Consider the following 69,259-nt stretch of genomic DNA (forward strand, 5'->3'; position numbering starts at 1 on the left):
ATAAAATTCTGCGAAACACCTAAACATATATATTTTTTGCCTACCTGACAAAAAAAATTAGGTATAATTTTGATTTACTCAACTGGATGGCTATTGTTGTGTTAGCTGTTGTTATTTGTTTAATTTGACAATCTAAGAGAAAAGAGGTCAAGTATTGCATGTTTTAAAAATTCTTTTTTTTAAAGCATTTTAATTTTATTTATTTTGTGACAGAGACAGAGAGAGGGACAGGCAGGAAGGGAGAGAGATGAGAAGCATCAATTCTTCATTGCGGCACCTTAGTTGTTCGTTAATTGCTTTCTCATATGTGCCTTGACCGGGGGCTATAGCAGACTGAGTAACTCCTTGCTCGAGCCAGTGATCTTGGGCTCAAGCTGGTGAGCCTTTCTCAAACCATATGAGCCCGCACTCAAGCGGGGTCCTCTGCATCCCAGTCTGACGCTCTATCCACTGCACCACCACCCGGTCAGGTGCAAGTTTTAAAAATTCTTGCAGGCTTGACCCTGTGGTGGTACAATGGGTAAAGTGCTGACCTGGAATGCTGAGGTCACCAGTTCAAAACCTAGGCTTGCCTGGTCAAGGCACATATGAGACACAACTATGAAATGACACTTCCTGCTCCCCCCACACACCCCCACTTCTTTTTACTTCTCCTCTCTTTAAACCAAATAAATAAAATATTTTTTAAAAAATTCTTGCAAGCACCCTGGCACCCAGCCTGAGGAGACTGGCTATGCTCAGCGAGCTGGGCTAGATCAGTAACCCTGGTGGTCTGGCCAGGATAGTACCATGTGACTTCTGTTTGGGGCCACACTGAGAACCCTCACCAGGACCCATATGGTGGCAGGTGGCCACGGACAGCCACTGGTTGAAAGTAACTGGGTTTACCTAATCCCCATAGAACTTTGTTTTCTCACAATTGGCAGGCTTCTGGGTAAAATAGAAATACAGAATCAAGTGTGTTTGATTTGCTTCTTACAAATGGCCCTTAATATCTGCAATGGGAAGGCACAACCCACATTTGACCCTAGGTTTTGAACCCTCAGTGACAGCTAGATCTCCAGCCCGTATCACAGAGCTCAGCCCAGATCCTGTGATAGGACACAGGAACAATGGCAAATGGGAGTTTCTGCTCTTGGTTATAGAATCTACACAGGTAAGTGCTTAGGATACAGTGCAGTGAATAATATAAAAGGCAGAGAAGACTGAGCAGGGTCTACCCAGTGACCAAGGAGTCTTGTTCCTGGGAAGTGACTATGAGGATATAAGCTGACTGGTCAGAGAAAGAACATTCAGGGCTCAGTAGAGAGCACAGAGCATTTGCCCATAAGCACTCCCGTCTCTCCTGATCCCTAGAACAGTGCTGACGCACCCAGAACACAAGTCCCATTGCGGCTATGCCCTGCACCTACGGCGCCAGCTTCCTGGGCAGGGGCGCCCCGTCCGAGGCGCAGCTGCACCTCTGCACCCTCATGTTGGGCAGGCTCACCACCTGGGGCCGGGGTCTGCCTCCCTCCTTGATGCCGACAATCATGGGCAGCGAGGTCGTCTCGGAGGCGACGCACTGTCTCGGCCCCAGAAACGGCCACTTGAAGGTCAGGGTCTCTGGAAGCTGCTGGCAGGTGCCCACACACTCGTAGGCCAGGAAGCCCGGAGGCTCCAGGACCCAGTTCTCAGCCCACTTCATCCCCTGCAGGTCAATGTACATCTCCTGGCGGCAGCAGCGGGTGCCCTCGGTCACTGGCACCTCAGGGTCACAATTGCCCTGAGCTCTGTGGGGACAAGAAGGGGTGAAGTCAGAGGTCAGTTGGGAGGGCTGAGGTCAGGGGACTCAGGGCGGGGCCTAGTGGGGCACCTGGGAGGGAGATGTGTGATCCCTCTCGCATAATGTTAAAAAAGCTGGATATGTGTGATAAGATTAGAGAACTGAAATAACCAAAATATAAATAATACTGTGATGTTAATCCTAAAATTCAAAGGAGAAATCGTATATACCCATTTATTCCCATAGTACCCCGAGAAAAGATGCTCGTTTCAATTTAAGTGTAATTCCCTATTTGTCCTGTTATTCAGATTCAGCCTTTGACCCACAGCGTCTACCCGAAGTCCCTGAGGTCCAGGGTGTGCAGCTCCAGCTGGGGTTCGCCGTGCCGGGTGTCCGACGGCCCCTGGGAGGCGAAGCGTACCAGCTTGTGGGCGCTGGAGGCCAGCGGACCCAGGTGCTCCCTCTGCACTGACACCCGCAGCAGCAGTGGCTCCCGGGGCCGGCTCAGCTGCTGCCAGAAGTTCACAGCCTCCGTCACGTCGAAGGCCTTCCAGCCGCTCTCGCGGATGGACACCAGCCTGCGACACCAGGTGGAGACAGAGGCCGGCGCTATGGGGTGGGGACTGGGACAATCTCTCCAACCCCTTCGCGGGGATGGACCCGCCCCTCTCGCGCCCCTCCTACCCCTCGCCCTGACTCTTCCCAAGCGCACAACCTAGCCCAGGCTTCCCCACCTGGAGTCGATGAGCGACGTGCGGTTGGAGCCGTCGTCCCGGACCTGCAGCCACTCGATGGTGACCCGGGCCCGGTCGCTGCGCGGAGACAGCAGCTCGTGCCGGCGGAGCTCGGCCTCGGGGACCGACTCCTGGAAGAGACGCAGCGCGGCCTGCACCAGCTCGCTGTTGGGGGGCAGCCGCTGCTCCATGCTGAACACCAGCAGGCGCGTGGAGGCCTCGGACACCAAGAACCTGCCGGCCACCTCTGAGGACAACAGCAGGGTCAGCGGGGAGCTCAGAGGGTAGCAAGGCCCGGAGCCGGGGTACAGGATTTCCCCAGTAACCAATCCACAAGGAAAATACTGGGCCTAGGAAACTGGTGGGCCAGGCGAGAAAGAAAGCACCCCCACCTTAAAAAACTTTCTGGGCCAGCCTCTGTCACCTAAAACGGTCATTTGCTGTTGGGGCTTGTTGACTAGCCACCCCCTCCCTCAGTTGCCAGAGGCAGCTTTGGGCCCCTGAGAGGCATGTACTTGTTTGTGATAGGCAGCCTTCTTTAGGCAGAGGCGGCAGCACTAGGATGGGTGAGGGAACGGAGGGTGGGAGGCAGAACACCCAGCCAGTGGGAATGTATGGACACCAGCTAAACCTGGCTTTTCTTTAAGGGCAGAGGGAGAGCCTTAGTTTACTCTCATATTCCTCTCTGGTAACATGTCTTCAGCCTGACCAGGCGGCGGTGCAGTGGATAGAGCGTCGGACTGAGTTGCAGAGGACCCAGGTTCAAAACCCTGAGCTCACCTGCTTGAGTGCAGGGTCATCGGCTTGAGCATGGGATCATAGATGTGACTCCATGGTTGCTGGCTTGAAGCCCAATGTTGCTGGCTTGAGCAAGGGGTCACTCGCTCTGCTGTAGCCCCCCCCCCCCCCCGCCATCAAGGCACATATGAGAAAGCAATCAATGAACAAATAAGGTGCTGCAACAAAGAATTGATGCTTCTCCTCTCTCCCTTCCTGTCTGTCTGTCCCTATCTGTCCCTCTCTCTGTCTCTCACAAAAAAAATAATAAAATATCCCCAACAGAAGGAAGAGGAACCAGGGGCCTATAAACAAACTTTTTCAGGGCTCCTGAGCCCAGAGGTAAATGGCATGGACACATATGACACCCTGGTCAGAGGTGCCAGGCAACCTGTCTCCAACACATGAGACTCCAGGTTCACAGCATGAGCTGAGGTATTTGTGAAGGGCCTCTTCCTCTCCCCAGGCACCATCTGGCCAGGGATCAGGATGGGCGTGGGTCTAGCTCTGGCAACCGAGGAGGTGAACCCCAGCCCCAGGGAGGTGAGAAGCTGTAGTAGGGTTTAAACCTAGCACATCTCTGACAGGCTGTTTTCAAATGATCGTCTTTAAAATTATGAAACCACCCCTTACATCCTATGTAAGGCCCACAACTCTGGGAAATTGTCAGGGCTAATTGAACCTCATTTCCAGAGAAGCGAACAGAATCAGAGATGTTTGTTGAGTTGTCTGAGGTAAAACAGCAAAGATCAAAGCTGCGAACTGAACCAAGAGGTCCCTTCTCTCTAAGGAGTCCCTCTGCTGAAGCTGGCCTCCTTGTTCACTAGCATAAGGTTTCTGCCAGCCTATTTTCTCCTCCCCACTCTCCCCTCCTTCCACTTTGCTACCCCAGGATATCTGTCTTGTCTTGGCTTTGCCGATGGGTCCAGCCTGGCTCAGCTCCTCCTGGCCTGAGTGGTGGGGCCTTCAGTGCAGACAGATTGGCCTTCTTAACAGTCCATGGTCCCTGCTCCCTGCACTGTGGACCCTGGGCACATCCAGTCTTACCCGCACCCCCAACACCCAAGGACCAGGTGCATCAGGGAGCGAGGGCCTCACCTCGGAAGTTCTGGCTGAACCTCTTCCCACGGGAGGAAGCCACATGGCTACGCTTCAGCAGGGCCACGTACTGGGCCCTCACTTGGGCAGGGGTGACCAGCTCCTCCACGTCACTCTTGGCCAGGACGGGCACCTCACTGAGGTGCAGCTGCTGCAGCAGGCTGCCCAGGATCTGCTCCTCGGTCAAGGCCGCCCCGGGGCCACTCAGGGGCAGTGCCCAGAGCGCCCAGCAGAGCCACAGGGACCTCATGGTGCTACCTCAGGAGGGGGAGCGGAGCAGATGTGTCCCCTGAGGGGGCTCCAGGAGGGTCCCAGCTGGGTGTGCTGAGAGCCAGGCTGGGCCAGCTTTATAGGCAGCCCTGGGCTGGGCCTGGGCAGTGAGAGGGAGGGCAGTTGGGAGGTCACACCCCTGACATCCTGGGAGCTCAGCAGCCAGACAGGTCCCTGCCCCATGAGGAGGGGGCTGTCTGGAAAGGGCACCAGGGCTGTCTGGACCTTGGCTCGGGTACCTGACCAGTTAAATTAAAAAGCTTCTTTCCTGGAGGAGAGGTGGGATCTCGTTCTCTGCTACATTTCCTGTCCCCCGGTGACAGCAGACTGGCGTCCCCAGTATGTGGACCTTTACATCCTGTTCCTTGCTGCAATTTAAAGTGCCTGCTTGGTCCCAGGTCTCTCTAAGGACCAGCCTGCCTGCAGGGATAAGCAACTGGACCTGGTGCTCAGAGGGCTCCTGCTGAGATCCTGGGCTGTCTGTCCATGGTTAGGGGGCCCAGGGTTCCCCATTGCTCAGGCAGAAGGGGTTAGGGAGGTGTGTAAAGGAGCCTGAGAATATTAAAAGCATCAATTGGGTTCTTCTCCAATAAGGAACCCCATCCTTTCCCTCTTCCAGGCTGTTTGGAAATTTGGAGATTATAGGGTTGAAAGGGTCATCCAGTCCACCCCCTCCTCCCATTTTTGAGCCAAGGAAACTGAGCTCAGAGAGGTGACATCCCCAAGGTCACACAATCAATGAGAGGTCCCTGCACAAAGTCAGTGTCTTCAGACTCCCGCTCAGAGTTCTTTCCATGCCCTCCAACTACTCGCAGCCAGAGTCCTGCTCAGCCCTCTGAAGCTAGCCAAGGGCATCCAGGCCAGGTGATGAGGTCTGGCTGGGGACGGGCACAGCCCAGCCTGACTGTGGATGTGAGGCCAGCTGAAGAGTTTTCCTGGGGAAATAAAACAAGTGAGCAGCCAGCCAGCGGGAAGGCACCCAATAAAATACAGGACACCATTTGGGAAATCCTTATATGAACAAATTATTCGTTGTTTATCTGAAATTCAAATTTCACTGGAAGGCTGGTATTTTTATTTGCTAACTATGGCAACCCTGGGATGGGGGGAAAGAAGGCGAATGTGGATTGGGAGCCCCTATACAACAAACAGTTCTTAGCGGTCAGGAGGGAGGGCAGCTCCCATGCTTTGTCATGCAGACGAAGGAGCCCCTTCCCCCGCTTCTACCTCCACCTTGTCTGCTCCCACTCCACCGGTTCTGGTCAGCTGGAGGTAGTAAATGGGCCCGGAGTCAGAGCTTCCAGCCTGAGGTAGAAATGGCGGGGGAGGGGCTCAAAGTAATGGGGGCCCCTAAGTGACAGCCAGTTTGGACCTGGCCCTGATCCCAGAGCCTAGGAGATCATGAAAGGCAGTGGGCTAGCCAGCTAGGGTGTGGGCACCAAACCTGGCACTCAGGTGGACCTGGAGAGATAGATGATGGGCAGGTGGGCAGGTGAGGGGTGGGCCATGTGTCCAAGATCGCCCTCCTGCCCCCAATAGGCCAGGATTTGACCCCAACCGAATCCAGGCTGCCAGGCAAAAGTCAGGAGAAAATGTGAGGGTCAGAAGTCATCTGCAGCCTCCATGGATGGGGGACAAATAAGACCAGAGCCTGGGTTTGGACCCAAAGGAAGCTGGGAGGTTGATGAAGGCTGGGGCCCAGGAACAGGCTCGCTTCTGGGTTTGAGTCCAGCATCTGGGGGTCTCCATGGTGACACATGTCCCCTTCACAGCAAAGGGCAGATACTACTGGGGGCGATCCGGACAGGCCTCGAGGCTCAGTCCCAGGTGCTGGGGTGCCCCAACTTTTCATCCATCAGCCTCCCTGTCCCCAGGCCTGGGCTCCGATGTGGCTCCATTAGAGTCTCCAGACATGTCCCTAGGAGGGCCCTTCCTGATGTCCCAAGCAGCCTGGACTCACATCAACAGGGCCAGCCTTGCCTGGAGTTTTCCTGGAGCCAACAGAGGTGGGAGACAGGGACCCATGACTCAGCCCATCCAGCCCCTTCCTGGCAAGAGCGAGCCTGGACTCAGTCCTTGCTGTGCCGCTGACTAGCTGTGTGGCCTCAGGCAAGTTTTCCGCCATCTGGATTAGGAGACTCTTCCAGTGAAAGGAGAATAATTCACTTTTTTTGCAAGGAACTTGTCAGTATGAATGGAGATGATGGATATGTGAGCACAGCCCTCTGACATACAGTAGGTGCTCAATAAAAGAAGTCTTTCATATTGTTAGTAATTTCTACAATGTTTAACTTTTTAAAAAAATTTACAGTAACCATGTTTCTTCATTATTTTTAGAATTAGCACAAAAGCCAAAAATACAAAAGGGATGGTACTTGGAAAATGTCACTGCCCATTTCACGCCCCAGAAACAGTCTGCAGTTTACAAAGGAACACAGAGGTATTTTTCCCACCACACAAATCTTACTAATCTAGCAACATGATCTCTATCCTATTTTCAAAACTGTAATTTTAATGTATCATTATAATTTTATTTTTAAACAACACAGTGAAAAGCCTCTCCCATCCCCCCTCAGTCTCCCTATCCCCAACCCCCCCTCCAGAGACAACCAGAGTAATTGGTTCAAAGGGGCTTATTATTTTCTCTGACAGTTAAACCTCTTTAGAATCAGAATTTATCTCATAATCATTGTCTGCCAGGAGACACATTTTTGCAACAACTTACTGATACTAATGTATTAGTCTGCTCAGGCCACCATAACAAAAGACCACAGATTATGGGACTTTAACAACGGAAATGCATTTTCTCATAGTTCTGGAGGCTGGAGGTCCAAAATCAAGGTGCCAGCAAACTTGATTTCTTCTGAGGCCTCTCTCCTTGGCTTACAGACAACCACCTTCTTACTATGTCCTTACAGGGTATTTCCTCTGTGCACAGGCATCCCTGGTATCTATGTGTGTCCAAATTTCCTCTTTCTATAGGGACACCAATTGAATTGGATTAGAGCCTACCCTAACAGTCTCATTTTAACTTAATCGCCTCTTTAAATCCCCTATCCCCAAATAGCCTGGGGCGTTGGGGGTTAGGCCTTCAACATGAAATTACAGCAATGGTTCTCAAACGTTTTGAAGTTGGTCACATTTAAAATCCTACAAATAATTGTAGGCACACTATATACAAATTCCTGAGAAATACGTTATAATAAGTCAAACATTAAAAGAAAAATATATCAAGTCCAAGGGTGCTTTTATGGTAATTAAACAAAATAAATATGACAAAATTAAATTTATTCTGACATTTAAAAACATTTTTATGTTCCTTTTTTTAAATTTTTTTTTTTACAGGGACAGAGAGAGAGTCAGATAGAGGGATAGATAGGGACAGACAGACAGGAACGGAGAGAGATGAGAAACATCAATCATCAGTTTTTCGTTGCGACACCGTAGTTGTTCATTGATTGCTTTCTCATATGTGCCCTGACCGTGGGCCTTCAGCAGACCGAGTAACCCCCCGCTCGAGCCAGTGACCTTGGGTCCATGCTAGTGAGCTTTTTGCTCAAGCCAGATGAGCCCGCACTCAAGCTGGCAACCCCGGGGTCTCGAACCTGGGTCCTTCCGCATCCCAGTCTGAGGCTCTATCCACTGCGCCACCGCCTGGTCAGGCTATGTTACATTTTTCGAATTATGCTTTTTAGAATTTGTAAAAAAGGAGTTAAAAAATTTAAAAAATGACAAAAAGTTTATCTTTTTATATATATAAATACATTCTTAGTAAGATTTAGTAAATCCGGCAGGTCCCGGCGCAAATGTTTTAAGTTTTTTCATTCTTGTGTTTGTGAGAAACATGAGCTTGATGTGTCCTAGCAATTTATTCAATGTTTGGGCATATATTTAAAAGGCAAACTCTCATTTCCTTGCCAATACATTGAAGAATTCCCTCTTTTTACTCTTAATTGTGTTGAGTGCAGAAAACCCCCACCATACATATCAACTTAACTTTACACCAAACAGAGGATAGAAGGAACTTGCCTCCAGTCTTTCTGGGGAACATGGGGGTAGTGTAAACAATCCAGCACCACAGCTTAACAGCCTTTTGCAACCTAATCAGGCAAGTGAGGTGCGGGGTTGGGCAGACTGTCAGCTTACAGCCAATTCCCCACACCTCTGTCCCCAAAAAATCTAAACTCCAAAAACCCTGTTGGTTTTTGGTCCCCAACAGGCACATATTTCTCTGGAATACCATAGGGAGCACCTGGAAATCTTCTAGGGTGCACCAGTGCACCCTGGTGCACACTTTGAGAACCACTGAATTACAGGGACACAACTCAGCTCTGGTCAGATGAAGAAAGTTCCAGATTCAAAAGGTCTGGGGTTTGAGAAAATACGGTGGTTACTTTCTCAGGTATCCTTCAGAGATCATCTCTGCCAATGAAAACAGATACATTGTTTTCTTTTTTAACTCATAACTTAGCATAGGACACATATTGGCTTACATTTTTTTCTTTCACTGAATGTATCTTGTAGAATCTTCTGTATTGTACTGCTTTTTTTTATTCCCTTTTACTGCTACAGGAACTTTCTCTGTATGAATGTAGCATAATTTATGTAACTAGTTTTCTCTGAATGGATTGTTTCCAAACGTTTGCTATTACAAATAATGCTGCCACTTTATACATGTATGAATATATCTTTTGGATAAATGTCTACAAGTGGATATACTGGGTTACAGGGTTTACATAGTTTTTATTTTTATACATATTGCCAAATTAACCTCCATTTACACCAGCAACAAATGAGACCACAGCCCCACGAATATGGTAGTATCATTAAAGACCAAACTTAAAAAAAAAATTGAATAAATAATTAATGGCATTTCACTCTAGTCTTAATTTGCATTTATTTTATTATTATGAGCTTGAGCATTTTTTCATGTTTAAAGCCACTGTGTTTCCATTCCTGAGAACTCTTTATTCCTACATTGTGTCCATTTTTCTATCCAGTTGTCATATTTTTTATCTTATTGATTGACACTCTATTTATTAGGGACATTAGCCCTTTCTCTGTTGCATATATTTCTCCCTAGTTTATAAAAATTTGTTTTTTACTTTGTTTCTGGCTGGGTTTTGCCATACCCTAATATTTGTATTGAATGATGTTAAATTTCAAGATCAATTTTGGAAGCATTAGAATCTTCTCCTCTGAGGACACAGTTTGTTTATTCATTCATTTTTTTTAATTGCTGTTGTTGGTTTTATTTACATCTTCTATGTAACTTATTAAATCAATTATTGGGTAATTTATGTTTTTTGTTATTATTGAAGATGGGGTTTTTATTCTGTGGCACTGTTTAATGATTGATTGTATCATTGATGACTATTGATGTCTAGGTATCAGTTTTGAACCCAGTCTCCAGTTTCAGCTCATTCCTACCCATGGAGTCCAGGAGATGACTTCTGACCTCTCATTCCTCCTGGTTCTCACTGGCAGCCTGGACTCTGGTTGGGATCAAGTCCTTGCCTATACAGGCAGGATCTCCAACTACCTGCTGCAGCTCCTATGACCCATCTCGCCATAATATCCTCAATCAGGTCCAAGGTTAGGCCCTTATTCAGGGGGGCTGACTTTTACCTCCTTCTCCCCACTCCGCTGTCCCCTCTACGACAGCAAATCTGGCTTCCTGATGATTTCCCTACCTCTAACCTTCAGGCCCAACCCAACCTAGCAGGAGGCCAGACTCTCCCAAGACCTCCACAGGATAAAGAGTGGGACTGCCCTCCCTCCTGGCTGGTTAGTCCGGCCACTGGAAAGAAAGGCCCAATCCACATTCACTTTCTTCTGGCTCACTGCCCACTTATTTTATTTCCCCAGCAAAACCCTTGCCCCCATGAGGAATCCACATTCAGGAAAGGGGCCTGTGTTTGCAGAGGGATAATAGGTCTGGGGATTTGCCCTGTGTCTGCCTCTGTCCATGCCCTTCCTTCAATCCATCTCCTGTATTAGTGGTGTCTCGCCATCTCTCTGACCCCAGGCCAATAGCCTGTGCAAACAGGCCGAGATCATGGAAAGAACCTGCTCCTTGCTCCTCCTAAGACATCCTGTCTAGTCTCATGGCTTCCCGTGCCATTTATTCACTGATGACTGTAGCCAGACCACTACAATGGTCACCAGCACTCCACATCCAACTGCCTTCCCACCCCTTCCTGGTCCAAGCTCAGTAAATGGCTCTGTCCTACAGCCAGCCAGGCCTCCACACATAAGGAGGTTCCTCTCCCACACGTGGGCCTCCTCTGTTGAAGGAGGCAGCACCAAGGGCCCGGCCTCCATCAGCCCTGGGACAGCAGGTACCTCCTGAAACCAGCCTGTGCTTCCAGCCCGAAAGCTCCTGGCAGGACCTGATGGGGGGTTGGGGACCAGGCATGGCAGGCAGAGTCAGCCCAGAGAGAGCCTGGGTCAGGAGTCTGGAGACCAGGGTTTGGCCTGGCTCAGCCACCAGCTCATAATGTATCCTGGGCTTAAGGAACAGAGGTCCTACAATTCTAAAAATAAGTGTCTGTCCCCATCCTTAAAAAAAAAAAAAAAAAGCAATTCACATTTATTATGTCAAAGATTCTGTGTCAGGATCCAGGCACAGCTTAGCTGGGTCCTAGTGTGGGCCTCACAGGCTACAGTCAAGGTGTCAGCCAGGCTGTGGCCCCATCGGGGGTTGACTGGGGAAGGAGTCACTCTTGAGCCCCCTCAGGCTGTTGTCAGAATTTGTGCCCTTGTGGTTGTAGGATCACAAGGTCAAAGGGCCCTGGTTTCTGGCTGCCCTCAACTTCTAGAGGCTGCTCGCAGGCCCTGGAAACGTGAGTGTCCCCACCTTTTGAAGCCAGAAAGCTGCAGAGTGCATGGAGAAAGGATGGAGCTATCGTGTGGAGAGCTTCCCCACTTCAGCCAGGGCCCTGGGCCCACGACAGAGACCAGGCAGGGGATGGCACCATTGCAGCAGGGAAGGAGTGAGGACCAGCAGGTAGTGGGCGTGGGGGTGTAAAGAGAGTGGACAGGTCAGTCTGAAGAGCTGGGGGAAGTCCAGGGGCCACACTAGGAACATGCTGGAGGTCAGGTGTGGCGCCCTTGACAGCAGAGGGCAGCAGCAGGAGAGGAGAGTTGGCCAGGTACAGGTTTGGAGGGACCAGGGCTGAGCCCAGGGGAGAGGGGGGATAGAGGAAGCCAGATGGGACAGAAAATAACTGTCAGAGAAGTAGGAAGGGACCTCCTCACCCCTCCCAGAGAGCCACAGGCTGGCGCTAGGTTGATGGGCAGAGAGTTAAGGAGAAGATGTTTAGCATCACAACAAAAGATAATGAAAGCCCAGAAATGGAAAAGAGGGCAAAGTACCTGCAAAGCCGCACGTGTGTATGAAGAACAGCAGATCAGGATTTACACATTTAGTGCTAGAAAGGACCTGGGAGGAAGCTTTGGTCCAGCCCATTTCACGGATGAGAAAAACGAGGCCTACAGAGGTAGCCCTACGTGTTGATGGCACAGCCAGGCTGAAGTCAATGTGTAGGTCACCGCATCCCCACACTTCCGGCTCCAGGCCCACTGAGCCCCTCACGCCCCACATGTTCCATGCAGTGGGTCCCCAAGGCTTTCCTTCCAGAGAACAGAAATCAAATTAAAAAACTGACTATTTCGGGCTCAGCCTGGGAGGCTCTGCTGCCTTGTCTCAGTAATTAAAAATGGAATAACATGTCAAATGAAGGAGGGAGCTGGTCCCCGGGGCTGCTGTGGACCAGCCTCTTATTTCCCTGCCCAAGGGCCCCTGAAAACTGACCAGATATATGGGGGCAGGTGGGAGGCCCTATTTCTGGCTGCTTTGCCCAGAAGAGGAAGCATCTCTAGGGCCTGTTTGTGGGCTGTGTTGACAAAGGTGGGCCCAGGGTTCAAGCACAAGCTAAGGAAGCCTGTAAAGGGGAGTGAACAAAGGCCAGCAAGCTGTGTGACCTTGGGCAGCCCAGGACCCTCTCTGGACAATGAGGGCTTTGACCTGAGTGGACATTTTTACTCTTCATGTTTTCTTTAAGAAGAGTCTGAGATGTGTGTATCAGCCACAATCGAGTAAAACAAAAGCCTCTTCCGGGGTGCGTGCAAGTATGTGCTTGCAAGTGAGTGTGCGTGAGTGTGTGCAGCATGCCTGCCATCCCCTCCCTGACTCCGAGCCGGCCACAGACAACAGCACTCAGGACCTAGGCCTCTGGAACGGTACCATGACCACAGAGCAGGTTCACGGTGGTCCCAGGAAATGGTTTTATTTGGGTTTTAGTGGAAGGGCTGGGTTTCCCTGCCAAGTCCCCCAGAGCCCCCTAGAACGGGTCCCATAACAAGACGGGGCCTTTTCCCATCTGACAGGCCAGGCCCCTTGGTCTCTGGAGGTCCCCAGAGGTGGACAGCATGGGGGAAGAAAAGGAAAAATCTGGTCCCTTCACAGATGGATGGGCTGGGGAGAGTTCACAGTGGTGCCCAAATGTGGGCTGGGGTTCTGGGTCCTGTCAGGATCAGTGGTACCCAGGACCTGCTTTGGGCCAAGTGTGGATGGGGCCTGAAGCACACCCTATGCACCAATGGAGGACACACCTGTAGACTCTGCTTCCCAGTAGCCTGGGTTTCCAGCTGGTCAGCCTCTCAGGGACAAGGTCCTGCAGCAGGAGCCCCAGCCCCGCAGCTCTGACAAGTGGCCTCACTCTTTCTGATGAAGACATCACAGCCCAGCTGCCCTCCACAGCCACCCTAACCTTCTGGTGAAGTGGGGCTGACTGATGCTTTTGCAGAGGGAGGTGGCCACAGCCACAGCCTTCTCCTCCTGAGCATCCTTCCATTCTTCAAAGTTCGCGGTCCAGGAACACATCCTCTCTCATTGGCTAGCTCGGGGCCTCCAACATTGCCAGGCTCTGGACCTCTCTTCCCCCTCATCCCATGAGCTCCCCACTCTGCTTCCAGGACTGCCTCCCTTGTTCTCACCAGCTCTCTCTGGTCCTTCCCCTCAGCTCCTGAATCCTCCTTATCCCCAGACTCTGCTTGCTATGGGCTGAACTGTGTCCTCCCAAATTCACATGTTGAAGCCCTAACCCCCACTACCTAGGAATGTGGTTGTCTTTGCAGATGGGGCCTTTAAAGAGGTGGTTAAGTTAAAATGAAATCATCATGGATGGGCCCTAAAACAATATGACTGGTGTTCTTCACCCCCCGTGGAACTGCAGATGGCAGAAGAAGGTGAGCTTAGGCTCTGGCCACTACTGTTGCTCGCCACAGCCATGGGCAAAGCCATGAGCCTCAGTTTCCTCGTTGCTAAAAGTAGGGAAAGAAACACACGCTTGACAGACTTGCTCGTGAAGACCTGGGCAGTGAGTAAGGGCCTAGCTCTAGGTCTAGCCTGCACTTGGCACTCAGTGAATGGCAGCTGTAATTTTTATTATTTCTCACAAACCCAATCTCCTTCTGGTCTATCCTGGTTAGTTAATGCAGTCACTAAGCTGGGACCTCAGCCTGGCCTCCGCACCTGCTTCCCCTGCACCTGTCCCCATATCATGGGCCTGTTTGCTTCCTGAGCTCAACAATGCCCAGAAGCCCTTACTAACTGATAGCCCAGTGGTCTGCTAAGTACACAGTGGGAGCTGTGAGCGGGAGGAGCCTCAGCTTATCTGCTTCAGCTTATCAATTTAAACAAACTGGGTTTTCCACAACCAATTATGATATAAGGAGCTTTGCGGGGGCAGGGGTGGGGGAGTCCTTAAGCCTGTGGCTTAACCTCTTCAACTAACTGGCTTTTACCCAGATGGCTGCAAGACTCAAATGACTGTTCTGCAAGGCTTCCAGAGATTCCTTTTTTTAAAAAAGATTTTATTTATTCATTTTAGAGAGAGTAGAGAGAGAGAGAGAAAGAGAAGAGGGAGGAGCAGGAAATATCAACTTGTAATTACTTCCTGTATGTGGTTTGACTAAGCAAGCCCAGGGTTTCAAACCGGCAACCTCAGTGTTCCCAGGTCAATGCTTTAGCCACCACACCACCACAGATCAGGCAAAGATTCCTTTCTTAAGCAAAAATGCCCTGAGCCCTCCCTGCCTAAAACCCTCCTGTGGCTGCACCTGCCTTCTAATGGACCCAGGCCTGCATCTTCATGGTCTTCACTGCTGGGCAGTGGCTTCCCCTCTGGCTGAGGGTTGGAAGCTCTGATTCTGAGATTTTGGTGGGAGATGAGGATCTGCCACATTTAGAGAGGCAGAAAAGACAAGGAGAAGGCACTTCCAGTGGAGGAAATGGGGTGAGCATGTTATAAAGTAGTGTACTTTAATCCACAGGTTACATAGAGACACCAAGGCAGGTTACAGAAGAAAGTTTTGAGGAGTTTATTAATTAACCGGCTAGCTACACAGGGCACAATCCCAAATCATGTAGGGCCTCATACAGTTCTGAGCCTGCTTTTATACAAGATCAAGTACTGGTTGGGGTGGGTAAGGAGGGGCTTGTGAACCCTTTGTCTAGAGTAGACCTATATGTTACTCTCATGACTTTAGGGTAAATCCAAGTATAGGAATTCTTGATTAAGGTACATAAACATTGTTTTCTAAGGTTTTCAGATAAATTCTATCTTCTTTGCTCTGTGTGGCAAGTGCCCCAGGCACCCTTTCAGAGAATTCTAGGAATTAGCTAAATTATTATTAAGTGACCCAGTTGTTCTTATAAACCAGGAAGCTCCTGCATTCTTCTCTTTCCATTCTCTACAAAAAGGAGGGGGTAAGAAGCCTGACTTTTCCTCTTTAAAATGGCTGCTAATGCTAAGTTTTACGGTTCCTTGGCACCTTATCACAAGCAAAGACCATGGGGGAGCAGGTGGATAAGGGCAGGTCTGGGGTCCAGATGGAGCTTTTTAGAGAGTTGAGGGTAATAAGGTTGGAAACTGAACTCAGTAAGTGCTAGTTTTCTCTCCATTTCCCTTAATTTGAAAAGGCAGGTGATCCATCGGTTTGAGAACCAGGTCTGGGCACCAGGTCTGGAGCCTGAGATCCCCGGGGGCCAGGGGCCAGGTTCCCACCCAGACCAGAACTCTGGCTCCAGCAGGCCCTGACTCTGGGGCCTGACTTCCTAGTTAATTTCTCTGAGCCTCCAATTCCTTGACCAGTACCATAAAATCAACAGCAACCTCAGTTTTTAGAGCTCACCTCCTGCCAGACACCAGCCCAGCCATTAGTCTCATTGAATCCTCACCTCCACTCTTGCAGGTGGGGACTGCTATTGTCCTCAGACTTGCGCATAAATTCCTGGAGGGTAAGTAGATAGCCCATAGTCAAGTGACTAGTAATTTAGCCGACTCTCAAGGTTTCGGACAGGACTAGTGTGTATTGATTCAGATAAGCTACAAGAAGCCTGAACACAGTGGCTGATAGGGCTCCTCAGCCTGGGAAACCTAGGGGAGGGGCCCAGGTGTGTGGGCAGCCAGGATGGCTGCTGTCCCACCTTTCCCACCTGGAATGACGAAGACAATGGCGAGGGACAGAGGACCAGGGCTGTTCCAAGAAGGAAGATTCAAGTGCTCCCATGTCTAACAGACACTAAGTTGCTTTGTTTTGTGAATACATGAAATCACCTTCCACAGTTGGCACGCCCCACCCCTCCCACTAGATACATGTGTCTCTAATCGGTTTCTCCCCAGGACACCCCACCCTGGATTTTGTCACCTGACCTGCATTAGTTCCCTCCCCCGGGGGGGGAGGGGGGCTCACTGGTTAGTGCCTGCCGCCCTCTAGTGACGCAGGGGAGCCTTTCCTCTACAGCTGGACAATGGGGCGTGGGCAGAGCTGGGCTTGCAGGACTAGCTCTCCTATGGGCCTGCTGTGTAAAAACATTTTTAGGAGCCACCTGCTGGCCTTGAGAGCTCATCTGTGAGATGAGTGGGAGGGAAATCAGAAAGAGGACTTAAAATCTGAAGGCTGGGATCGTGGCCCCAGCCCCCCCTAGTTGCCTTAGGTAAGTGTCTTCAGTTCTCCAGGTGTTACATGGGGCTGCTCACACCCTCCCCACCTGCCTTCTGGGATCGCTGTAAGAATCCTGTTGGATGTGATGAGTGAGCATCTTGTCAGTTCAAAAGCGCTATTAACGAGCAAAGTGTTGTTGTGTTCATGAGAAAATAACCAACAGAATAAGGTCCAGGCGGCTAAGGGTCAATGAAGGGCAGGGAGAGAGGCCGAGAGCTGGGGTAGAGGGGTGAAGAGAAGGGGGAGGCATCCCCAGGAGACGGTGGGGTGGGTGAGCAAGCTCCAGGAAGGCAGGGGCTCTGGCAGACACAGACACATCTGTTTAGGGCGGCGGGAGCATGGCCGGGCGATGCGGGCAATGCTGGAGGAACCGAAGTCAACACATGCTCAGTTCTTGTTCCTTCCCCTGAATTCAAAAGGCAGGGAGAAAGGACGCTTTTTTTTGCTTCTATAAAACAGGAAAAATTACATTGTCTGCTCCTCTGAGCGGGCTTGCCAGGGCCTGGCACTCTCAAAACAAGGTCCCCACCCACTGAAGGTGGTGAGGAGGCCAGCCCTGCCCCCACTCTGTATTCTGAGTCTCCTTCCCAGGCACCTGCAGGGACCCCTGAAGAATTAGCCCCGCCTACATCCCCACACCCCTCACCCGGCCTAGATTTCAGGTCGATCCTTGTGTTCTGGAAAGGAGGGCCCCTGGGGCAGAGAGGGTGGCAGTGCCTGCCTGGGGCAGGACAGTCAGCACTTCAGGAAACAGGTTTTAGGCACCCAGACCTTTCCTCTCACTGGCCGTATTCCTAACTTGCCCAAGTCTCAGTGTTTCCATCAATACAATGCAAAAATAATAAGTACATTATAATTATGCAATTAAAGAACGGATTGATGTTCCTGTTTCTCTCTCACTCTCTCTTCCTTTCTCTAAAATCAGCAAAATAGATATTTTTTAAAAGATTAAATAAGATTATGTATCTTGCACACAAAATATAATGCCTGCCCTTGGAAAGAAACCACGAATTTGTTTATTAAGGAAAAAGGTTTTAAGTTATATCTGAGAAGCTGCCTGACAAGGAACATTGGTTGGGCTTCCCTGCTGATGAAAACAGGAAACCGTACAGTGTGGGAGGTTGCAGAAAGGGAGAGACTGTGTCAGGGCCACACTGTACCTGCTGAGGTGCCGCCAGGCTGTGGACTGTGACTGCACTGTGGAGTGGAGTGCAGTCAGGTTCTCAGGAGTCCCTCTGAGCGTTGCTTAGTAACGGTCACCTAGGGACACGATGAAGCATAGCATGTTTGTGTTTGGCGTGGCCAGTGGGGAGCAGTGGAGACATTTTTTAATCTCCTAACTATGATGATCATGCCTGCTTATGGCAATCAGCAATCTAAAGCAAAATGAAGAAAAAAAACCAAGTGAGAAATGAACTGTAATCCCACTTCCCCAAAGTGACTATTGTTCACAGTTGGAACAGAGGTTTGGGGTCCTGAGAGAAGCCAGTCATTAAATGAGGACTGATAGGCCCAGCTGCCTCAGGGACCCTGACGGGGAGAGGCCTAAGGAGGGGCACGAGTGGGCGGGGTAGGGGTTGGCTAGCCCCCTTCCTTACTCTCTCATCCCCCTCCTCCACACTGCCTTTTCCTCTGGCTTCCCATGTTTTCACATGACCTCTCTGTGTCCACATCTGTCCTTGGCCCCTGCGCCACTCAGAACAAGGACAGAGTGTTACTGACTAGGGCACACTGAGGCGTCCTTACAGGACACTAGGCACAGAGGGACTGAGCGTCTAGCACACCTTTATTGAAAACACTGCACTCAACTTCAAAACTGGCTCTTACCCCTCAAATGCATGCAGGGGCCTCTGGGTGCCTTCCGGTGGCTCCGGCACCTGGTGGACAGTGCACGGCCTTGGAACCTCTGCCCAAGCCTGACACGCTGGGGCCCGAGGGAGTTGCCAGCCTCTGGCTCTGCCTGTAACTCCAGCCCCAGGGCTAGTCAGGCCGGTCAGCCCAGTGAGAAGGCGGGTGCTGGGAGGGCAGGCCCGAGGTCCACAGGGGAGGCGACCAGAGCTATTTTCCGAGGGGTGACCCCTTTCTCCCTCTCCCTGGAGGACCTTCAGTCAAATCTGACCCTGACCATACCTGGTTGAAACTCAGGGGTGAAGACAGGTCCTTGGCAGGTAAGGATGTACCTGAGCCAGGCCTACGCACCAAGGCATAAGCCAAGGTCTGGCAGTTGGTAGGTTCTCAGTAAATGTGTGTTGTTGGTGGATTTGGGCCTGGAAGGAGGTTAGGGTTACAGGAGAGGAGGGGAGGGGAGTGAGGGAAAGTCTCCTGTCACCTTGGACAGCTCACCAGCAGGCCTAGTGCAAAGAGGACAGGATTTGGTACCAGACATGGATTTGAATCCTGACACCACTTTCTGCTAATTAAAACTTGGGAGTCATGGCTAAGTAGCTTAGTTGGTTAGCATGTCCTGATATACCAAGGTTGTGGTTTGATCTGCAGTCAGTTGAGGGATTTTTTTTCAACATTTTCTTATTGATTTTAGAAAGGGATAGAGGGAGAAAGGAACATTGATCTCTTCCTGTATGTGCATCAGGGATTGAACCTACAACCTTGGTGCAGCCAGGTGATGCTCTATCCGGCCAGGGCTATTTCTGCTTCTTGACTATTACAAATAATGCTGCCTGTGTGAGATTTGTGTGTACATGTTTTTATTTCTCGTGGGTAAATGCCTAGGAGTGAAATTACTGGGTCACATGGTATTCAACTTAGCCTTTTGAGTGTCTGCCAAACTGTTCCCCAAAGTGGCTGCACCATTCTACATCCCTATGAGCAACACGAGGGTTCTGATTCCTCCACACCTCACCAGCACTCACTGTCTTTGTTCTTTTTGTGGGTTTCTTTTACTGAGTGTAAAATGCTATCTCACCAGGTTTTTTTTAAAGACTTTTTTTTAAAGATTTTATTTATTCACTTTAGAGAAGGGGGAGAAAGAGAGAGAGAGAGAGAGAGAGAGAGAGAGAGAGAGAATGGGGAGAGAAGGGGGAAAGAGCAGGAAGCATCAACTCCCATATGTGCCTTGACCAGGCAAGTCCAGGGTTTTAAACCGGCGACCTCAGTGTTCCAGGTCGATGTTTTATCCACTGCGCCACCACAGGTCAGGCCTCACCAGGTTTTGATATGCATTTCCCTCCTAATGATGTTGAGCATCCTTCCATGTGCTCATTGGCCATCTGTGTATCTTCTTTGTTGAAATGTCCATTTGAATTTTTTTGAGCAACTTATATAAACTCTGAGTTTAGTAGTCTTAGATTGTACCTAGCTTCCAAGGCCATGAGATTTTATGTAAGAGATTTGCAAAGAGCCTGCCGTATAATGGAGGCTGTCAAATGATAGCTTTTAACACTGTTGTCACGTTGGCCTGACCTGTGGTGGTGCAGCAGATAAAGCATTGACCTGGAATGCTGAGGTTGCTGGTTCAAAACCCTGGGCTGCCTGGTCAAGGCACATGAGTTCATGCTTCCTGCTCCTCCCTTCTCTCTCTCTCTCTCCTCTCTAAAATAGGCACACAGGAGTGCCCACCTGCTTCTCCACCTGTCCCCTCCCCCATTCTCTCTTCCCCTCCTGCAGCTCTGGATTGAATGCTTTGAGCAAGTTGGGGTGCTGAGGATGCCTCCATGGCCTCACCTCAGGTGCTAAAATATGTAGCTCAGTTGTCATGCAACAGAGCAATGCCCCAGATGGGCGGAGCAACAGCCCAAAAGGGCTTGCCGGATCCCCAATCGGGTGGATCCCAATCGGAGAGCATGCTGGAGTCTGTCTCTTTGCCTCCCTGCCTCTCAATAATAATAAAAAAAACCCTGTTGTCACTTTGGCCTCATAGGAAGTAGCCCTCCCTGTGGCCGTCAGGTCTGGAATGGAGCCAGGGCTGCACAGAGCCCAGTGGGAAGGTGAAGGACGAGGGGTCCAGTGTCCCAGATGCTTTGTTGAGCAATCATACATGATCTTATTCCACACCCACCAGAACCTTTTTATAAAGCATGACCTCCATATTTATGGGGAATGAAACCTTTAGGTCGGAGTTGTCCAGTAACTTCTCCAAGGCTCCCTAATCGAAATAGTAGAAACTAGGATTTGAACTCAGAGCAATGCTGCTGACACCAATGGCACAGGTAGCGAGCCCTTGGGGACAAGCACCAGGCACACCAGCCGGCTTGGGAACACCACAGGATCAGCCTGGCCGTGTGGCTGGCACACGCAGCCTTGGCTTCTGACAGGTGGCAGAGCCCATGGTTACCAACACGGGCAGCCTCACTACGGACCAGCAGTTCAACTGGGGTGAGCTGCTTACTCCCTCTATGCCTTGGCGTCTTCTATATAGTGAGGAAGACCATCGATCCCGCCTTAGAAGGCAGTTGGAGGAGCTGACATGTAGAAGACCACTTGGTTCTTCTCTGCCATTAGCTTTGGCCCATCCTGGAACACAAAGTTCCGGTCCTAACCCTGACCCTAGAGGCCGGGCTGGAGCACAGTGTTATTTCAGGCCTCAGGCCTGGCCACTATTTCCTTCCTCTCATCCCTATATCATGTCCTTAGACGGTGCTCCCCACAGAAGCAGAGAACACCTGGCTAGGGCCTCAAGCTCTCTAGAAAGATGACTTATGATTAAGCAGTAGAAAAGCAGGATAAAATAGAAAACTTTTTATTACAGCAGCTAAAGTTAGCAGAACTAACACCTTCTCAATGGTCTATCTACAAAGCAAGACTGAAAGACAGACTGGCCTCATTCTGTTTTGTGTGTGTGTGTGTGTGTGTGTGTGTGATAGAATCAGAGTCAGAGAGAGGGACAGAGACAGGCAGCAGGAAGGGAGAGAGATGACAAGCATCAATTCTTCATTGCAGCTCCTTAGTTGTTCACTGATTACTTTCTCATATGTGCCTTGACCGGGGAGCTACAGCAGACCGAGTATGCCCTTGCTCGAGCCAGCGACCTTAGGCTCAAGCTGGTGAGCCTTGCTCAATGAGCCCGCGCTGAAGCTGGCAACTTCGGGGTCTTGAACCTGGGTCCTCCGCATCCCAGTCCGATGCTCTATCCACTGCGCCACCGCCTGGTCAGGCTTGTACAGTTCTGACTACGACAATTCTAAGCTGCTCACTGTCAACCCAACAAGAAAAGCTCCTGTCATGTTTTGGCCCTCTTGCTTCCTGGATGTAGCACCGAGCGGACCCCACTTTGGGCTCACTGGAGAGCCACAGCTGAAGATCCTTCCCAGACCCTCCTACCCGAGCTGGGGTTCTGCCAGTGGGAGGTGTGCAGGGTTCCGTCTGGCTTCTATGGCACCAACCGCCCCTTCTGAGCACCTTCCCACACGAAACAGGAGGGAACACTAGGGGTGCTTGGTCTGCAGGAATTTAATTCATAACAAGGATCTGAAAACTACTTGAGCCGGCTCTCACCCTGCACGGCCTGCTCAGGCAAGGGCTCTGGTCACAGAGACGGGGAGGGAAGGAGCTGCCTTAGTCCTTCTTGCCTCTCGGGGCTGGGCTCCTAGTAAGGAGCATTCCTGAGCCGCAGGAAGACAGTGTGGACACCGTGGGGGATTCCAGCTTCACTCTGTCCAGAAGCGTCTTCTTAAGGGCAGCTGGGGAGATCTTTTCCTGGTCAGCCATGAACTGCAGCTCTCTGCAGACAAAGCCAGAGAGGGATTGAAGGAGGAATGCATGAGTAAGCAGTTGAGCCAGACTCAATGCTTTCCCATCCCCAAAACCCCCAGCCTTGTTGATTTGGTATCACCCAAAATTAGAAGCCCATACAAAACGTTCCCCTGACCTTCTCAGAAGTGCTCTTAGCTAAGTATGGGTCACTACATAGATCTAGAGCGCCAAGTGCTATCTGTGATCATATGGGCAAGAGACAGTGTAGAAAGTCACAGGGCTTGAAGTCATGCCCTTGAAGCTGAATCCTGCCTCCATCACTTATTAACTGTTTGACCCTGGGACAGCTGTCTGAGTATCAACTTTCTCACCTATATTCAAAGCTAATCCCAACTATTAGAACTGTGGTGAGAATTAAATTAAGTGAGACCTACCAACCCTTAGCTAATAAGCTGTGGTTGTTAACAGAGCACAGATTCCAACACTGCTGATGAGACCAAAGATGACTTGTTAAGGAAGACAGTGTCCAGTCCAGCCCAGGGACCAGCTGGGAATGGGGAACTGAGGGCAGAAGAGACAGACCCACCGTGTTCGGATGCAGGAGGCCTCAACTGCATTAATGAGCAGGGAACGGAAGCCCCCACTCTCTAGGAAGTGCAGGGCATGGATGGTGGCCCCTCCAGGGGAGCAGACATTGTCCTTGAGCTGGCCCGGATGCTGCTCTGAGTCCAGCAGCATCTTGGCGGCCCCCTATAGCAGAAAGGGAATATGAGAGGACAAACTGCCCGTGCAGCTTGGGACAGGCTTCCCCAAGCCTTAGCCCAGGTTCCCAACCAAGCCCTGCCCCTGGCTCTCTGAACCACAAGACCCCAAACCCATACCCAGTCCAGAACACGCAGAGAAAGATACTGACCAGCAAGGCCTGGGCCCCCAGTCGAACTGCCAGGCGCCGTGGCAGGCCCATCTTCACCCCACCATCAGCCAACGCGTCCAGGGCCATGAACGCCTGTGGAGATGCTGACTGAGTCCCGAGGCAGCAGGCACTCAAGGGCACCCCTGACAGTCCACTTTTCCCGATGACTGGAGCCAGTGCCAAGGGTCAGTTTCCCCCATCATTCAACTGTACCCACCAGGTGGGTGGCATCCCCAGCCCAAGCCTGGCTGCCATCCCACCTTGCTCCCCTGGGTCCCCAGAAGGTTGAATATATGAGGGCCTCACATAAGCAGGCCCGCTGCCACTGAGCCCTGTGACAGCGTCGATTAGGTCCTCCTCCACCTCGGTGCAGAAGCCCACGCTGCTCATGAGCTGCTCAAGGAGCTGCCCATCCTCCACCATAGCGTGGGTGCCCGTGGCGTACACCGTGGCACCCTCCCGCACCACCACAGGTGTGTTGGTCATGCAGCGAATGACCTTGGGGGCCGGCTGGAACGCCATCAGCTTCTGGAGCAAGGAAGAGGGCCAGTGAATTGCCAGGGCACAGCTCCCATGCATGCCCAGCCCTCTCATCCCACAGGGGCACCAGAGCTGAGACGGGCACCTTCTCCACAGAGCTGATGGTGACGCCAGCTGCACAGGAGACCACGATGTGCCTGGCCTGGACGTCCGCCCCTATCTCATCCAGGATGAAGGGAATGATGTGCGGCTTCACGGCCAGGAACAGGATGTCACTGTGCCACACGGTCTCCTTGTTGCTCCGGGTCAAGTTCACACCCATCTTCTGTGGGAGGAAACTGCCCAACTCACAGAGCGGGGCAGCCTCACCCAGCACAGACCCACCCAAGGAGCAGCTGACGCCCTGCCAAGCCTACTTTGCCAAATTCCCTGCCTTGTCCCCTCACACCCTGCCTCTACCCCCAATGTTGCTACTGGGCAAGTGAGCACAGGTGCATAGCATGGACAAATTTCTCTGTGGCAACCACGAAATGTGTCCCACATCCCCTCCAATCCTCTGGCACCCAAGGCACCCCTCTGCCAAGTGAGAGGGCTCCATGGCTGGAAAGTGACAACGAGAAAGGTGAAATCCTGGCACCCAGCAGTTGGAAGCAGAGCTGGTCAGGCCCTATCCCAACCCTGAACATGTGTTCCTCAGACTACATGGTCTCCATGTCGCCCAGGGCACACTGGAGGACACCCGGACCTAGAGGACTCCGCACTGAGACGCAGGGCTCTGCAGGACTTGGGGCATCAGCCCTCCTAGGCACAGGCACTGCCTGTCATCCGCCTCATTAGCCATCCCCTCCCACACTGCCCAGGTCTGGGGTGAGGACTTGGAATATTCTCTTTTAGCGTGAGCGCTTACCCACACGCTCATTTGTGCCTCAGAATAACTCAATAGAGTGGCTGTCGTGGTCTCCATTTTAGAAATGAGGAAAGCTGAGGCCCAGAGTACCTTAAGGACACACACAGTCTATTAAGACAAACGAGTATTTGCTGGGTACCTAACATGTGCCAGATACTTCCCATACATAAATACTTCCATGAATCTAACCACCCCAGTGCCTGGATTTGAACCCCAGTCTGTTTTCCTGAGTGCTCTCACCACACTGAACCGCCCCAGGGAAGGTGGAGAAACCAGATGATTAGGGGCGGGGGTTTCAGCCAGCTGGTGACCAGCTCAGAGGCTCATGTGAATCAGGCCATCCTCCTGGGCTAGCGCCCTCTTCCCCACACCTCTCTACCCCACCTACCCTGAGCGCGGACACCGTGGGCAGGTCCATTTCCGGGGAGCTGGCCATTATCTTGTGAGCCGACAGGACGCCTACAACAGACAGGGCTTTTCAGCTGGGGGGCAAGGCACACCCCGTTCCCACGCTTTCCGGGGTAAAGCAGAATCAAAACCCACCACTCCCGCGCATCGGTCTCCCCCCACCCCACGCGCTCACCTGCCGCCGTGAAGCCCCGCGCCAGCGCACAGGCCAGCTGGCCCGCGCCAATGAAGCCCACGCTCATGATCCCGCGCTCGGCGTCCACCCGGCTGGCACGGGAATGCGCTCAGCGCCGGCTGGGAGGTACGGTAAAAGGAAGGCGGCGGGCGGCGGGCCGCGGAAGCCGGATCCCGGGAGTCTCCGACAGCTTCCGGCCGGGATCCCGCTACCCTCCGCGCTCACAGCCCACGCGGCAGGGCTCCACGTGGCCCCGCCCCGCCCAAGCGCCATTCTAGGCCGAGCGGGCCAATCGGAGGCGTATATGGACTGTGCGCCCGCCTTCTATGTAAAGGAGTAATTAAATACAGACACGATTAAATATTAGAAATTGAATACAGAAAACACAGAGTAGAGCCACTTTTATTCCAACAGATTATCTACGGTCAATTTTTTTTTTTTGCTAAATAATAAAAACATACATGTGGTATTAACTGGTAATATTTTCTAAAAATTTATTTTTACTCATTGATTTTAGAGTGAGAAAGGAGAGAGAGACATCAATTTGTTGTTCCATTTATGCGTTCATTGGCTGATTCTTATATGTGCCCTGACCCAGGATGAAACCCACAACCTTGGGGTATCAGGACAGTGCTAACCAACTGAGCTACCAGGCTGTTGATAAGTTTTCCAAAACATTGGGGAAAGTAACTAAGAAAGGCAGTGCTTGGTCTCCAGAGGGTGAGGTTAGGGGTATCTGGTCCCCAGGGCAATGACCTCTCAGAGTTGGTGACTCAAAGGCTCCTACATTTGCTTGAAGTCACAGCTTATGGCCCTGCAAGATCCAGAAACCAGGTGTCCTGTTTCCCTGTCCACTGCCCTTGCCCTGAAGCCCTTCACCCTGCCTCCCAACACCCTCTTGGGGGAATCTAGGTGTGTTTACAAAAGTCCAAAATGAGTCAATATTTGGGATATGGGGGTTCATTTTTAGACATCCTCCCTATCTAGGGGAAACATGGATTTTACAGTTTTGTTTAATCCATCATGTAATAGAGTAAATGAGTTCTAATTCGCTAGTTCTAATCAGAGGGTGTGTTGCCCATACATGGTTGAGAGTTTAGAATAGAAGCTCCCAGCAGACAATCCGTCCATGCTCAGCTGCACCAGCAACAAGTAAGCCAGGATTTCCTATTCAGCAACCCCCAGAGGCATTAATTACTCATGTAAGTGCTTAGGGTGATGAACACGAGGACAAGAAATGGGAGAAATCTTAGAAAGCTAAAATAGGGGCCCTAATTGAGGTATCTTGCTAACTAGAAAACTAAAGCCTACATTAAGACCCACTTTGGTGCATGTGTTTAGTTGGAGGCCTCAGTGGCTATGCCCTGCACCTACGGCGCCAGCTTCCTGGGCAGGGGCGCCCCGTCCGAGGCGCAGCTGCACCTCTGCACCCTCATGTTGGGCAGGCTCACCACCTGGGGCCGGGGTCTGCCTCCCTCCTTGATGCCGACAATCATGGGCAGCGAGGTCGTCTCGGAGGCGACGCACTGTCTCGGCCCCAGAAACGGCCACTTGAAGGTCAGGGTCTCTGGAAGCTGCTGGCAGGTGCCCACACACTCGTAGGCCAGGAAGCCCGGAGGCTCCAGGACCCAGTTCTCAGCCCACTTCATCCCCTGCAGGTCAATGTACATCTCCTGGCGGCAGCAGCGGGTGCCCTCGGTCACTGGCACCTCAGGGTCACAATTGCCCTGAGCTCTGTGGGGACAAGAAGGGGTGAAGTCAGAGGTCAGTTGGGAGGGCTGAGGTCAGGGGACTCAGGGCGGGGCCTAGTGGGGCACCTGGGAGGGAGATGTGTGATTCCTCTCGCATGTTAAAAAAGCTGGATATGGCCTGACCAGGCGGTGGCGCAGTCATCAAACTGGGACGCGGAGGACCCAGGTTCGAGCCCCCGAGGTCACCAGCTTGAGCGCAGGCTCATCTGGTTTGAGCAAAGCTCACCAGCTGGACCCAAGGTCGCTGGCTTGAGCAAGGGGTTACTCAGTCTGCTGAAGGCCCACGGTCAAGGCATGTATGAAAGAGCAATCAATGAACAACTAAGGTGTTGCAACAGAAAACTGATAATTGATGCTTCTCATCTCTCTCCGTTCCTGTCTGTCTGTCCCTATCTCTGACTCTTTGTCTCTGTTAAAAAAAAAAAAAAAGAAAGAAAAAGAAAAAAAAAAAAGCTGGATATGTGTGATAAATGGTGAACAAATAACCAGCCAAAACATAAATCAGGTACAATTTATTAAAGGTCTGCTACTATGCCAGGCACCGAACTAGGTACTTTACATGTTATCTCATATAGTACCTGCATATATCCTGACATGAACCTTGATAATGCTATGTGTAATAGCATTATCCCTACTACACATGAGGACACCAAAATATGACATGACATGCCAGAGGCCCTGGGAAGGCAGAGCTACATTTATGATTCTAAAGTCCTGTTACTTGTCCTACGAAGAAAAAAGAAAAATCTATCGAGGCCAGATGAAAGTTGTTCAACTTAGTAACAGCTCATGATAATATTTTTTAAAGAATTAATCATGGAAGGCCCTGGCCGGTTGGCTCAGCGGTAGAGCGTCGGCCTGGCGTGCGGGGGACCCGGGTTCAATTCCCAGCCAGGGCACATAGGAGAAGCGCCCATTTGCTTCTCTACGCCCCCCCCCTTCTTCTCTGTCTCTTTCTTCCCCTCCCGCAGCCAAGGCTCCATTGGAGCAAAGATGGCCCGGGCGCTGGGGATGGCTCCTTGGCCTCTGCCCCAGGCGCTAGAGTGGCTCTGGTCGCGGCAGAGCGATGCCCCAGAGGGGCAGAGCATCGCCCCTGGTGGGCAGAGTGTTGCCCCTGGTGGGCGTGCCGGGTGGATCCCAGTCGAGCGCATGCGGGAGTCCGTCTGACTGTCTCTCCCCGTTTCCAGCTTCAGAAAAATACAAAAAAAAAATAAATAATAATAATCATGGAAAAGGGTAAAATGATAATAGATTATTAGAATTATGTGTGTGTCAATGACAATATGAAAACCCATTGAAAATATCTTTAAATGTTTTCAAAAAAATGTTTGAATAATAAAAATTTCCACTATTTGAAACTGACAGGTAGTGGGGGATGAATGAGTGATGCGTCCTGGGCTGGACTGTCTGCACCCACCCACCCAGCTAGTCCTAGGGATCGAAGGCCTGAATCATCTAGTCCACGCCTGCCCACTGGAACCTACCCGAAGTCCCTGAGGTCCAGGGTGTGCAGCTCCAGCTGGGGTTCGCCGTGCCGGGTGTCCGACGGCCCCTGGGAGGCGAAGCGTACCAGCTTGTGGGCGCTGGAGGCCAGCGGACCCAGGTGCTCCCTCTGCACCGACACCCGCAGCAGCAGTGGCTCCCGGGGCCGGCTCAGCTGCTGCCAGAAGTTCACAGCCTCCGTCACGTCGAAGGCCTTCCAGCCGCTCTCGCGGATGGACACCAGCCTGCGACACCAGGTGGAGACAGAGGCCGGCGCTATGGGGTGGGGACTGGGACAATCTCTCCAACCCCTTCGCGGGGATGGACCCGCCCCTCTCGCGCCCCTCCTACCCCTCGCCCTGACTCTTCCCAAGCGCACAACCTAGCCCAGGCTTCCCCACCTGGAGTCGATGAGCGACGTGCGGTTGGAGCCGTCGTCCCGGACCTGCAGCCACTCGATGGTGACCCGGGCCCGGTCGCTGCGCGGAGACAGCAGCTCGTGCCGACGGAGCTCGGCCTCGGGGACCGACTCCTGGAAGAGACGCAGCGCGGCCTGCACCAGCTCGCTGTTGGGGGGCAGCCGCTGCTCCATGCTGAACACCAGCAGGCGCGTGGAGGCCTCGGACACCAAGAACCTGCCGGCCACCTCTGAGGACAACAGCAGGGTCAACGGGGCCTCTCCAGCCACCGGGAGAGTTCTGAGGGTACAAGGCCACTGAGGTAGTGGCCAGGTGGGGAGAGAACAGCCCTGTTCCGTCTCCCTGGGCATATCCTGGTTACCTAAAAATCCTCTTAGGATCTGTGGCCTTTTATATCAATCTCCAGGAATAGAAAGGGGCAGCCCTGGGGCCCTGAGCTAATGGTGTCGGCTGAGATGTTTAAGATCAGAATCCTCACCTTGGGGTCCTCGGGTCTGTCTCTGGACACCAGGGATATGAGCCCCAGGCCCACAGAGGCAAGGGCTAAGTAGGATTCAGGCCCACTGCAGCCCTGACAGCTGACGAACCCCGTGTTATACTTTAGAATCTGCCAGTTACCCCAACACATTTCCACTCACAATAACGCACTTGGATGTTCACAATCCTGGCAGGTAGAGCAGGCACAGTCCATTGTTACAGGAAAGTAAACAGGTTCAGAGGTGATTTGGAAACCACTGCTCAAGGTCAGGGCACGAGTAGCAGTGTGAAAATAGAACCCAAGAAGCCCCACCTCTATCCAGGCCTCTGGGGCTGAACCAGGGGTCTTCCACCACCTCTCCACCTCTGCTTCCATGGGCTCCACCTTCGTGTCTCTTACCCCCCTTTTTTCTGATGCCTTGGCTTTGGCAGTGGGTCCATTTTGGCCCGCTGGATGGGGGACCTCAGTGCAGAGGTCAGCACTCCTACAGTCCTCACTTGCCTTGTAGACCTTCCCTGGGCTTCATTTGTAACAATCTCTACCCAGCAGGAAGGGGCAGCTCTGGGACCCTGAGCTAACAGGGTGAGGTATGTGGTTCTAGCTCTGGGCACCAAGTGGGTGGGCTCCGGCCGAAGAGAGGGGCCCCAGTCAGCCTTCCCAAATCTGCACACCCAGTCTTAGCTCCCTCTCCCCCTAAGGACCAGGTGCATCAGGGAGCGAGGGCCTCACCTCGGAAGTTCTGGCTGAACCTCTTCCCACGGGAGGAAGCCACATGGCTACGCTTCAGCAGGGCCACGTACTGGGCCCTCACTTGGGCAGGGGTGACCAGCTCCTCCACGTCACTCTTGGCCAGGACGGGCACCTCACTGAGGTGCAGCTGCTGCAGCAGGCTGCCCAGGATCTGCTCCTCGGTCAAGGCCGCCCCGGGGCCACTCAGGGGCAGTGCCCAGAGCGCCCAGCAGAGCCACAGGGACCTCATGGTGCTACTCAGGAGGGGGAGCGGAGCAGATGTGTCCCCTGAGGGGGCTCCAGGAGGGTCCCAGCTGGGTGTGCTGAGAGCCAGGCTGGGCCAGCTTTATAGGCAGCCCTGGGCTGGGCCTGGGCAGTGAGAGGGAGGGCAGTTGGGAGGTCACACCCCTGACATCCTGGGAGCTCAGCAGCCAGACAGGTCCCTGTGCCCCAAGGAGGGGGCTGTCTAGAAAGGGTACCAGGGCTGTCTGCATGCCACACAGGCTTGTGTCTCTGGCTGCTGCCATCTGGCAACTCAGTAATAATTTTAGTGCCTGTTGAACTTCCCTGGCCTGACCCAGCCCTAGTCAATGCAAGCAAGCCTACTCTGTGAGAGAGAGTCCTGGGAGCCAGCCTCCTTCCTGGAGGCCAGTCTGGGTCTTGGGTTGTCACTGAGAAGACAGGGAAAGTGGCCTGCATTCCTGCCTGTCCTGGGCTTGCTCCCAGCATTTCACAGAAGCCCCTTGAGTCACTTCTCCCGATTCTCAGTCCCCACAAGGCCCCACTCCACTCTCTCCACAGTGTGTCAGGGGACCTTGTCCTCCCTTGTGACAGAAGGAGCTGGGTGCTGTCGGGACAGGAATCTGGCAATCTCTCTTCGGAAGTGCCAGGGAAAGAGACTTCCACAGTGTCTTTGCGGTTGGTCGCATGGCCACAAAGTGAGACCCCCTCAGGCACAGCATCCTCCTGGAGAGCGCTGAGTGGTGAGCCTGGCTGCTGACTCCATGCTTGAACCACCAGCACTCAGTTCGAGCCCATGTCATGCCCAGACAGGGATCAAGGCACGGGAACCTAGAAAGGAGAGGCCAGAGCTGCCCAGAGTCATGTCCCGGTCCAAAGCCGCATGGTAGGGTATCTGGGAGCCCCGTTCCTCCTCAAACACATGTGAGACTGCCCGGGGTCACATAAGCTGCCTGCTGGCTGCTAGACCTGCTAGCAAGTTCGTTAACTACTCAGTGCCTCAGTTAGCTCATCTGAAGGAGGGGCTGATAGTAATCAGGTCTACTGCATAGGACTAGTATGAAGATTAATCAACACGGATATTTAACAAATTTTCTCCTTCAATAAAACTCTTCAAAATTAAAAAAAAACAAAAAACTAATCAACACGTGTAAGACGTTTAGCCCAGTGCCTGGTGCATAGTAAGCCCATATAAGGGTTTGCTGTTATTATTTGCACAGTCATTGCAGTGCCTGGGTGTGTCCTTTCTCAATAGAGCAACAACTATTAGAGCTCACTGTGTGCCAGGTACTGTTCTAACCCTGGATATGTATTCACAACAGCCCTGGGAGGAGGGGGTCAGCACCCACCCCAGATCTTCTGCTGGACACAAAGTCAGCACGCCACACAGTGAAAAAACCTTCCTGCACTCACTAGCATGTGGAGAGCTTGGGAGGTCATCTGTTCCTAGAGGCCCTTCCTGGCCCAGGGGATTTGAGGATGTGCAGGAGGAAGTCCTTCTCAAAACCTGTGTTCTGCCATGGGGGGAGGGGGTGAGCAATAATGGTGAAGGAGAATAAGGACAGTGGGTGAGAGCCAAGGGCCCAGTGGGCAGGAAGCACCCCCTCACCCCCTTCCCAGAAGGGGATACTCTGCGTCCTCTGTAGGTATCCATGTCACTGGCAGGTCTCTTGTGCCATCTCCCTGCCACTGTGCTCCTCACACATCCCGGGCAGAGGAAGATAGAACCTCCTGGTGCTCATGTGCAGGATTTCCCTGGATGGGAGCCCAGGGACATGGTGTACAAACTGCCACCATATGCATGTGTGCAGGTACATTGAGGGGTTTTAGTAGTAAGGTGGGGGGCTTAGAATTTGTGGAAGAGGAGGAATAATAACACTGATAATAGTCATAATGGCTAACAGTGCCTATGGGCTGTGCACTGTGCTGAGTGTTGTACATACTTGAACTTTATTTATTTATTTATTTTTATTTATTTTTTTACAGAGACAGAGAGCGAGTCAGAGAGAGGGATAGACAGGGACAGACAGACAGGAACGGAGAGAGATGAGAAGCATCAATCATTAGTTTTGTTTGTTTGTTTTGTTTGGGGTTTTTTTTGTATTTTTCCGAAGCCAGAAATGGGGAGGCAGTCAGACACTCCCGCATGCGCCCGACCAGGATCCACCCGGCATGCCCACCAGGGGGCGATGCTCTGCCCATCGGGGCGTTGCTCTGTTGCAACCAGAGCCATTCTAGCGCCTGAGGCAGAGGCCACAGAGCCATCCTCAGCGCTCGGGCAAACTTTGCTCCAATGGAGCCTTGGCTGTGGGAGGGGAAGAGAGAGACAGAAAGGAAGGAGAGGGGGAGGGGTGGAGAAGCAGATGGGTGCCTCTCCTGTGTGCCCTGGCTGGGAATCGAACCCAGGACTCCTGCATGCCAGGTCGACGCTCTACCACTGAGCCAACTGGCCAGGGCAATCATTAGTTTTTCATTGCGCGTTGCAACACCTTAGTTGTTCATTGATTGTTTTCTCATATGTGCCTTGACCGCGGCCCTCAGCAGACTGAGTAACCCCTTGCTGGAGCCAGCGACCTTGGGTTCAAGCTGGTGAGCTTTTGCTCAAACCAGATGAGCCCGCACTTAAGCTGGCGACCTTGGGGTCTTGAACCTGGGCGATGCTCTATCCACTGCACCACCACCTGGTCAGGCGAACTTTATTTTTTTTAAAATGAGAGAAGGGGAAACAGACTCCTGCATGCACCCTGACCGGAATTCATCCAGAAACACCCCCCCATGTCCCCCATCTGGGGACTTTGCTATGCCCATTGGGGCAATGCTTCCAACCTAGCTATTTTTAGCACCTGAGGCAGGGGCTCCACTGAGCCATCCTCAGCGCTTGGGGCCACAGTGCTCAAATCAGTCAAGCCATGGCTGCAGCAAGAGAAGTGGGGAGGGTGTGGAGAAGCATATGGCTACTTCTCCTGTGTGCCCTGACCGGGAATGAAATTGGGACTTCCACATGCCAGGCTGATGCTCTACCACTGAGCCAACTGGCCAGGGCCTGAACTTATCATTATTTTTTAACTGATTACTTTTTAGAGAGGAGAAAGAAAGAGAGAGAGAAGCATTCCTTTGTTGTTCCACTTAGTTGTGCACTCACTGGTCCCTTCCCATATGTGCCCTGACCAGGGATCAAACCCACAACCTTGGTGTTTCAGGACGATGCTCTAACCAACCGAGCTAACTGGCCAGGACCTACACACCTGAACTCTTTATCGTCACAACTTGCCATTATTGTCTCCATTTCATAGATGAAGAAACTGAGGCATAAAAGCTAGCTTACCTGGCTTGCCCAAAGTCACACAGCTAGGAAGTGTCAGAGGTAGGACTGTTGGAAGGGAAGGAAACAGGGATTCTGTCGAATATGAACACGGGATAAGGTAAGAGGAAATACAGAAACTTTGATAGCTGAAACCAAAAGAGGAATCTCAGGGGTGACAGAATCATGGCCCCCAAACTGCTCCCCTTTCTTCTCCCCCATCTGTTTCTTTGGAATCTGTGTAATTCACAAGGAGGAATTCAAATCCCATCTTGGGGCTCACATCTCACAGAGTTTGAACACCCCTCTGTTGGGCCCAAACAGGCCCTCCTGCTCGCTCTGTGACAAGTGTAGCCTTCTTCAAAAGAAGAGTGTCGCTTTTCTTTGCAAGTGGTGATTAGCAAGGAAAGGACTTACGTGATGCAAACATTTGGGCTTCAAGTCGGGCCAAAAGGTGCAGAAGTATCACATTTACAGGCAACCCAGGACCAGTGGCCCTTGGTCCCTTGAAGCTGTTCTAGGCTGGTATTCCGTAAATATGCAAAGGTCGCCACCCTTGGTGCTGGGCGAAAGGAAGCCCTGTGGTTTATCACGGGCCAGGATGGTGCCAAAGATCTAACACCCAGGCTGCCCTTGCATACCATGGCCCCCACGGAAGGCCCCCAATATCTACACCCTGGGAGCTCCCTGGGGCTGGAAGCTTTGGAGACTCCGTACTGGTTTCATTAGGGACCTGCTCTCCCAGGCTAAGAGGCCAGACCCTGGAGCTGCTCCCTGACCAACATATGCCCACACAAGGATTCCTCCCACTTGGGGTGCCTCTGGGCTGAGAACCCACAGGAGTCCAGTGATCAGAGCCCCTTTTGCACCTGGGATAACTGACCAGTTAAATTGCAACTGTATTTTCCAGAGCACAGAGTCAAGTGGAAGGTCCCCCTCAGCTGGATTCTCTGCCACTCCCACCTCACAGGCGCCTCATGGGTCCTCCAAGCGCAAAGCCACCTCTGTAGCTGAGTCCTCAGTGGGGACTGGCACTGTCTGGGCAGCAGCCAGCATCGCCAACTCAGGATGAGTCCTGCCAGCAGGGATGGGCATCTGGCCCAGTGCCCAGGAGCTCTGAGGGGCCGCTGAGAGCCTGGGCCAGCGGCCCACCATTGGGAAACTGAGAACCTTCCCCATCATGGGGACCTACCTTGGGGGGGAGAGCCTGGGAGCATGTAGCACCTCTGGATGGTTTGTCCAGCAAGATGCCACAGCCTCCTCCTTCTCCGCTACTTTGGAGAATCAAAGGAAAATGATTCTACAGCAGGTCCTCGAATAATATTGTTTCTTTTGCCTTCATTTCCTTGTTTTAAGAAATAAGGTAAAATAATCACTTCTTGGACAGGGCCATTGTCTGGGTGGTTTGCACATTCTCCCCATGTCTGCGTGGGTTTGCTCCAGGCTCCTCCCACATCCCAAAGATGTACACGGGAAGTGAACTAGTGTCCTCACTGTCCCAGTCTGAGTGACTGTGGGTGTAGTGTGAACAGCCCTGCAATGGGTGGGCCCCCCTGGCGCCCTGAACTGCTAGGAGAAGCTCAGGCTTCCTGAGACCCTAAATTGGAATCAGCGGGTTGGAAAATAAAATAATGATCTTACTAATTTTTATTCGTCTTTCTTAAATGTATGTATAGCTCATAGGAATTTAACTCATTTCTATCAATGAGCCTTTGGTAACTAACATTGGTTTCCTTATACATCATTTTCCCTTAAAGTAGTAGTTTCCAAGAACCTACCCATGACTTTAAGTGAAGACCCACTGTACAAGTGATCTTCCTTCCTTGTAGAGTCAGAGCTGAAATGGACTATCCAGGCCATTGCTCTGCCCCCAGTTTTTAGAGCTAAGAAAACCAAGGCTCTGAGAGGTGGCAATGTCTCCAAGCTCACACAGTTGATGGATGCCTGAATGAAGTCATGTCTTCCGATTCCCACTCCCAAGCCCCTTCCACGCTCTGAAGCTATTTCCAGTGCAGCTTGTCTGACCCCCTGAAGCTGGAGGGAGGCAGCCATCAGCCCCAGGCAAGCTGGGGACCCAGGCAGGCCCGGTAGGGGCAGGGCTGGGCAGGGGCAGCCTCAGAAGCAGACAGACAGAGGATAAATCTCCAGACTCCTTGGCTTCCTGGACACAGACTCCTGGTCCCAAATGTGGATTCCAGGCGGCCTGAAATTTTGCTGGGGGGAAATAAAATAATTGAGCAATTAGCTAGTGGCCAAAAGAAGACCAGGAGTGTGGATTGGGAGACTTTTTACAAGGGACTGGGAGGTCAGGAGGCAACCACCCTTTGTCATGCAGAGGAGGGAAGCAGGCCTTCTGTCTGAGTGCAGGTCTGGGTGAGGAGTCTGGCCAGTCAGTTGTGCGGTCAGGGTGAGCTTAAAAAGCAGGAAAACCATAAAACAGCCTCTTCTGACATGGGGGAGGAAAGACTACTCATAAAGCTGTTGAAATCAGACTGCTGTCTGCCAATACTTTCTAAAGTGGATGAAGCCCATACTGTTTACCAACCCGTATTGTTAAGGACTTTTAAATTTTGTGAAGCCTTTTTTTCCCCCAAAGATACTACGTTGTAGATGCTCTAAGTGTAACTCTATGGTTACTGTAGGAGAATGCAGATACTTTGCGCTCCCGTGCATATCCTTAGGACCAAGGGCACTTAAAACTGGTCTCCTCTGACCCAGACGCCTTCCAGCCCGCTCTGTCTGTCCTCTCTGGACTGGACTCTGTGGTTTCTGCAGTGGTGCTCCTTCATCTGGTGGCATTCCACACAGCGTGGCCATCTCGGAACCACAATGCCAGCTGCCCCTGAGTTTTGGGGTGGGCCCCGTTCCTCACCTCCCCTCAGCCCCAGACAGCTTTTCCACCCCTGTCCTGGCACCTCCCACCTTCTACTGGGTGTGGGTTCATCCCTGGTGAGGTGGTGATGTCTGCCCGGACTCACTTGAGGAACTTGTGTAACTGCAGAGCCCAGGTCCCCAATCCAGGCCTCCTGAGTGGGCTCTGCTGGGGGCACAGTGAGGAGTCGGCTTGTTAAAGCTTCTCACATTAGGTCAGGGAAGGAGTGTGATGATGGATGGGGTGCGACAGAAGGCCGTTGAGGACAAAGCCACTGAGGTTCTGTGTCCGGAATCCAGGTCGGTTTGGATGCCTCCTCGGCTTCCAGACTGGCTGTTAGGACCGGAGAGAAAACGATCAGAAAAAAATCAAGGGAAAAGACATATTTTCTGAGGCCTTTTCTGGGCTCTCCATGAAAATTTGAGAGTAAGAGAGGCAGACAGAAAGGCTTTCTCACCCTGGCCGAGTAGTTCAGTTGGTTAGTGTCGCCTCGTTCCAATATGCCAAGATTGTGGGCTTGATCCCCAGTCAAGGCACATATGGGAAACAATTAATGAATGTCTAAATAAGTGGAACAACAAATCAATATTTCTCTCTCTCTCTCTCTCTCTCTCTGAAATCAATCAGTTAAAAACATTTAAGCTTTTTCTCAAAATACTCTGAATATAGTCAAACTATATTATATGAAAATTAATTTAACTAACCCTCTTAAGTGAATATAGGTCAAAATTTTCCTCTAAATTTCTGTTTCTTCTAAACCACCCTCTCCTGCATAAAAACCATTTATGTCTTTCCCGAGAGCTTCAATACTTTGGAATATTTTCACTTTCAAGAGCCCTGACATAGAAGGTAGGATGCCGGGGTGTAATTCTGGACTGTGGCTCTCTGCCTGGTTGACACCAAAGCTGTCCCTTCCGAGGGGACATGGAGCCAGGGCTGCAGCTCTCCCACCCCCACATCCTGCTACACCGCAGCCCCTCACTTAGCAATGGCCCAGCACAGAGCAGCCCTGGAGGCCACGTGTTGACTCATTCCTTTTCCTTGGCCTAAAGCCCTTCAACTCTTCTTTACCTTGGAAATGTTCTCATCTGGTAAATCTCAGATAAATTTCACTTCCTTCATGAAAATTCTTCTCTAATGTTTGGAGTACCCCAGTCTGGCCCTGCCCCAAGCATCACTATGTGCTCTGAATGCCCTTGGTCCCATGTGACAATAGCTGGATGACACTCCCGGTGGCATTCTGGAAAGACAGGCTTGTGGGCAAGTCTTCCAACAGAGCACTAGCTCAGCAAGAGACGGACACGCTCTTGTTTGATTCTGTCTTTGCCAAAACCAACAAATAACATTTATGCCAAAAACCAACAAATAACATTTATGCCAAAAACCAACAAATAACATTTATGCTACCATGATCATATACATATTTATTATAGAGCCAAAAAGAATGCTAAGATGACTTTTTTTTTACTGTGGTTCCAAAATAAACTCAAAGACAAAATGGATTCCCTTTTCTTATACAGTCTGTCAATTATTCCTAATATACTTCATTTTGATTTGCTTCACATTTGAACAATGATTTTCTTGTTCAGCCTGTAAACTTTTCTTATAGTTACTGATTCTTTTCTTCATGTAGACAAAAGGATAACATGACTTACCATATCTTCAAAATTACTGCCTTTTTAAAATCTGTCTATTGCAGAGAGTCCGATTTTTTTTTCTCTCGAGGCATCTTTCCTTCTTCCAGACATCTCCATTCTCTTGCTTAAACTTAAATAAGGCTCTTTTCAAAGTCTGCTACACAGTCGTCATTGGTATTTTCCTTCACTGCTATCTTGGGTCAAATCTACTGTTTTCTAGATCCCTTGTTTTTCTTTTTCTGTTTTCTCCTTCATTTTGCTGGAGTAGATCTTCAAGTTACTTTCTCAAAAAAACAAAACAAAACCATAAGCCCTGGTCATGCCTAGCACGGCCCCATACAAAACAATTGGTGAGAAAGACAGAGAGACAGAGACAGACAGAGAGAAATGGATGGACAAACGAATGGATGGATAAGTCTCTTTTTGCTAAATTTTAAAAAAAATTTTATTTATTGATTTTAGCAAGAGAGGAAAGGAGAGAGAAAGAAAGACAGGAACATCAACCTGTCCCTGTATGTGCCCTGACCAAGGATCGAACCAACAACCTCGGCCTATCGGGATGATGCTCTAACCAACCAATGCATCCAGCCAGGCACTTAGATGGAAAGTTCTTGAGGGCCTAGATGGAATCATGTTTCCTAGGCTGTAGGCACTGAGTTCATTGGTGTGGAGCCAGAGTTCGAAGCAGTCCAGGAGAGAGCCTCAGCAGAGGGCGGTGGGATTGGGCATAAGGGTCGTTACCCTACTCTCTAATCTCCAGAGCAGGGCTGGGGAGAAGAGTTTGCACATTCCAAGAGGTAATTAGAAAGGCGGGCTGAGTAAACAAAATACATAATAATGAGCATGCAGTCATTTGAACATCAGTGGGATTAACTCTCTCCTGCTGGGAGGGGTCTTTTCCTCAGAAACTTAGGCACCTTATCAAGAGTTCGGTGCTGCAGCTATCACAGAAAGGAAACGAGCTTTTGCTGTCCTCCCTGGTGACAAGCTGCTGCATGCTTCACCCCCTCCCTGCACGTTCACCAGGGAACGTGACACTCCAGCCACCGAGCAGCCCCTACACCTCTGGCAAACACTTTTCGCTTCCTCTGCAATGCAACTCGAAGCTGTCCTTTGAGCATTTGGCCTGCCTCTTGGTTTCTAGGCTCTCTGAGAGGTTCCTGGTGGGAGTTGACAAGTTTTCTAAAGAGTCCTTATGTGTGCGATTGTGTATGCATATGGGTGTTCAAAGACATATCCACTGTGCAAAATCAAATAGCAAAGAAGGGTTCATAAAGAAAAGTAGTATCACTACCACTGGTTTACCTCCCAAACCACAAACAGCATGTTTGTCACTTTTTTGTCATCCTCCTCTCAAATGGTTAATGAACACATTGGTCATTTTAGTCCTCTTTGTCACTTTTGCAAATTTAAACACTATACTAACACCTCTGTTTCTTGCTCCTTCGGCTTTAGACAGAATTCATTCAGGAATCTAGTAACCAACACATATGACAAGACTATGTAACTACCATGGTCTCTATCACCCCGTCTCCCATGCCATCTGCTCCACCCTACCTCTTGCATTGTCAGCACTGGCAATCTTAATGTCCTGCCTAGTCCTTTGTTTATAAGTTGATTTTAAATGCCAAAAACCAACAAATAACATTTATGCTACCATGATCACATACATATTTATTATAGAGCCAAAAAGAATGCTAAGATGACTTTTTTTTTACTGTGGTTCCAAAATAAACTCAAAGACAAAATGGATTCCCTTTTCTTATACAGTCTGTCAATTATTCCTAATATACTTCATTTTGATTTGCTTCACATTTGAACAATGATTTTCTTGTTCAGCCTGTAAACTTTTCTTATAGTTACTGATTCTTTTCTTCATGTAGACAAAAGGATAACATGACTTACCATATCTTCAAAATTACTGCCTTTTTAAAATCTGTCTATTGCAGAGAGTCCGATTTTTTTTTCTCTCGAGGCATCTTTCCTTCTTCCAGACATCTCCATTCTCTTGCTTAAACTTAAATAAGGCTCTTTTCAAAGTCTGCTACACAGTCGTCATTGGTATTTTCCTTCACTGCTATCTTGGGTCAAATCTACTGTTTTCTAGATCCCTTGTTTTTCTTTTTCTGTTTTCTCCTTCATTTTGCTGGAGTAGATCTTCAAGTTACTTTCTCAAAAAAACAAAACAAAGCCCTGGCCGGTTGGCTCAGCGGTAGAGCGTCGGCCTAGCGTGCGGAGGACCCGGGTTCGATTCCCGGCCAGGGCACATAGGAGAAGCGCCCATTTGCTTCTCCACCCCTCCGCCGCGCTTTCCTCTCTGTCTCTCTCTTCCCCTCCCGCAGCCGAGGCTCCATTGGAGCAAAGATGGCCCGGGCGCTGGGCATGGCTCTGTGGCCTCTGCCTCAGGCGCTAGAGTGGCTCTGGTCGCAATATGGCAACGCCCAGGATGGGCAGAGCATCGCCCCCTGGGGGGCAGAGCACCGCCCCTGGTGGGCGTGCCGGGTGGATCCCGGTCGGGCGCATGGGGGAGTCTGTCTGACTGTCTCTCCCTGTTTCCAGCTTCAGAAAAATGAAAAAAAAAAACAAAAACAAAAAACAAAACCATAAGCCCTGGTCAGGTGGCTCAGCTGCTTAGAGCATTGTCCTGACTGACATGCCAAGGTTGCGGGTTTGATCCCTGGTCAGGGCACATATAAGAATCAACCAACGAATGTATAAATCAGTGAAACAAATCAATGTTTCTCTTTCCTTCCCCCCACTCTAAAATCAATCAATAAATTTTTTAAGAAAGAAAAAAAAAAGGAAGCTTAAATGTCTGAAAATGTCTTCATTCTTACCTTTGACTTGCTTGGCTGGGTGTAGAACTCCAATTTAAAATATCATTCTTCTTTAGAATATTTAAGGCATTGCTCCATTGACTTCCAGTAATCAGGGCAGTTTGGGTTGCTAATGAAAAGTAAGATGCCATTCTAATGATATGTTATTATTATTAGATACTTGTTTTCTCTTAAAGCTTTTGGGTCTCCAATGCTACAAGGCGATTCTTGAGCATTGCTCTTTGTGTGCTGTGTGTGGGTATTTTTCTGTTAGTACTCCATCAGTGTATTGATATAATATATTATATATGTACATATATAATATACATTTATATATAAAGATTACACACATACACATTTTATATATATATGATATAATTTTGGGAGAACCGGGTAAAAGGATGTGTATACTTTATAGTTTTATCAGATTCTGCCAAATTGCCCTCCAAGAACTCTCAACCAATTTACAGAACCAACTGTGTCTGAGAAAACTTATGTCCTCACATCTCACCCTCTCTTAATTAAGCCCCTACATTCTGCTAATCTAGTGTGGGGTGGGAGTGGGAGGGAACCTACTGCATTATTTTACATTCCTCTGATCAACAGGGAGACTGAATGGCTTTGCAATGTTTATAAGCCATTTAGATTTCCTCCTCCAGTCTTTCTAATCTGTGCTTTGTCTTTTCCTCATCAATTTGTAGCAACATTTTATACATTCTGACTACAGATCCTCTCTTGATTATATTCATGGTAAATATATTCTCCCATGGCTGGGAGGCTCCCTTTTTTATGGTTTCCTTTCAAGTTTACAGTGCTTTGTACTTTGTTGAAGTCAAATTTATTAATCTTTTCTTTTTTGCATCTTATTTAAGAATGTATTCTTAAGAGATAAAAAACTGCCCTGACCGGCTGGCTCAGCAGTAGAGCGTTGGCCTAGCGTGTGGAAGTCCTGGGTTTGATTCCTGGCCAGGGCACACAGGAGAAGCGCCCATCTGCTTCTCCACCCTTCCCCTCTCCTTTCTCTTTGTCTCTCTCTTCCCCTCCCGCAGCCAAGGCTCCATTGGAGCAAAGTGTGCCTGGGCGCTGAGGATGGCTCTATGGCCTCTGCCTCAGGTGCTAGAATGGCTCTGGTTTCAACGGAGCAATGCCTCAGATGGGCAGAGCATTGCCCCCTGGTGGGCATGCCGGGTGGATCCCAGTCTGGCACATGCAGGAGTCTGTCTGACTGCCTCCCCATTTCTAACTTCGGAAAAATACCCCAAAAAACTAAACAAAAAAAAATAAAAAGAATGTTGTCTTTATTCCAAGATCTATCTCTGAGCCTCTTTCATATGAAGTTAACTTTAGGAAATCTCTTCCTCTTCTTCCTTCTTTAATAAAATTCATCCTCCCAACTCTCCCCAACTCTTTTCCATGGTCTCTGTTCTTATCTGGAACTGATTGAACCTCTACATCTCATGTATATATCACACATACACACCCTTCATATGTAGATATCACACATGCACCATATAAATACCACACACCTGTGACTTTACATTCTGAAATAGTCATGACATGATGGTTGGAAACTCAGGGATAATGTTTTGGTTGGAGGAGCTATTGCCCCGGGCGCCTTAGGCACACAGGCAGTGCCTGCAGCCATGAGGCACATTCCATTCCCAGGGACGGTAACCGAGGAGGAGGAGGACGCTCATGCCACCCAAAGGAGCAGTCCACCAAAATCTCTCCAGGGAGAGAGAAAGGCTGCTTGCTGCATAACAAATCACCTCAAGAATTAGTTAGTGGTGCCCTGGCCGGATAGCACCTGGGTTAGAGCATCGTCCTGGTATACAAAGGTTGCTGGTTTGATCCCCCAGTCACGGCACATACAGAAACGGTCGATGTTTCTGCTTCTCTCTCTCTCTCTCTCTCTCTCTCTCCCCCCTTTCCCTCTCTATAAAAATAAATAAAAATAAATTTAAAAAAAAAACCACAAGATTCAGGCATTTATTACCTCATGGTTTTTGTGGGTCAAGAATCCCAGAGCAGGCACTGGCTGGGTAGCTTGGTAGATCAAGTGTCATCCTGGCACACAAGGTTGTGGGTTCGATCCTGGTCAGAGCACCTATGAGAAACAATCAGTGAGTGTACCACTAAGTGGAACAATGATTTGATGCTTCTCTCTCTCTCTTAATGGAAAAATTAAAATAATTTTTTTTGTGTGTGACAGAGACAGAGAGAGGGACAGATAGGGACAGACAGGAAGGGAGAGAGATGAGAAGCATCAATTCTTCGTTACGGCACCTTAGTTGTTCATCGATTGCTTTCTCATATGTGCCTTGACAGGGAAGGGGGGCTATAGCAGAGCCAGTGACCCCTTGTTCAAGCCAGCGACCTTGGGCTCAAGCCAGAGACCTTGGGCTTCAAGCCAGAGACCTTTGGGCTCAAGCCAGCAATCATGGGGTCATGTTTATGATCCCACTCTCAAGCCAGCCACAAGCTGGTAAGCCCGCGCTCAGGCTGGCAACCTGGGGTTCTGAATCTGGGTCCTCTGCGTCCCAGTCCAACAATCTATCCACTGTACCACCACCTGGTCAGGCATATTAAAATAATTATTTTTAAAAAGAATGCAGGAGCCAGGAGCAGCTTAGCTGGATGGTTCTGGCTCAGGGTCTCTTATAATGCCGCAGTTTAGTTGTCAGTCAAAGCTGCCGCCAATCCAGGGTGTAACTGGGGCCGCAGGACCCACGTCCAGACGGGTTCACTAACCTGCAGCAGTGGCTGGGGGCCTCAGCTCTTTGTTGCCAAGAAGACCTCTCCAGAGGTTTCCAGAGGCAGCTGGAGAGCCTCAATTTTTGCTCAAGGGAGGAGGTCAGGGCTAGAAACAGAAACTTGGGAATTGCCTGCATGGGAGTAACATGTGCATCAACCAAAGCAAATGTTTGAAAAAGAGAAAGACTAACTCTGCCTTTATTTTTAAATGTGGTAATTTGCTTGTCATTGACTTTTGGCATTAATTTTTATTTTTTAAAAAGACTTAAGCCTGACCAGGTGGTGGCGCAGTGGATAGAGCGTCAGACTGGGATGCAGAAGGACCCAGGTTCGAGACCCCGAGGTCGCCAGCTTGAGCGCGGGCTCATCTGGTTTGAGCAAGGAGCTCACCAGCTTGGACCCAAGGTTGCTGGCTCCAGCAAGGGGTTACTCAGTCTGCTGAAGGCCCGCGGTCAAGGCACATGTGAGAAAGCAATCAATGAACAACTAAGAAGTCGCAATGCGCAATGAGAAACTGATGATTGATGCTTCTCATCTCTCTCCGTTCCTGTCTGTCCCTGTCTATCTCTGCCTCTGTAAAAAAAAAAAAAAAAAAAAAAAAAAAAAAGACTTAAGATAGCATTTGATTACAGAGTTTTTGGGAACCTCCTTAAAGTCTGCATGCAAGGTGACCTCACTGACCCCAGAGTCCAGCCATAGAGAGAGCAGAGGCCCCAGCGGGACCAGGAATGAGAGAAAGCCAGGAAGTATAGGAGGAGGAGTTTCAAAAAGGACACCACAGAAGTGGGACCTTATTTCTCTGATACCCTATTTCTTCCTCTGCCTTTGTCACATCATATGGTTGCTTCTTAATTTGTGACAAGTGGGAGAAGTTCAGAACCATCTGGAATCCAGCCTCAGACCCCCAGCAGTCTTTGCCCATTAGCTTCTTGTCTGAAGGAGACTGAGGCCCTGTCAAGATGGCAGGGTCCCCTTCAGGAAAAGCATTTGTAGGAAGTGGGGAGAGTCAATGCTGGCACCCCAAATGGAGTCACCTTTACTCAGGAAGAGAGAGGCTAGGAACAGACCAGAAATCCCTTGGCTCCATGACCCCCAGCTCAGCACCCATAACATCTACCCAGGGCTCCTTGCTGTCACATGTTTTCTGTTTGTACTCTCAAAATCATAGGGGACTTTGGGAAGGGAAACAAAGCAAAGAACACAGACTGCTTTCGCCCAAGGTCAGGCAGCCTGACAATCAGAGACCCCACTGGGATTAAACCCAGGCCCCTGGGCTGCACCCTAAGCACCTAAATCTCATGGGTAAACAGTCCCCTAATCCAGTAGATGGCACTTCTGGGCAGCCAGCTGATCCCACTGGAAGTTCATTTATTCAATCAACATTCACTGAGCACCTATCAATCACCAGACACCCCAGAGCTGTGCGAACAAAGGCGGGGCCCCGCCCTTAGGGAGCTTACCCTTAGCATACAGGGTGATCAGTGAGGCCCAGTGAGCTAACTGTGCTAATGTGGGGTCTCATTAGCTTCCCTGTGAGTGCTTGATTTCAGGTTTGCTTCCTCTGGGGTGTGGGACCCTTCTATGTGGACTGGACAGATACAGCCCTGTATCTGTTGGAGAAGGCCCACCACAGTGACTGCTAAGCAAGTGTCAACTTAGCCACCCCAAAGGACACTGGCCAGACTGCCTGTAGGCCCCAGTTAACGTGACTGGGCTTGGCAAGTGTCAAATGAACAGGTGCGCAGGGCACCTAAAGAAATATGACAAGGTCTAAAAGATATAAGGTGGTGAGTCAGGAAGTGGGTGACTGAGATCTAAGTCAGGGGTGCTGGCTTCTGCCCACAGCAGAGAACCCTCTCTCCCTGAGTGGTCCCAGCACCTGCTGCCAGGCTGCGTCACGTGTGGGCAAGCCCGTGAGAAGCTGGCGAGGTTCTCATTCTCCATCTGAGTTGGATGCTGGCTACACAGTTCATTTGTAAAAAATTCACATTGTACATTACAATATATTCACTGTTCTATATGTATGTTATACTCAATAATATGTTTATTCTAAGACAGTATTAGTGAAAAGGAAAGACAAGGGATAGGAGGAGATATTTGCAGTGCATAAAAAAAATATGTGCCCTGGCCAGGTGGCTCAGTTGGTTAAAGCATTGTTCCAATACACAAAGGTTGCCAGTTCTATCCCCGGTCAGGCCACATACAGGAACAGGTGTTTCTCTGTCTCTCTCTCCTTCCCTTCCTCCTTCTCTAATATTAACAAATAAATAAAATATGTTAGTATATCACTTAGATCTTTGCCTGCACTCAAAATTATATAAGGGCTTTTCTTTTTATTTATTCATTCATTTTAGAGAGGAGAGTGAGAATGAGAGAGAGAGAAGGGGGGGAGGAGCAGGAAGCATCAACTCCCATATGTGCCTTGACCAGTCAAGTGCAGGGTTTTGAACTGGCAACCTCAGCATTCCAGAACAACTCTTTATCCACTGCGCCACCACAGGTCATGCTTTTCTTACTAGAGTCTCTTCATCTTTCTCTAACTATACATTTTTATGTGTTTCTATAGATATGTGTAATTTGGAAATAAATTGCTTTTTGCATTTACCAAATACATTTTCTCCCATCACAAACTTTTAAATGCAGATGAGTGGAATTTTGCTCTTTCTCTGGAAAAAAATGTTCAAATAATATATTTATGTTGCCATTGGCTTCATTTTTCCCTGTGGTTAAAAAAACTGATATATTTCTTTCAAAGCTCTTTATTTTACCCAATATCTTAGAGTCTCTGTCCCCTACATCTTACAGAATTGCTAGGGAGTGTGGGAATACGGATGCTGTCAGCCTCACCTTCCATGATCTAATGCAAGCAGAAACCGTTGGTCCGGCTAAATGGTCAGGAGGGTGTGGACATCAGAAAGAAAGGGAGGAAACCTGAACTAACAATCCAGTTCAGGCCTTCTGAGACCACGTGCCGCCTTCTAATATGAGTACTTTTATAAATGAGCATTTAGGACAAGTGAGCAGGTGGCATGCCAGGCCACACCCCCCAGACAGTCTGACAGCACCCACTCAGCCCGGCCTCATTAACACATCTTAACTGAGCCCCTTGTGGCAGTGACCCAGATGGCCAGGCCTGTGTCTCTGGGAGCGCCTGTTCCAGTGAGAGGAGACAGACGATAAACAAGCCAGCAAGAAGCCAGATAACAGGACGTAAGTAAACAGGACAATGAAAGAGAGAGTGGCTGGGGAGACCTCAGGGCAGAGGCGCAGTCTGCGATGAGAGAGAACCAGCAGGAAAGGGCATGGAGAAGTCAGTTCCGGCAGAGGGAGCAGTGAGTGTGGGGTTGAGAAAGGACCCGGTGCATTTGGCATAAGATTGCAGTCCGAGTGCTGGACCGCAAAGGGCCGGAGGAGGGATCTGAGCCCACTGTAAGGCTGACTCAGGGAGCCATGGGAAGCCGCCAAGGAGTGTTAAGCAGAAAAGAAACATGATTTGATTTGCATTTTAAAAGATAATCTCAGTCCTGACCAGATAGCTGCCAGTTCAATCGCCTGTCAGGGTACATACAGAAATAGATTGATGTTCCTGTCTGTCTGTCTCTTTCTCTCAAATCAATCAATAAATAAAAAATAAAAAGACAATCCTAACGAATAAGCAAAATGTGGTATATACATACAATGGAATATTATCTAGCCTTAAAATTGATGGAAATGCTGACACATGATGAACACATGAAGAACAGATAACCCTTGAAGATATTATACTCAAGTTAAATAAGCCATACATGAAAGGACAAATACTGTATGATCTCACTTATATGTGGTACCCAGAGCAGGAAAATTCAGAGACAGGAAGTAGAATAGTGGTTGCTGGGGACTGGGGCTGTGGGGGGGATAGGGAGTCAGTGTTTAATGGGGACAGAGTTTCACTTTGGGAAAATGAGAAAGTTCTAGAGAGGGATGCAGTCACGGCTGCACAACAATGTGAATGCACTTAACCCCACCAAACTGTACAGTGAAAAGTGGTTAAAATAGAAAATTTTATGTTGTATTTTACCACAATAAACAATGTTTGCAAGGTAATTGTACCTGCTGTGTGGATGGACAGCAGCTGGCTAGGGCTCCAGAGGGGACCACCGGGCTGTCACAGCGGTGGGAGGTCTCAGTGGGCAGCAGCGTGGGGAGGGGAGAAGTGGGCAGGATTGCCCTCCAGGTTGATGGTGTGTATTTGGAGGAAGAGGAGGGAGAGGTCAATATATTTGTGACCTAATGATAAATGACAATACAGGACACAATGGAGTAACTAGAAAGCATTCCAGAAAAAGTTGAGCTAGCTTGGTCTTTAATAAGTTTGAGTTGTCAGAACAGTCTTTAATACCGTTGTGTTAAAAACAGTATCTCTTTTTCAACAACAAGAATTCAAAACCACTGCAAGTCTCCAAGCCCAGCCCCACACCAGGCTGCAGGACGCCCAGCATCAGACCTGTCTCAAGGAGACTCAAATTCCGCTAGCAGAAAGCAATAGCAAATGATTATAAAAGAGCTGTTTGTTGAGAAGCATTCATTTTACGGGATATTCAGCAAGCCTCTAATGATTTATTCATGGCTGGTAGCTTGAAAGCGGGAGTGAAATACGAGAATGCAAGAAGCAGAAAGGATAGAACCTGGTCAAATTCAGGCCAGCTGCACCTAGCCATCTGTCTGCCACTTGCCCTGTGTGTGTGTGTGGGGGGGGGGGGGGACAAAGAGGGGACGTCACTTGGCTCTTAGGGATCCAGTGACCTCCTCGCACCTTCTGAGTAGCGTCGGTCCGGCGGGCTTCTCCTCACATTTGTTTGCGCCTGGCGCCCTCTACTGGCAGAAGGAAGTCTTGCTTCCTCCCAGAAATTGGGAGGCGTTTTTAATGGGGAGAAGGTGAGCAACAAAATCCCTTCCTACAGAATTGCCATTCGTGCCCACACTTCAATTGCTCTCAGATTTTATTTTGGTAAAATATTCAGTTCCAGTCATTTTCCTCAACGACCTTCTAAGGCACTCCTTGTCTACAAGCAAAGGTTTGAAGTAGGTCTAAGCATCCCAGGGGATGTGCTGTGTGACCCACTGATGGATGGTGAATATGCTCAGAATTTTACTTGTTTTATACACCTCGTATTAATACAGTTGTCCATTTCTTCATTCAATGAATATTTGTTGAGCCCCTTTTATGTACCAGGCACTAACAAAGCAGACAAAAATCTCTGCCTTGCCCTAGCCGGTTGGCTCAGTTGTAGAGCGTCGGCCTGGTGTGCAGGAGTCCTGGGGGTTTTTTTTGTTGTTTTTTTTTTTAGATTTTATTTATTCATTGTAGAGAGGGGAGAGAGAGAGAGAGAAAGAAGGGGGGAGGAGCAGGAAGCATCAACTCCCATATGTGCCTCGACCAGGCAAGCCCAGTGTTTTGAACCGGCAACCTCAGCGTTTCCAGGTTGACACTTTATCCACTGCGCCACCACAAGTCAGGCTCAGGAGTGCCAGGTTTGATTCCCGGCCAGGGCACACAGGAGAAGCGCCCATCTGTTTCTCCACCCCTCCCCCTCTCCTTCCTCTCTCTCTCTTCCCCTCCCGCAGCCAAGGCTCCACTGGAGCAAAGTTGGCCCACGCGCTAAGGATGGCTCTGTGGCCTCTGCCTCAGGCGCTAGAATGGCTCTGGTCGCAACAGAGCGACGCCCCCGGATGGGCAGAGCATCGCCCCCTAGTGGGCGTGCCGGGTGGATCCCAGTCGGGCGCATGCGGGAGTCTGTTGACTGCCTCCCCGTTTCCAACTTCAGAAAGAAAAAAAAATCTCTGCCTTGGTGGAGATTATCCTCCATGAGGGGAGAGGGACATTGAATAAGTAAATAAAAGAAACAGTATGAAAATTGGTAGTATGGGGAAGAATAGGTAGGGAAGAAAGACTGGGATGTGTTTGGCAGAGGGGGAATTGCCATTTTAAGTGAGTGAGAGTGAGGGAGCCATTTCTCACTCTGGAGAATGTTCCAGGTGGAGGCAGCAACCAGTGCAGAGCTCTAGGACCAGGGCGTCTTGGGCATGTCTGGCCTGTTCAGGGACAGCAAGGTGCCATGTTGGCTAAGGTGGAGGGAGGCAGAGAGCAGGTGAGGTCAAGAGGTGGGTGTGGACTTCACAGGCTGGCAAGGCTTTGTATCAGAGGGAGACAGGAATCAAACGGGGGGCTCTACACAGATGAATAACAATCTGGGGTGCATACCCCAAAGGTTTTATTGATAGAGATGCACAATTAACAAAGTTTGGAAACTATAGGTCTGCAGAATACACTCCATAACAAGTCCACTTTCCTTTCACAGTTGGAGGAGGTAATATGTGAGCTGTCCTGAAAATGAGCTTCAACATGACATGCCTTCCTAGACAAACTGTCACTCTTGTGTTACTACCTGCGGTGTTCGACACCGGGGTCCATCTCAGTATGGGATGCCCATTTTCACTGAGTGCTTGTTCACATTCCTAATTTCTCACTACTTTCTCATTTCAAGATGTCGTACTCCTACAGAGCCCAATTATTACCCCACACAAATGTAAGTTATGCCTTACAGCTCACTTCATAGACCTAAACAGATGATCTTCTTACGCTGATTACCCGTTGAAATGTTTTAGAAGTATTGGGTTAAATAAAATGTATGGTTAACATTACTTTCACCTGCTCCTTTGAACTTTTCAGTGTGACAGTGAGAAAACTTGATTACATTTGTGGCTCACATTGCTTTTCTATTGGACAATGGCCCCTCTAATGCTCCAACAGCTTCCCTTTACTGAGCAACGACAAGGTAGCTACAAAGCGCTGTACTAGTTGTTTTGCATAATCTACTTCATTGAATCCTAAGAATCCCAAAAGCAGATGTGATCTCAACTTCTGATGTCAACTGATGGTCTACTTCTGACTTTGGATGCCATCTGATGGTTGGATTAGTGAACTGATGCTCAGAAGGGTTATGGAACTTGTCTGAAGAGAAACACTATTATAAAGTGGGAAAACCAGGATTTGGACCCAGATCGGTAACTGTGTACCCCTTGCCCACTATGACACATAGCCTGTATTCCAGGGGAAACTGAAGTCATTTTCTGCCACTGCAAATGCTTTGACTTAACTCACCAGTATCTTGTGACTCAGGGCCGTATTTGTGGGGCCCTAAATTCTTGGGGTGATCCTGAATCTGTGATCTAGAAATGGCTTGGATGTAGACCCATTTCATTGAGCACCATGAATTTAGTCGTTCTCAAATGGGAACCTTACAATGCTAACACCAAACAGCATTTTTTTAATTCACATCAGTTCCCCATTGTCAGGGATTAGATCCACACAGCCTGAGTCAGACTTCCCAGAGCGGGTGCACAGGCAGTGGGTTTACAGCGACAGCCTGTGTGACACAGTGCCACCTGGACTCCCACACTCTAGTTCAGACACACAAGTAGTGCCGTGAAGTTTAACAGACAGTCCTTTCTGATTTTGATCAGGGCCAGCCCCGAACTGTTAACGCCTGGTGTTAAGTTACCGAACTTTCTGAGCGCTTTTAATCTTGAAAATCCACTAATAGGCACTAGCTCAAGGAGGCCATCTGAACCCATATATTTAACTTCCTCTCTTGAACTGCCATGAATGTGACCAAAGAAATGTAATGAGGAAGCTCTGTATCAGCACCAGAAACTGGGTAAGGAGAAAGGCTGCCACCTCCCAAGCAAAGTGTCAGCAAGTGAAAGGGACCCACAGCAGAGCCCATTAACACCCCTGCGTGTGGACCAGAAAGAGCTGGACTAATGACAGCCACATGTGAGGATGGCAGGATGGTCAGTCTCTGTTTGGTGGGAACCTTCCTTACTTCCAGCCTTTAATGTTACAAGAAAGGGGCGATTTCAGAATTGCAGTCTTCTCACTTTGCCAGTCAAGGTCCGTAGGGAGAGCGGAGCGAGAGCTGCTCACATGTCCGTGCTAAATGAAGCAAGGAACAGCATGGGCTGGCCACCTACAGGGCTAGCCGTGCCAATTAGGAAGGGGGCACAGACCAGGCCAAAAGCACGCTGCCACTACAGAGAAACACGTCAAGCACAGCTGCCCCAGTCACCAAGTAAAAGAACCTCTAATCTGACAAGTAAACCTCCACTCAGTCTAAACCAGGGGTCTCAAACTCGCGGCCCGCCGAACAATTTTGTGCGGCCCGCAGACTAATCCACGAAGTTCAAAATATTTTGGATAAAATTAAGTAAGCCTAGGGGCCTACTTGTATTTTTCATTTCTCTAGCATCTTGCTCTGCGGCCCACATGCTGAGTTGAGTTTGAGACCCCTGGTCTAAACCCACCCCTCCCCCTTTGAGGGTGCTTTTTAAGATTTGTACAGATAGCCACACAAAGTTGAAGAAAACTAGTCAAGCCTGACCAAGCGGTGGCGCAGTAGGTAAGAGCGTCGAACTGGGATGCGGAAGACCCAGGTTCGAGACCCCGCGGTCACCAGCTTGAGCATAGGCTCACCGGGTTTGAACAAAAAGCTCACCAGCTTGGACCCAAGGTCGCTGGCTTGAGCAAGGGGTTACTCAGTCTGCTGAAGGCCCACAGTCAAGGCACATATGAGAAAGCAATCAATGAACAACTAAGGTGTTGCAAAGAATTGATGCTTCTCGTCACTCTCCCTTCCAGTCTGTCCCTCTGTCTCTGTCACACACACACACACACACACACACACAAAGGAATAATTGTAAAAAAATCAATTTGAGGAATCAGAGATATGAAGTCCTTAAAGCACATACAGTTTCAAGAGAACCCATCTATAAAACAGAAGCAAGCACGAAGAGGGACTAATCAGAGTGAGAAAGATTTTTTTCAGGAAAAAACCTAATTGTTGCCTGGCCTGTGATGGCACAGTGGGTAAAGCATTGACCTGGAGAACTGAGGTCGCCAGTGTGAAATGCTGGGCTCCCCAGTCAAGGCACATAGGACAATCAATGAGTAACTAGAGTGAAGCAGCTATGAGTGGGTACTTCTCACTCCTACCCTCTCTTTCCTCTCTCTGTAAAATCAATAAATAAAATCTTAAAAAAAACCCCACCTAATTGTTGAATTGACAAGCACAAAAGGAGTGGGAAACAGATTGAATACAACAGAAAATGAGGTTCCATAGGAAAAGAGCAGAGAACAAAAGCAATAACCAATTAAGTAATAGAAAAATAATGGCCTAATATAACAGGCTAGTCTTCCGACTTCAAAAGGGTGACCCAACACTAAGAAATATTAAGGAGAGCACACCTAGATATAACCTGGTGACATTATTTTAATGTGAAAGATAAAATACATAGTAAGTATATAAGGAGAAAAACTCACATTATATCCAATAAAGTAAAGAAACTCAAAACAGGCAAAAAGCTTTTGTTCCACAATACTATGTGCCAGAAAATAATAGCAAATACCTATTGTTTGAGGAAAAGACAAACTATCTGTTGCATATGCAAAGGCCACAGACATTGCAAGATATGAGGTTTCAGAAAGTGCACCACCCATGCACTCTTTAAATTTAAATAAACTTACCCATTGATTTGAGAGGAAGAAACATCAATTTGTTGTTCCACTTATTATTTTTACATTCATTGATTGATTCTTGTAATGTGTCTGAACTGGGAATTGAACCCATAACCTTGGTGTATCAGGACAACACTCTAACCAACTGAGCTACCCAGCCAGGGCCCATGTACACCTTAAGATTTTATTTATTAATTTTACGGGGGAGGGGGGAGAGAGAGAAAGGAGAGAAAGGAGCAGGAAGCATCAACTCGTAGTACATGGCGGGGTACTACTACAGTGACGTAACCCAAATTTTGGTGTAAGTCAAAACACACCCTAGCCTAAGTAACTTACCTACCCAAACACAGTTGTATCATAATCTAGAACATAAAAACACAACTAAGCCACAGAAAAAAAAAAGGACATAAATATAGAAGCCATAAGTGCCAAAAAGCCGCCAAACAAAGGAACACAAACAGAACACTTGCACTTTTCACAGTCCAAAATAGCGTAGGTAAGCGTACTGGAAGACACCAACCCCTCAACTCCTATGCTGTGTCACTGCATATTCTCCCACCGTTTGCAACCAAACTAGTTCACCCCCGTAATCCACAAGTATGATGCTAATGGTATAAGCCGAAACATTCAATTTTTAAAAGTTTTTAGGGGAGTGAGCATCATAAATTCGCAATGTCCTATGTTGAGACTGTCATAACCCGAGGACCCTCTGCTTCCTATATGTGCCCTTGACCCGGCAAGCCCAGGTTTTCAAACTGGCGACCTCAGCGTTCCAGGTCAACGCTTGATCCACTGCGCAGCCACAGGTCAGGCATTTATTCTTCTTTAAAAAGAAAGAAATTACTCTAAGAATACCAGCAGAAGACAAAAAATGAAAACAATGAAAGGGTTGGTCAAACCATGTTGCAGAATGATACTGGGGCTCAAATAAAAACTTGAGACATAACAAAAAAGGGAGTTCAGATACAGTAAAAAATAAAAGAAACAGCAATGTCTCCATGCAGTTATTTCCAACATCATCAAACAAGGCAAGTGTCCAAAATATTACCCAAAGATAATAAAGAAAAAAATACACTTGTCTTTTTGAAACTTTAGCCTTTTCCCACAGACATCTAAGACCAAACACAAAGTCTATACCATTCTCGGAAAGGTTAAGCCAAATGCTGAGCATATGTACATATTTCACTCTTGCTAGGTACCATCTGCCCCAACTGGAACAGATAGAGCATCAGACTGGGATGTGGAGGACCCCAGTTCGAAACCCCAAGTCGCCAGCTTGCGCGTGGGCTCATCCTGCTTGAGCGCGGGCTCACCAGCTTGAGCAAGGGGTCGCTGGCTTGAGCCCAAGGTCACTGGCCTGAGCAAAGAGTCACTGGCTCGGCTGCAGCCCTCCGGTCAAGGCACATATGAAAAAGCAATCACTGAACTAAGGAGCTGCAACGAAGAATTGATATTTCTCATCTTTCTCCGTTCCTGTCTGTCCCCATCTATCCCTCTGTCTCTGTCAAAAAAAACCCCCACAACTACTTACTGTCCAGCTTTGCCCAAGACCTTCACTACTAGCTGTTTCCTGTGTGATAACCATACTTCTACATAAACAGAGAACCCCTGCTAATACCGTGAAGGGAACCATGGCAATCACTTTCTCCCTTTCAGAAACACCATTTAAAACTCCGATGGAAGCCCTGACCAGGTAGCACAGTTGGTGAGAGCACTGTCCCGATGCACCAAGGTTGCGGGTTCAACCCCTGGTCAAGGCACATACAAGAATCAACCAATGAATGCAAGAATAAGCGGAACAACAAATCGATGTTTCTTTCTCTCTCTCTTTCTCTCTAAAATCAATAAAAAGTTAAAATTAAAAAACAACTAAAAATGAAGTTACCACTGCAGCCTCTACAGATGCCCACAAACATGACAACCTGGGCCAAACAGATAAATTCCTTGAAAATGTAACTTAACCTAAATGACACAAGATGAAACAAAAAAATCTGAATAGCTTTATATTTATTACATTGTTAATAAAAAAAATCTTCCCACAAAAACATCAGATCCAGATGGTTTCACACATTAATTCTATAAATGTAATCATGGAAAAGAGGATAGTTAGAATTGGGTTATTAAAAAAAAGTTAGCTTTAATATCAACAAAAATAATGGCCAGGGGTCGACTGTTATGCAGGATATAAGTGCTAGACTAGAAAGCAGCTGGAAATCAGCTCAGACAGAATTCATCTCTTCTTCCCTTTAGGTTTGGCAAACAGAGCAGGGTCGATCTGTCCCCGGGCCAGGCCCCTGACTGAGAACAGCCTGGCTGCCCGCTCCTGGAGGGTGCCCCCGCACTTCAGCCCCAGGGCCGTGAGTTCACACTTGAGCTTCTCCAGACCCAGCATCTCCATTTCCGCAACAGAGCTGAATGCCAGTAAATCTAGAGATTCCTGACCCACAGCCTGAGGGGGGAAAAAAGAAAATATGTAAAACAGGCAACTTTCATCAAACCTAAAATACCATCTACCTTAATATGGCTTACTTAGTAAGATTTTAACTGGCAATTACATTCTATTTCTCAAGGAATTTTCAGCTACTTTGCCTTATCTTTCTTATTTTTTTAATTGATTTGAGCAAGGAGAGAGGAAGTGGGAGTGAGAGAGAGAGAGAGAGAGAGAGAGAGAGAGAGAGAGAGACAGGAACACCGATCTGTTCCTGTATGTGCCCTGACTGGGGATCAAGCTTGCAACTTCTGTGCTTTGGGGTGATGCCCTAACCCACCCAGCTATCTGGCCAGGGCTACTCTGCCTTCTCTTGCTATTGCATTTTAATAAATATCTAAATGTTTTCCCACATGCATTCTCAATACATGTAAAAACCATTAATTTTTCACCTACATATTTAGAAACAAGTATTCATAAGAGTAACAAGGTTTCCTAAACAGATTCTTAATATTACACAAATGGTTACATAACATTCTTTTCTAATTTTTCCAATGAAAATTAAAACAGCAAAACATATTCAACCTATCCCCACATTATAGCCACACAAAAAAAACAGTTCCAAGTCAAGTTTAATTTGAATGAGGTTCCCAGGCCTGTGAATCTATAATCCCACACTCTTAACACTTTCTACTCTAAGACTGATAGTCAAAGTCCCCACTTACAGAACTCAACAAATTCAATTCTACCCACCAAGCACCTCTATAGACTGGGAGACAAAACTAATACTATACTTCTGGCCTGGCCTGTGGTGGCGCAGTGGATAAAGCATCAATCTGGAACGCTGAGGTCACCAGTACGAAGCCCTGGGCTTGCCTGGTCAAGGCACATATGGGAGTTGATGCTTCCTGCTCCTCCCTCCCTTTCTCTCACTCTCTCTCTCTCCTCTCTCTAAAATGAATAAAATCTTAAAAAAAAAACAGACATACTTCTAAGGATGGACACCCTGCAAAGAGTGGAAATGTTCCTGTCTAAGAGTTTTCAAAGAGCAGTAACTCTCTCCATAGTAAGTTACTTTATTAAACATTAAAGGGAGCTAGGGACAGACTCTATCGTTCTAGTTAATTTTTTTTTTTTTTAACAGAGACAGAGAGAGAGTCAGAGAGAGGGATAGATAGGGACAGATAGGAACGGAGAGAGATGAGAAGCATCAATCATCAGTTTTTCATTGTGACACCTTAGTTGTTCATTGATTGCTTTCTCATATGTGCCTTGACCATGGGGCTACAGCAGACCGAGTAACCCCCTGCTCGAGCCAGCAACCTTGGGTCCAAGCTGGTGAGCTTTGCTCAAACCAGATGAACCTGCGCTCAAGCTGGCGACCTCGGGGTCTCGAACCTGGGCCCTCCGCATCCCAATCCGACGCTCCATCCACTGCGCCACCACCCAGTCAGGCTCTAGTTAATTTTTTAAACCACTTTGTTAGATTTCTGGAGAAAACCTTGCATGGCCCCACTACTGGTGGCCCAATCACACCTGATTGTTCGAATATGAGAGCTACGACTACAACAGTAAGAGCAAGAGCAAACTGTCCACAGTTCTTTAACTCAAGGGCTGAAAGCTAAACCAGGCTTTATTCTATTTTCCTTGATTCATTAAAAAGTGAAAAACATACATCCTAGCCCTGACCGGATAGCTGGGTTGGCTAGAGCATCGTGCTGAAGCACAGAGGTTGTCAATTCAATCCCCGGTCAGGGTACATACAGGAGCAGATCTCTCTCCTTTCCTCTCTCCCTAAAATCAATAAAATAAACATTAAAATATATATATACAGCGTGTCCGTAAAGTCATGGTGCACTTCTGACCGGTCACAGGAAAGCAACAAAAGAAGACAGAAATGTGAAATCTGCACCAAATAAAAGGAAAAGCCTCCCAGTTTCATACTTATTCAGTGCAGTGTGATGTGGGCTCACACACAGATTTTTTAGGGCTCCTTAGGTAGCTATCCCGTATAGCCTCTACAGACTCGTCACTGACTGATGGCCTATCAGAATGGGGTTTCTCCACTAAACTGCTGGTTTCCTTCAACTGCTTATCCCACAGAGTAATGTTATTCCTATGTGGTGGAGCTTTGTTATAAACGTGCCGATATACACGTTGCACTTTGGTCACGGATTCGAATTTAGCGAGCCACAGAACACACTGAACTTTCCTCTGTACCATCCACATCTCGACTGGCATGGCTGTGGGCTGCTCCACTGTATACACGGTGTTATGTCATCATCTGTGCATGCGCACATGCTGCCACATCATCCTACAGAAACTGGGAGGGTTTTCCTTTTATTTGGTGCAGATTTCTATCACATTTCTATCGACTTTTGTTGCTTTTCTGTGACCGGTCAAAAGTGCACCATGACTTTGGGGGGGGGGGGGGGGGAGTGTGTGTGTGTGTGTGTGTGTGTGTGTGTGTGTGTATCTTAGAATCAATGAAAGGGTGCCACCTAGTGGCAAAAATAAAAAATTCCAGAGATTAAAAAAAAGTAATAATAATAATGATTTTTAGGGGAACAAGGCAAGCCTTATCATCATCTGTCTGCTTGCCTGGCTGCCTGTCCATCCTTCACTTCTGATCCACTGAGCAGCTGATGGGGAAAAGCACACTTTCATGTTAATAACTTACTGTAGAGAGGAAATGGACTGGGCTTTAGCCAGTGACCCCCCCCCTCAAATTACTTACTGTGCCTCCCGCCTGGCTGGCCTCCAGTCTGGCGCCCGGCATGCTCTCCCTAGCTTCCCCAGGCGCTACCGTGGCAGCCTGCTCCCTGCCAGCCAGTTCCTGTGCCTCTCTCTCCTCATTCAGTCCAGCCCCGGCTGCTTCCTTTCCTGTGGGTCCGTCACTGCCTGCCTCCCGCTTCTTCTGGGTGTCCTCTGTGTCTGCAGCACGCATCCTCTCCGCACAGTCCCCGGTAGGTGTCTCTGCCAGCGCAGCGCAAAAGTCTTTGGAAATCCCATGCCCCGAGTCCATCACAGGGCCCTGAAGGCTCTCCAGCGAGCCACAGTCTGTACTCAATACCCCTGCCCTCCTGGGCATTTCGTCTGCCATCTCAACCCCATCACTGCCATGTTTTGGCACAGGAAAGCTCATTCCTGAAGTAGTAGGTGCTTCCTCCTCACTGTCATCATCTGAGCTTCCAGAGCCTGACACATCCGCAGTCTCCAGGCCTTCCATGCCCAACCTGGAGAAACAGCAGAAAGATGGTGACACCAATGACAGCTTCCACTCACAAAAGGGATCAGACCCTGTCTGAACAAAGTATCTGCCAGCTGGAGATTAAGAGTAGGTAAATTTCAGAAAAAGATATTCTGAGGTATAAACAGAAGGAAGAAAATTCAGTGCGACCAACTGGAACTAACCAGCCCAAAGATCCAAGGATTTTTTTTTTTTTTTTTTTTTTTTTAGAGAGGAGAGGGAGAGACAGAGAGAGAGAGAAGGGGGGAGGAGCTGGAAGCATCAACTCCCTTATGTGCCTTGACCAGGCAAGCCCAGGGTTTCAAACCGGCGACCTCAGCATTTCCAGGTCGACGCTTTATCCACTGCACCACCACAGGTCAGGCCAAGAGGATTTTTTTTTAAAGCTGTGAATCTCATAAAACAAAACTGACTTAATTTTTTTAAACTGATTTATTTTACTTTTATTTTTTAGCATGCAGGAGAAAAACACAGAAAGGGAGAAAGATGAGAAGCATCAACTTGTAGTTGCATCACTTTAGTGGTTCATTGCTTTTCATACGTGCCTTGGGTGGGGCTCAGCAGTGGTTGTCAGGGGTGGAGGTAGGGAAAGGAAATTGACCGTTAAGAGACACATGGAAAATTTTTAGGGTGATGGAAATAATCTCTATCTTTGGTGGTGGTTACGTGACTGTATTTTTAAAAACTGTTAGGTCTGTTTAATCAAAAAGGTTAATCAAGTGGTGGCACAGTGGAAAGAGAGTCAGCCTGGGATGCTAAGGACCCAGGTTCGAAACCCTAAGGTCGCCAGCTTGAGCGCAGGATCCCAGACATGATCCCATGGTCACTGGCTTGAACCCAAGGTCACTGGCTTGAGCAAGGGGTCACTCACTCTGCTGGAGCCCTCCCCTCCCATCAAGGCACATATGACAAAGCAATTAATGAACTAAGGTGCCACATGAAGAATTGATGCTTCTCATCTCTCTCCCTTCCTATCTGTCTGTCCCTGTCTGTACCCCCCCACTAAAAAGAAAGTTAATTTTACTGTATGTAAATTATACCTCAATAAACCTGTTTAAAGAAAAAACACAATACCTTTTCTCTCAGTAATATTTAATTCCTATTTCAGAAATAACACACAAAATTCTATGCTGGATTCAGTTATGTGACCTTTGGTTAATAATTATCTTTCTACTGCAAGGAGAGGCCTACATGGAAGCAAGATCCATTTGAACTTATCTAGAATGTGGCTCAAGGGAACCGAGCTGGTAACCAGAGGACCAACCAGCAAGGGTGGGAGAGTTATCAGTAAGAAAAAAGACCGTTGTGCTTTTGACCAACAAGTGCAAAAGTGGAGAAGAGAGGTCTGGCAAAGTGACCAAAGACCTCAATTATGAGTGTGAAAAAAAACAGAAAAACAGAACCACCTGCCTCTCCACAGTGCTGGTATCCCCACCTGGGAATGTTGAACGTTAACTCTTTCAACACCAAACATCAATTCAAGTACAGTGTATAAAGCAATTTTTGTGATCTTTCACTGCAAGAAGAAGTGTTGTCTTTGAGATTCTACTAATGGCCCTCGGAGCAGAAACCATTACTGGTGTGTACAATGTGACAAAAAACTCTCAAGACTGAAGCACTCAGGAAAATTTCTGAGCTCCCATCAGTTAATTCAAGTGTGTTTATGCCAAACAGAAAGGAAGGAAATGTACCGTGTCAGTCCTCAAAGATCAATTTGGAATGAAAATTAAATACTTACCAAAAGCATTTCCTTTTCGCAGCACTGGGCCCTCCGTCTGTTTCTGATTTGTGGGGCCGCTTCCCCGGCTCTGCCATTTCTGCGGACACCGCTTTGCAGGAGGCGGCCTGCATACCTAGGCGGAAATGTTAACAACTCAGTGTCTGCTGTCGGCACGCACTTTAATTAAAGAAATCGTAAGTGATCTGGATTGCAAAAAGAGCTGCAATCTAAAGCTTGATTTACATTTCTTAGAATATCAAATTTTAATATGGTTAAAATGAGATTAATCTCAAATTTATAGCTTTGAAATTGTTAAGCAGTCTGGCTCTGGAACCAGAATTTTAAAGCGGCAATGTCCACTTTGTAAACTTGGAAGCTTAACAGGTTCAAACCTAAGCCTCCTCGACCATAATGATTCAGTCCTGTGCTCATTATTTGCATGCATTTGTCTTTCCCTTGCTGCATCATAACCTTTTTGATGGAAAGATTTCTTCTTATTCCATTGTACCCACAACAGCCCTAGCATAATGCTCTGGATTCTAATAAAAGTTAATGATTATTATTCTTTTTTTTTTTTTTTTAAAGATTTTATTTATTTATTTTAGAGAAGGGGGAGAGAGGGAGGGGAGGAGCAGGAAGCATCAACTCCCATATGTGCCTTGACTGGGCAAGCCCAGGGTTTCGAACCGGCGACCTCAGCGTTCCAGGTCGACGCTTTATCCACTGCGCCACCACAGGTCAGGCCATGATTATTATTCTTATTAAAAGCCGTTAAAAAAGACTGACCATAAAACTGGAAGCAAGTATGTTCAGACCTTGGCATCTCTTAAGGACTTAACTTACTCCCAAAAAACACATAAGTGTTCTTAACTAGGACTGAGAGCCCCATGGAATATAGGCATCAAGTGTATCAGATACTCTGTAGGTATGCGGTCTTTTTTTGTGCTCAATATTAAGGTTCCAGTTTTCATCAGATTCTCAGGTGTGTGACCCCAAACAGCTGGAGAGGTGCTCTTTGCGCGCATGGTCACATAGTCTGGAGCAGCTGGCTTCTGCAGTGCCCGTGGACCACACCGCAGAGTCCTCCCTCTCACCTTTGAGGACGGAGTCCTCCAGGCGCTCAGCCATCTCGTGGCACTGCTGCTGGTAGTCGGGGTTGGTGAAGCAGTGCCGGGGCTCGGCCAGCTTCCGCTGCAGCCGCTCCAGGCGTCTCTGCTCCTTCTTGGCTTCTCGCTCAGCTTGCTGTTTGACCCACTCAGCCATTCTGGGGACAGGAGAGAGAGGCGTAAGGAATGGCTACAGTATGTATATATCCACAACCAACAAATGAATGCACTCCTGCTCATGCTGTGCTATTCCCTTGGAAAGGTGGGCCACGCTTACACTTACAAACCGTAATGGTCTCGACTAAGACTCAAAGATAATTATTAAAGTATGGGAAAGGTAAAACCTGTTAACAAAAACGAGTACAAATATTCCAAGTTTACATTTCTGATATGCATGGCATGTGTAAAATCGCCACTGATGTGAAAGTATATTTCTTGCTTTAAAAAAATAAAAACAAATGGCATCTTACGCTTTTTCATGATTGACATCTCGTAGCCTCCTTCCACTGAGATCCCGACAAGCTTCTCGATTGGTTGTCTTCTCAATCTGAGCACCAAGTGCTCGGAGCATAGACCCAAAGCCTGAGCAAATACATTTGGAGAAAGCAGGTTAAACTGTGTTCAAGTGTCCGTCAGAGGACAAGTGGATTAAAAAGCTTTGGTACATATATACTATGGAATACTACTCAGCCATAAGAAATGATGACATCGGATCATTTACAATAACATGGATGGACCTTGATAACATTATACTGAGTGAAATAAGTAAAACAGATACAACTAAGAACTATAGGATTCCATACATAGGTGGGACATAAAAATGAGACTCAGAGACATGGACAAGAGGGTGGTGGTTACGGGGGGGGGAGAGGCACAAAGAAAACCAGACAGAAGGTGACAGAAGACAATTTGACTTTGGGTGATGGGTATGCAACATAATCAAATGTCAGAATAACCTGGAGATGTTTTCTCTGAACATATGTCACCCCATTAAAATTAATAATAATAATAATATCTTACAGGAAAACACTTGGCAAATCATAAAAACAAAAAAACTGTGTTTAAGGATAGATAAATGCCAAACTCGTGAAAACAGTAATGCATCACGAGATTAAAGGTGATCTCTATTTTCTTTCATTTTTAATTATTTTTATTTATTTATTCATTTTAGAGAAGAGAGACAGAGAGAGAAATAGAGAGAAGAGGAAGGAGGAGCAGGAATCATCAACTCCCATATGTGCCTTGACTGGGCAAGTCTGGGGTTTTGAACCGGCAACCTTAGTGTTCCAGGTTGACGCTTGATCCACTGCACCACCACAGGTCAGGCCTCTTTTTTTAAATAAAGGAAATGACATCAAGATTCAAACCCAAAAAGCAAAAGGTAAAAGTATCGATAAACTTGCCTAATCTGTGGTAGCGAAGTGAATAAAGTACCAACCTGGAATGCTGAGGTCACAGGTTCAAAACCCTGGGCTTGCCTGGTCAAGGCACATATGAGAAGCAACTACTAAGAGCTGATGCTTCTCACTCCTCCCCCATCCCCTTTCTCTCTCTCTCCTCTCTCTAAAATCAATAAATAAAAATCTTTAAAAGTACTGATAAACTTAATTCAACCTCATGCCTTTCCTGCTTCCTCTTATATTTTTGAAATAGTTTAAACAGCACCACTGAGATATTTTAGAGGCTTTTACTGGGTGCCAGAGAACACAGGATTCTCAGACTAAGAACTATAAAAAGTATATGGTGAGATTTTTATAGTGAGTTTAAAAGGAAAGGCATTTTTAAGCAGCCACTGGCTGATATGATAAACTTTCTTCTCTTTTCTTAGATGTGTTAATATAACCAGGACCTTAATCTACCCTAACATGTAAACAATTGTATTTCATAATGTAACTTTAGGCCTCCCTTGAAAATACAATGAGACCAAATCTTGATAAAAGCAGGAAATTTTACTATTTTCACACGCTTTCTTTGGCAAATTGGACAGTATAATGACCAGCTCTTTTCATCTAATCTTCCCCAAAGCTATAGAGCTGGGTTAGTCAACCTTTTTATATCTACCGCCCACTTTTGTATCTCTGTTAGTAGTAACATTTTTTTTTTTTTTTGCATTTTTCCGAAGCTGGAAACGGGGAGGCAGTCAGACAGACTCCCGCATGCGCCCGACCGGGATCCACCTGGCATGCCCACCAGGGGGTGATGCTCTGCCCATCTTGGGGCGTCGCTCTGCCTCAATCAGAGCCATTCTAGCGCCTGAGGCAGAGGCCACAGAGCCATCCTCAGCGCCCGGGCCATCTTTGCTCCAGTGGAGCCTCGGCTGCGGGAGGGGAAGAGAGAGACAGAGAGGAAGGAGAGGGGGAGGGGTGGAGAAGCAGATGGGCGCTTCTCCTGTGTGCCCTGGCCGGGAATTGAACCCGGACTCCTGCATGCCAGGCCGACGCTCTACCACTGAGCCAACCGGCCAGGGCAGTAGTAACATTTCCTAACTGCCCACTGGTTCCACAGTAATGGTGATCTATAAAGTAGGGAAGTAAGCCCCTGGCCGGTTGGCTCAGTGGTAGAGCGTCGGCCTGGAGTGCAGGAGTCCCGGGTTTGATTCCCGGCCAGGGCACACAGGAGAAGCACCCATCTGCTTCTCCACCCCCCCTCCTTCCTCTCTCTCTCTTCCCCTCCCGCAGCCAAGGCTCCATTGGAGCAAAGATGGCCTGGGCGCTGGGGATGGCTCCTTGGCCTCTGCCCCAGGCGCTAGAGTGGCTCTGGTCGTGGCAGAGCCACGCCCCGGAGGGGCAGAGCATCGCCCCCTGGTGGGCAGAGCATCGCCTGGTGGGCGTGCCGGGTGGATCCCGGTCGGGCGCATGCGGGAGTCTGTCTGACTGTCTCTCCCCGTTTCCAGCTTCAGAAAAATACAAAAAAAAAAAAAAAAAGGAATAAATAAATAAAGTAGGGAAGTAACTTTACTTTATAAAATTTATAAAGCAGAGTAATAGCAAATTAAAGCATATAACAATCATTACTTACCAAGTACCTTATGTCAGATTTTTGCTAAGTTTGGCAGAATAAATCTTTATAAAACAACTTACTATAGATAAATCTATCTTTTTATTTATACTTTGGTTGCTCCGCTACCCCCCACCATGAAAGCTGGAACGCCCACTAGTGGGCGGTAGGGACCAGGCTGACTACCACTGCTTTAGAGCCTAGACTGCCCAAGAGCCACCCAGCTAGAGAAGGTGGGAACTACATCCTACAAGAGAAGATACTCAACACCAAGGAAGTACCGTATTCCCGTGTAAGACGCTCCCATGTCTAAGACGCACCTTAATTTTGGGGCTTGAAATTTGAAAAAAAAATGTATTACGTAAAGTTATTGAACTCAAGTTTTATTCATCATAAAATTCATACAAATCATCATCACTGTCAAAACTCCCATCCATTAGCTTGTCCTCATCTGTGTCTGATGATGAATCACTTTCTTCAACAACAGCACAAAAACAAATGCTAAAAAGCCAGAAATCCAAGTAAAATAATCTACAACCACTTTATAAGACGCACCCAGTTTTTAGATCCCAAATTTTTCAGGAAAGGTGCGTCTTATACATGGGGAATATGGTAAACCAAGGATTTCATAAAACAAAAGGTTCGCATCCTGCAGACCAAGGAGTTTTTAACTGAATATGTCTGTCTTAAGACAGCAAATGTGTTACAGCTAAGCAAGCAGCCGACATTCCCGTCCTACCTCCTTTTCCACCACGAAGTCTGGGTTCCAAACTATACACAGCTCCATGCTGCACTGTGTCACTGGTGCTAATGAGTGATCCATTGCACTTCACAAAGAAGCAATCCACCAGAACATCCTAGAAACAAATTGGGTGTTTTAAAAATGCTGTTTATGGGACAATACAAGTACTTTGCAGGAAGGCTTCTGGCTTACTATCTTTTTATTACTCCAGTGACGAGCCGGTAGTGTGTGTTCAATTAATATTTAACTGAAAGTGAAAACTGCTAAAAACAGTCATTTTGTATGATGTATTCTGAGTACAATTGTTTTGATTCAAGTCAAAAGTTCCTACAGAGGAACTTTTCATCTTCTGGGTGAAAATTAAGACTGCTTCTTTCTCTTTCTCTAGCAGGAAGCCGGAGTCAAGGCAGAAGGCTACACAAGGCACAGACCCAGTGACTCTGGAGGTCCTATTTCCTCTGACTTTTTCAAACACATAAAATCAAGAGTGGCCCCCAAGTTTAAAAGTGACAATAAACATCTTGAAGTGTAGGTAAAAGTTAAGAGGAGAACAAAGGAGACAGGGTTTTAATACACCGACACAAACACGAGCTTTAACTGGCACTTGTCTCTCCTGCTAGCATCCCCGAGTTACAGCCAATCACTGCAGAAGCCCGAGTACCCTCAAACTCACTCTGTGTACTTCAGAAATTCTCAGGCCAGCCCTGGCCAGTTGGTTCAGTGGTAAAGCATCAGCCCAGCATGTGGAAGTCCCAGGTTCAATTCCCAGCTAGGGCACACCGGAGAAGCATCCCATCTGCTTCTCCACCCTTCCCCCTCTCCTTTCTCTCTATCTCTCTTATCTCTCTCTTCCCCTCCCGCAACCAAGACTCCATTGTAGCAAAGCTGGCTCCGGCACTGAAAATGTCTCTATGGCCTCCACCTCAGGTGCTAGAATGGGTCCGGCTAAAACAGAGCGACGCCCCAGAGGGGCTGAGCATTGCCCCCTGATGGGCATGCCCAGTGGATCCTGGTCAGGCACATGCGGGAGTCTGTCTCTGCCTCCTCGCTTCTCACTTCATAAAAATACATACACACAAAAAAAATCTCAGACCAAGTGATGAAAAGAAATGATAAAAATTGTAAGTCTTTCTGAACAAGTTTCTGATGCTGTAAAATTAAGACAGTAGAGGAGTAATCTCCAAAGCTACATGGAACTTAGGAAGTACACAATTACATTTACAATATTAAGGGTGAAGAGACCTCAACACCAATAGAAAGGACAAGTGCATTACTGGTCTCTCCCTGAGGTGGAAACTATGAACATTCATTCCAAACCACATCACAAAGCTATTTCAATGGGAACCATTCATTCATTCCACAAAGATTAAGTGTATACCATTTGCCAGGTACTTTTCAGGTGTTGGAATACTACAGTAAATATTGATAATATAGTGAACATTGCCCTGACCACATAGCTCGCTTGGTTAGACTAGAGCATCATCCTAACTTGCCAGGGTTGTGAGTTTGGTCCCCAGTCAGGGCATGTATGAGAGTCAACCAATGAATGCATAAATAAGTAGAACAACAAATCAATGATTTTCTCTGTCCCTTCCCCTCTCTCGAAAATCAATTAAAAAAATTTTTTTAATATAGTGAACACAAATCCAGCCTCATGGAGCTTACATTCTAATGGGGCAGGACAGATAACAAACAAATTATTTGTCAAATGGTGATAAGGAGAGTAAAGAGCATACGATAAGGATGGGTGTGGGGGTAATTACTCTAGTTTATGTGTACAGTTAGTCAAAGTAAACCTCCAGGAAGTGGCACAGAAGCAGAAAACTGAAGAAAGTGAGAACCATCATTCCAGACGGGCAAGCGCACAGGCGAAGTTCTCCAGCTGGAATAAAGCTTCCAGTGTCCGGGGATGAGCAATTTGGCCGGTAGCGCTGGGAGGAAGTGCGCAAAGGGAGCGGCAGGGCCTTGGAAACCAGACGGACTTTGGATGTTGCTCTGAATAAAACTATTGTACAGTTTTCAACAAACTGAGATCTGGGTCATGCTCTTAAAAGGATCACTCTAGCTGTTCAATTAAAATTAAGACTAGAGAAACAGATCAGTGAAAAGCTACTGTAAATAATCCAGGTAAGAAATGAAGGCTATCCATACCAGGGTGACAGTGACAGGTGATTAGAAGTATAAGCTGAAGGACATGCTGAAGGTAGAGGCATCAGGATTTGCTAGTGCTCTGGACAAGGGAAGTGAGATCAACAGAGGAATTAGCCACGATGCCAAAAACTTGGTTTGACTAATGGGAAAATAGAGTTGCCATTTCTTAATAGAGAGAAGAAAGTTTTGGGGAGAAAATTAGTCTCATTTTGGATATGTTCATTTGAGATGTCTAACAGCTAAGTAGAGATATCAAGTAACCCAGTGGATACACAAGTCTGGAGTCTGGGGAAGAGGTCTGGGCTGCAGATTTACATTTGAAAGTTGTCAGCATAGTGATGGTACTTAAAGCCATGAGAATGAATGAAATCACATGGATGGGGAATGGGGGCGGGATGGGGGGAGACAGAAAAAAGATCAGAAGACTAAGCTAGGGCCACACCAAGGTTCAGAGGGAGATGAGGAGGAAACACCAAAAGGACCAGATAGGAGAGGCCAATGAGATGGAACAGAACAGAGGGTGATGTCTGAACAAGTGAGTAAAGCTCATCACGGAGGGAATGGTCGACTGGGCACATGGAAGCTAACAGGCAAAGCCAGATGAAAACTGGAAACCGATCACTGGATATGGCAATAGAGAAAAAATACATTGAGGATCGTAATGGTCATTCATACACTTGTTATGTTGGAGTGATGGTAACAAAAGCCCAACTAGAACGGGTTCTAAAGAAGTTTCTGTGTTCAAGGATATTTTGTACAAAGAAAACTAGAGAAAATGAGGTGATAGCTGAAAGGGATGTGGGCTCATGTCTGCATGCTTGTAGAAATAATCCAGTCAAGCTCTGGCTGGATAGCTCAGTCAAAGCATCAACCCAATATACCAAGGTTGCAGGTTCAATCTCTGGTCAGGGCATATACAAGAATCAACCAATAAGTGGAAAACCAATCAATAAATGGAAAAACATCAATGTTTCTCTCTCTCTTTTTCATTTCCTCTCTATATAATCAATAAGTTAAAAAAATAAAAAGAATCCAGTCAAAACAGAAAACACTGGAAAATGCCAGGGAGAGAGAGAAAGTAGTGCTAAAATAAGTCCTTTAGTAGGTGAGAGGGGAGGGGTTACTGTACAAAATGGAAGATAATTACAAATAATTTGTAAACTAATGCCAGTTTATCTATAGGAATAGAAAACTAAATACAGTGTGTCCATAAAGTCATGGTGCACTTTTGACCAGTCACAGGAAAGCAACAAAAGATGATAGAAATGAGAAATCTGCACCAAATAAAAGGAAAACCCTCCCAGTTTCTGTAGGATGATGTGGCAGCATGTGCGCATGTGCAGATGATGACGTTACACCGTGTATACAGCAGAGCAGCCCACGGCCATGCCAGTCAAGATGTGGATGGGCCCTAGCCGGTTGGCTCAGCGGTAGAGCGTCGGCCTGGCGTGCGGGGGACCCAGTTCGATTCCGGCCAGGGCACATAGGAGAAGCGCCCATTTGCTTCTCCACCCACCCCCCCCTCCTTCCTCTCTGTCTCTCTTCCCCTCCCGCAGCCAAAGCTCCATTGGAGCAAAGATGGCCCGGGCGCTGGGGATGGCTCCTTGGCCTCTGCCCCAGGCGCTAGAGTGGCTCTGGTCGCGGC

General features: G+C 48.4%; 4 protein-coding genes across 8 annotated transcripts in view; all 4 read right to left on the bottom strand.

The window, feature by feature from the left end:
• Positions 1–683: 683 nt before the first annotated feature.
• Positions 684–4,624, bottom strand: LOC136403013 (left-right determination factor 2-like). Of its 2 annotated transcripts, XM_066381251.1 has the most exons (5): positions 4,375–4,624; positions 2,718–2,746; positions 2,500–2,615; positions 2,101–2,343; positions 684–1,772 (listed from the first exon to the last, which is right to left on the bottom strand). In XM_066381251.1, exons 1-5 carry the CDS (start codon positions 4,622–4,624, stop codon positions 1,409–1,411), a joined length of 1,002 nt encoding a protein of 333 aa, XP_066237348.1. In that variant the 3' UTR covers positions 684–1,408. The 2 variants fall into 2 exon arrangements, with proteins under 2 accessions (XP_066237348.1, XP_066237338.1); XM_066381241.1 differs by having other exon boundaries at positions 2,500–2,746.
• A 17,420-nt stretch (positions 4,625–22,044) lies between these two features.
• PYCR2 (pyrroline-5-carboxylate reductase 2) lies at positions 22,045–25,435 on the bottom strand. 2 transcript variants are annotated; one of them, XM_066381319.1, is made up of 7 exons: positions 25,189–25,432; positions 24,994–25,064; positions 23,844–24,023; positions 23,525–23,746; positions 23,219–23,311; positions 22,892–23,055; positions 22,045–22,333 (listed from the first exon to the last, which is right to left on the bottom strand). In XM_066381319.1, the coding sequence occupies exons 1-7, from the start codon at positions 25,253–25,255 to the stop codon at positions 22,168–22,170; spliced, it is 963 nt and encodes a 320-aa protein (XP_066237416.1). In that variant the 5' UTR covers positions 25,256–25,432; the 3' UTR covers positions 22,045–22,167. The 2 variants fall into 2 exon arrangements, 1 of the variants encoding a protein (XP_066237416.1); XR_010751077.1 differs by having other exon boundaries at positions 22,194–22,333; positions 23,187–23,311; positions 25,189–25,435.
• A 1,123-nt stretch (positions 25,436–26,558) lies between these two features.
• Positions 26,559–30,297, bottom strand: LOC136389105 (left-right determination factor 2-like). Of its 2 annotated transcripts, XM_066360891.1 has the most exons (5): positions 30,048–30,297; positions 29,041–29,069; positions 28,823–28,938; positions 28,424–28,666; positions 26,559–26,922 (listed from the first exon to the last, which is right to left on the bottom strand). In XM_066360891.1, the coding sequence occupies exons 1-5, from the start codon at positions 30,295–30,297 to the stop codon at positions 26,559–26,561; spliced, it is 1,002 nt and encodes a 333-aa protein (XP_066216988.1). The 2 variants fall into 2 exon arrangements, with proteins under 2 accessions (XP_066216988.1, XP_066216987.1); XM_066360890.1 differs by having other exon boundaries at positions 28,823–29,069.
• Positions 30,298–55,212: 24,915 nt separating this feature from the next.
• SDE2 (SDE2 telomere maintenance homolog) overlaps positions 55,213–69,259 on the bottom strand; it is a 19,110-nt gene continuing 5,063 nt past the window's right edge. The window contains exons 2-8 of one of the 2 annotated variants that reach the window (XR_010751078.1): positions 65,461–65,578; positions 62,195–62,306; positions 61,713–61,882; positions 60,637–60,751; positions 58,386–58,884; positions 57,324–57,442; positions 55,530–55,669 (exon numbers count right to left, since the gene is read on the bottom strand). Coding sequence is in view for 1 of the 2 variants with exons in the window: in XM_066381338.1 (XP_066237435.1) it covers positions 55,451–55,669; positions 58,386–58,884; positions 60,637–60,751; positions 61,713–61,882; positions 62,195–62,306; positions 65,461–65,578 (1,233 nt within the window). In the remaining variant the exon portion in view is untranslated. Of the gene's footprint in view, positions 55,670–57,323; positions 57,443–58,385; positions 58,885–60,636; positions 60,752–61,712; positions 61,883–62,194; positions 62,307–65,460; positions 65,579–69,259 lie in introns of both variants that reach the window. The other variant, XM_066381338.1, reaches the window with a different exon arrangement.

This window comes from Saccopteryx leptura, chromosome 1 (assembly GCF_036850995.1).
Source record: "Saccopteryx leptura isolate mSacLep1 chromosome 1, mSacLep1_pri_phased_curated, whole genome shotgun sequence".
Lineage (NCBI taxonomy): Eukaryota > Metazoa > Chordata > Mammalia > Chiroptera > Emballonuridae > Saccopteryx > Saccopteryx leptura.

Excerpts from the sequence above, each read along its gene's own strand:
- LOC136403013 (XM_066381241.1), bottom strand. The coding sequence starts at position 4,624 with ATGAGGTCCCTGTGGCTCTGCTGGGCGCTCTGGGCACTGCCCCTGAGT. Across the intron at positions 2,747-4,374 it reads GTTCAGCCAGAACTTCCGAG|AGGTGGCCGGCAGGTTCTTG; the intron begins GTGAGGCCCTCG and ends TGTTGTCCTCAG. Across the intron at positions 1,773-2,100 it reads CTGGACCTCAGGGACTTCGG|AGCTCAGGGCAATTGTGACC; the intron begins GTAGACGCTGTG and ends TTGTCCCCACAG.
- PYCR2 (XM_066381319.1), bottom strand. The coding sequence starts at position 25,255 with ATGAGCGTGGGCTTCATTGGCGCGGGCCAGCTGGCCTGTGCGCTGGCG. Across the intron at positions 24,024-24,993 it reads CCACGGTGTCCGCGCTCAGG|AAGATGGGTGTGAACTTGAC; the intron begins GTAGGTGGGGTA and ends TTCCTCCCACAG. Across the intron at positions 22,334-22,891 it reads GCCTCCTGCATCCGAACACG|AGAGCTGCAGTTCATGGCTG; the intron begins GTGGGTCTGTCT and ends CTTTGTCTGCAG.
- LOC136389105 (XM_066360890.1), bottom strand. The coding sequence starts at position 30,297 with ATGAGGTCCCTGTGGCTCTGCTGGGCGCTCTGGGCACTGCCCCTGAGT. Across the intron at positions 29,070-30,047 it reads GTTCAGCCAGAACTTCCGAG|AGGTGGCCGGCAGGTTCTTG; the intron begins GTGAGGCCCTCG and ends TGTTGTCCTCAG. Across the intron at positions 28,667-28,822 it reads ACGTCGCTCATCGACTCCAG|GCTGGTGTCCATCCGCGAGA; the intron begins GTGGGGAAGCCT and ends CTGGTGTCGCAG.